Source organism: Oncorhynchus mykiss, chromosome 25 (genome assembly GCF_057628025.1).
Source record: "Oncorhynchus mykiss isolate SJ-2025 chromosome 25, ASM5762802v1, whole genome shotgun sequence".
Lineage (NCBI taxonomy): Eukaryota > Metazoa > Chordata > Actinopteri > Salmoniformes > Salmonidae > Oncorhynchus > Oncorhynchus mykiss.
Window position 1 is genome coordinate 78,777,553 of NC_143046.1, and position 72,089 is coordinate 78,849,641.

Below are 72,089 nucleotides of genomic sequence, written 5' to 3' on the forward strand. Positions count from 1 at the left end.
CCCCTGGCAAGAACTAAAGAAAGCTTAATGAAGAGGGCCTGAAGACATGCCTCGAGGTAAGGGTAGGATAGCTAGCACTAGGCTGGCACTGAAGCACGCTGCTCTAGCTGACAGTTTATATATGCATCCCAATGCATATATAAATGGTTCCCTATTTCATATGTTGCACAGTCTTTTGAAATAGAAAATTATGGGATCTGGTCAGAAGTTGTGCAGCTATATTGCAGGGTTCCCTAACTGGCAGGTGATTTTATTTGCCCCCCCATGTTTTTACTGTTGGACATAAAATACTGTAAAAACACCAGCAAATCAGCTCAAAAGGATTTTAATTTGGGACATCTGTTCCAAAGTACACTCCATGAGCAAAACTATGTGGACACCTGCTCGTCGAACATCTCATTCCAAAATCATGGGCATAAGTATGGAGTTGGTCCTCCTTTTGCTGCTATAACAGCCTCCACTCTTCTGGGAAGGCTTTCCACTAGATGTTGGAACATTGCTGCGGGGACTTGATTCCACTCAGCCACAAAAGCATTAGTGAAGTTGGGCACTGATGTGTGGCGATTAGGCCTGGCTCGCAGTCGGTGTTCCAATTCTTCTCATAGGTGTTTGTTGGAGTTCAGGTTAGGGCTCTGTGCAGGCCAGTCAAGTTCTTCCACACCTTTTCTCGACAAACCATTTCTGTATGGACCTCGCTTTGTGAACAGGGGCATTATGCTGAAACCGGAAAGGGCCTTCTCCAAACTGTTGCCACAAAGTTGGAAGCACAGAATCATCTGGAATGTCAGTGTATGCTGTAGCTTTAAGATTTTCCATCAATGGAACTAAGGGGCCTAGCCAGACCCATGAAAAACAGCCCCAAACCATTATTCCTCCTCCAACAAACTTTATGGTTGGCACTATGCATTGGGGCAGGTAGGCATCGCCTGGCATCCCCCAAACCCAGATTAGTCTGTCAGTCTGCCAGATAGGGAAGCGTGATTCATCACTCCAGGGAAGGTGTTTCCACTACTCCAGAGTCCAATGGCGACGAGCTTTACACCACTCCAGCCGACACTTGGCATTGCACATGGTGATCTTAGGCTTGTTTCTAGCTGCTCGAACAAGGAAACCCATTTCATGAAGCTCCTGACAAACAGTTATTGTGCTGACGTTGCTTCCAGAGGCAGCTTGGTACTTGGTAGTGAATTTTGCAATCGAAAAAAAATTGTTTTGACATGCTGTGCGCTTCAGCACTCGGTGGTCCTGTTCTGTGACCTTGTGTGGTCTACAACTTCGCGGCTTAGCCGTTGCTGCTCCTAGACGTTTCCACTTCACAATAACAGCACTTACAGTTGACTGGGGCAGCTGTAGCAGGGCAGAAATTTGACGAACTGACTTGTTGGAAAGGGGAGCTCTTCAGTAAGGCCATGCTACTGCCAATGTTTGTCTATGGAGATTGCATGCCTGTGTGCTCGATCTTGTACACCTGTCAGCAACTGGTATGGCTGAAATAGCAGAATCCACTAATTTGAAGGGGTGTCCACATACTTTTGTATATATTGCCTATGTGTATACAACTGTGTTCGCGTAATGGGATTAAAGGGTGACCGGGTTTGTGTGTGTGTGTGTATGCATATGTCTGTATGTGCCTGCCTACGTAAGAGAGGGTGCGTTTGTGTGTGTGTGTGTGAGGGGGGTCAGGGCAGGGGGCTCCATAGCGCCCGTGGAGAGTGCTCCCTCCAGGGAAGTCTGCAGGCGAGCTTCAGGACAACAGCAACATGCTATCACCGCCCCGCCGAGACACAGGCAGCCACCGCTATAGTGAGAGCACTGCTGATGTTATATTTATAGCCCTCCATTAAAAGTTAAACCTCTCTCTGATAACCGGTTCATAGCCAGACACAATGAGAGGAAAAGTTCACTTCCCTATATGCGTCTTTGGGCATGTTTTTTCTTGTCTTTTTTCTCATTCTGTATTTACTATTCTACAGTAAGTAAATCCTTGTGGGGTGGACAAAGTAGACTAGTAGGTAACATTAGATAGATAGAGACAGACAGACAATAGATGTTTTTATTTAGTCACATGCACAGATGTAGCTGCAGCATACAGTGAAATTCTTAAGCTCCGAGCTCCAACAGTGCAGGTGCTAATGAAACGAAATAAAAATAATATATAATGGCGCAGCGGTCTAAGGGATCGTACCACAGGCTGTAGTGACGCCGCAACACTGCCTGTGTCACAACCGGCCGCGACCGGGAGTTCCATTGGCCGGCGCACAATTGGCCCAGAGTCGTGCGGGCCAATATTAAAAATAAAAAAATAAAAATAAAAAAAAAAAAAAAATGTAGGGGTGGATGAGCTTTAATGTTGCGGATAAATGGTTGTTTCCATCAATGTAATTAATTGTCTGCATCATTTCCAATTCCCCATACATTTTTGGGGTAAATACACTACCGTTCAAAAGTTTGGGGTCACTTAGAAATGTCCTTGTTTTTGAAAGAAACACACATTTTTTGTACAATCAAATAACATCAAATTAATCAAGAAATATATTGTAGACATTGTTAATGTTGTAAATGACTATTGTAGCTGGAAATGGCTGATTTTTTTATGGAATATCTACATAGGCGTACAGAGGCCCATTATCAGCAACCATCACTCCTGTGTTCCAATGGCACGTTGTGTTAGCTAATCCAAGTTTATAATTTTAAAAAGCTAATTGACCATTAGAAAACCCTTTTGCAATTATGTTAGCACAACTGAAAACTGTCCTGATTAAAGAAGCAATAAAACTGGCCTTCTTTAGACTAGTTGAGTATCTGGAGCATCAGCATTTGTGGGTTCGATTACAGGCTCAAAATGGACAGAAACAGATAACTTCCTTCTGAAACTTGTCAGTCTATTCTTGTTCTGAGAAAGGAAGGCTGTTTCATGCAAGAAATAGCCAAGAAACGTACAACGGCGTGTACTACTCCCTTCACAGAACAGCACAAACTGGCACTAACCAGAATAGAAAGATGAGTGTGAGGCCCCGGTGCACAACTGAGCTAGAGGACAAGTATATTAAGAGCGTCTAGTTTGAGAAACAGACACCTCACAAGTCCTCAACTGGCAGCTTCATTAAATAGTACACACAAAACACCAGTCTCAACGTCAACAGTGAAGATGCGATGCTGGCCTTCTAGGCAGAGTTCCTCTCTCCAGTGTACACAACATCTATTCACTCAAGAGCACCCTTACCGCTCGACAGCACCCTTATCTCCGTAATCTAGCATAGGTAGGATGGTCATCTGAATCAGGGTTAGTTTGGCAGGTGAAAGGGGAGCGATTACAATAGACGAAACCAAGTCGATTTAACTTTAGTCTGCAGCTTTGATATGTGCTGAGAGAAGGACAGTGTACCGTCTAGCCATACTCCCAAGTACTTGTATGAGGTGTTTACCTCATGCGCTAAACCCTCAGAGGTAGTAATCACACCTGTGGGGAGAGTGGCAATCTTCTTATCAACCCACATGACCTTTGTTTTGGAGGTGTTCAGAACAAGGTTAAAGGTAGAGAAAGCTTGTTAGACACTAAGAAAGCTTTGCTGTAGAGCATTTAACACAAAATCCAGGGAGGGACCAGCTGAGTATAAGACTATCATCTGCATATAGATGGATGAGAGTGCTTCCTACTGCCTGAGCTGTGTTGTTGATGTAAATTGAGAAGAGCGTGGGGCCTAGGATTGAGCCTTGGGGTATTCCCTTGGTGACAGGCAGTGGCTGAGACAGCAGATTTTCTGACTTTATACACTGCACTCTTTGAGAGGTAGTTAGCAAACCACGCCAAAGACCCCTCAGAAACCAATACTCCTTAGCTGGCCCACAAGAATGGAATGGTCTACTGCATCAAAAGCTTTGGCCAAGTCAATAAAAATAGCAGCACAACATTGCTTAGAATCAAGGGCAATGGTGACATCATTGAGGACCTTTAAGGTTGCAGTGACACATCTATAACCTGAAGGGAAACCAGATTGTATACTAGAGAGAATACTATAGACATCAAGAAAGCCAGTCAGTTGATTATTGACAAGTTTTTTCCAACACTTTTGATAAACAGGGCAAAATAGAAATAGGCCTATAACAGTTAAGATCAGCTTGATCTCCCCCTTTAAATAATGGGCAAACCGTGGTTGCCTTCCAAGCAATGGGAACCTTCCCAGAAAAGAGAGACAGGTTAAAAAGATTGGATATAGGCTTGGCGATGATAGGGGCAGTAACCTTAAAGAAGAAAGTGTCTAAACCATCTGACCCAGATGTTTTTTTGGGGTTAAGATTCAGGAGCTCCTTTAGCACCTTGGACTCAGTGACCACCTGTAGGGAAACACTTTGTAGTGTTGACTATCGGGGATAGTCGCATTGGAAGGGATGGGAGATGAGGAAATGTTGGACGAGCAAGGAGGCATGTCTGAGTCAAATAGGATTCCTGACTTAATGAAGTGGTGATTAAAGAGCTCAGCCATGTGCTTCTTGTCAGTAACAATCACATCATCAACTTTAAGAGGACATGGGCAGCTGTGAGGAGGAGGGTTTATTCTCCAGGTCTTTAACCATTTTCCAGAACTTCTTGGGGTTCGACCCACAGAGAGAACTGCTCCTTAAAGTAACTAACTCTGGTCTTCCGGACTTGAATAAGTTCCTCTATTTCTTTTTGTTTTTCCTCTAACTTATTATGAGCCTCTATGGTACAGTTCTTTTTTATTGCTATCTATCTGTACTGTTAGTCCTTCAATTTCCTTTGTTAATATGGAATCTTGACCTAAATTGTAAGGGGATCTGCTGTACATATGTTATGTGGGAAAAAGTCAGTTATAAATTCTTCTGTTCTAGTTATAAACAAGATATCATCCAGTAGGCTTTGATTACATTTCCAGTATCCTCGCCAGGGGAGGGGGGTTCTTGGCTCATCACGCTCTAGCGACTCCTGGTGGTGGGCCAGGGTGCCTGCAGGATGACTGCGGGCGTCAGTTGAGAGTTTTTTCCTCCGACACATTGGTGCAGCTGGCTTCTGGGTTAAGCAAGCGGGTGTTAAGAAGCGCGACTTGGTGGGACATGTTTTGGAGGAAACATGACTCGACTTTCGTCTCTACCGAGCCCGTTGGAGAGTTGCAACGATGAAACAAGATAGTAATCACAAAATTGAGGAGAAAAGGGGAGTAAAATAAAATACAAATATATAATAATATATACATGTTTACAACTGTGACAATTATAAATATAAATGGGGGGCAGCCCGACAGTATGCACTCGATGGTGCTCCTGTAGAACACTGTGGGCCCTTGGGGACAGGTCACATTTCTTCAGCATCCTGAGGTTGAAGAGTCGCTGTCATGGCTTCTTCCCCAAAGTGTCTGTGTGGTTTGACCAGCTCCTTGGAGATGTGTTCTGACCGTCTCCATGGCGGCCCCGTTGATGAGGATGGGGTGTGCCCAACCTGGTTCTTCCTGAAGTCCACAATCAGCTCTTTTGTTTAGCTGACGTTGAGGGAGAGGTTGTTTACCTGGCACCACTCTGACAGAGTGCCAACCTCCTCCCTGTAGACCATCTCGTCGTTGTTGGTAATCAGGCCTACTGCTGTTGTGACGTCAGGGAACTTGATGACTAACACACAAGTACACATGGAACAATGAGAGGAGAATATATCTACTATAGTTCTGTCCTTCTGTTTATTTCAATAAGCATCTCTTCTATATTTCCCCATGTGGGTTGAATGGAGGAAAAGCTATGCAGCCAGAGTAGTTAAGAGGACGAAACACAAACACAGAGTGAGCTCAGAGAAGTGCTGGAGCTGTCTAGGCTAATGCCTTTTAAAAACACCAGTATGTCACTAACCTCAGTAGGTACACAACATCAACTGTATGGTGTAGCACACTGCAATCAGTCCCACTGAGGCTGCCCGTCTGAGAAGATAGTATGTGACTGGTGGGGTGGGCAGGGCAGCCTGATTAGACAGGCTTTCATCCTATGTGGCAGCAACATTAACAAATCAACTTCATCACAAGACTTGGTGCCTGTATGGCGGCGGTGTCCGTGTCAGACTGCCGCTAAAACGGAAAGACACACAAGTCACAATTAATCACAAGCAAAGCCACGCCAATGATGAATTTATAAGTAAACTCCCGAACATTAACATGTGCCTACACACACACACTCCTCTAAAGAGACAGACGGAACTACTGCCTTGTGTCTATCCGCAGAGGGCAAATACAACACGCCTTTACCACCAGAGCGCACGCACACACACATTACGCGGTACGGTAAGGAATATCATATCATTTAAAATTCATATTGATTCTGTTAATGAATTTCTAATATTTTTGGGGGTCTGAACGGATGAAGAGGAATACATACCCTCTGTGTGTAATTAACATTTCTCTCCTTCCTCTCTCCACAGGTTTGCTCTGGCTGTGCAACTGGGTCACACTGTTTATGTGTGTGTAAGTGTGTGTGTAGTGTGTGTGTACAGTGTGTGTCCATATACAACAGTATGTCAGTATTATACTGTATATTTATGTTTGTGTGCATGTGCATATGTTCAATCGTAGTGTGTGTTCTACATGAAGCCTGTGTCCCTTTTCCCCCAGGATGTCCCTCCTCCCTTGTCTTAATGAAGTCCCAGGGAAAGAAGGGAGGAGAGGAGAGGCCTGGTTGTTTTTCTCCTGGTCTTCTTTTGGGCCACAGCCTGAGTATCCAATTACCACCGACCTCGAGCCCAGGCCCATAAGGTGGCTAAACTAATACTGCCACTGTCCAGGGGGTTGGATGGTTGGTCGGGGACCGAGGTAGTAGGCTGAGTTCCAAATGGCTCCTTATTTCCTATGGAGCTGCTTTAGCTGGTAAAAAGTAGTGCACTATGTAGAAAATAGGTGCCATTTGGGACGCAGGGCTCTCAGAGGGTCCATCGTTTAGCCAGAGAGGCCAGGGGGCGCTCATTACCGTGGGACACTGATCATTTCAGAGGTGCTCTGCCGTTCACCATTCCATTTCCCCCTGACCCTTCATTCATTCATGCTAAAAGAGAACAACACAGGGTTATTAATCCAAGAAGGAGGGAGGGAAGTATACACACATGCAAACAGAGCCCGATATCTTTTTGTGAACCTGCATGTAGGTCAGAGACTGGCATGGTGTGTGATTGTTTGTGTGTGTGTGTGTGTGTGTGTGTGTGTGTGTGTGTGTGTGTGTGTGTGTGTGTGTGTGTGTGTGTGTAGGGGACAGGGAGGACAGGCGGGGAGGGGTCGGGAATCCCAGTTTTAATGCCAGGGGGACGCAGGAGTCCCTCAATCCCTACTTCATTAAAACCAAATAAAACACTGAGGCCATTTATCTCTTTTCCTCCAAAGCGATAAACACAAATAAGTTCACCCCCTCCTTTCTTTCTTCTCCTCTCCTCTAGTCTCCACTGCTCTTCTCTCCGCTCCTCTTCCATCAACTGAGCCTCACCCCTATGTAAAATATCACAGGATGAGAGAGAGAGTAACAGAGAGAGGGAGAGAGAGACAGAGAAAAAGAGAAGAAAAGAGAGCGAGAGGGAGGAAGTACAGTAGTGACCTGCACCTTTTTCTTTAATACCCAGGCGACATTAAATCAATCTCTCCGTTCTAATTGGTCAGTGGCAGTTCCTTTCTTCTCATGTAAATAATATAACGGCATCCTATCATCCTATGCACAGATGATTTAGTGCAGCAGAGGGTGACAGAAGGGGGTGAGGGAGGAGAAAGGGAGAGCAAGGGAGGAGGTAGTGGGTATTTAGTGACGGAGGTGAGGGGCTTAGGAGGTAATAGGGGGATGGTAGTGTGTGTGGGGGGGTTTAGATGGGGGGTGTTTGGTGAAGAGGGTGAGGGAGTGAAAGATGAGGGAGGAGGTGATGGGGTGAGGGGTTGTCTCTCAGAAGCTTGCAGTAGGCCATTGTGCCTGTTATTAATTGGATTACAATTAGCCAGATTTAACCCTATTAATGAAGTCTGTGTTAAGATGATGGCCCTTACCATGGGTGGGGACACCCCTTTCTGTACGACACACGCAGACAGACGCTCGCATACAGGCAGACAGACGGATGCACACACACGGGTAGACATGCATGTACACCCCCCCAACAAAAAAACACACACACACACACACACACACACACACACACACACCTCCAATGAGCTTAGTCAATGCTCCCCAGATAGGACAGGGATTGTGGGGGGCTTTTAGGCTACAAGTCTTCGTAATGGAGGCATTTTACACACTTTACACAGGTCATAGTAAACCACTTCATAAGACATGACCCCCCCCCCCCCCCCCCACACCCACTACTTACCGCATCTGTGCGACTCTCTGAGTCACACCATCATTCATATCCCAGTCTAGTAGTACATTAAGCTGTAAAAGAAATAAAAAAAGGACCTATTGTCCTGTCTTACCCTCAGAAAGAAAAAATACCTATTGTCCTGTCTTACCCTCAGAAAGAAAAATACATATTGTCCTGTCTTACCCTCAGAAAGAAAAATACATATTGTCCTGTCTTACCCTCAGAAAGAAAAAAATACCTATTTTCCTGTCTTACCCTCAGAAAGAAAAAATACCTATTGTCCTGTCTTACCATCAGAAAGAAAAAATACCTATCGTCCTGTCTTACCCTCAGAAAGAAAAAATACCTATTGTCCTGTCTTACCCTCAGAAAGAAAAAATACCTATTGTCCTGTCTTACCCTCAGAAAGAAAAATACATATTGTCCTGTCTTACCCTCAGAAAGAAAAAAATACCTATTGTCCTGTCTTACCATCAGAAAGAAAAAATACCTATCGTCCTGTCTTACCCTCAGAAAGAAAAAATACCTATTGTCCTGTCTTACCCTCAGAAAGAAAAAATACCTATTGTCCTGTCTTACCCTCAGAAAGAAAAATACATATTGTCCTGTCTTACCCTCAGAAAGAAAAAAATACCTATTTTCCTGTCTTACCCTCAGAAAGAAAAAATACCTATTGTCCTGTCTTACCCTCTGAAAGAAAAATACCTATTGTCCTGTCTTACCCTCAGAAAGAAAAATACATATTTTCCTGTCTTACCCTCAGAAAGAAAAATACATATTGTCCTGTCTTACCCTCAGAAAGAAAAATACATATTGTCCTGTCTTACCCTCAGAAAGAAAAATACATATTGTCCTGTCTTACCCTCAGAAAGAAAAAAATACCTATTGTCCTGTCTTACCCTCAGAAAGAAAAATACATATTGTCCTGTCTTACCCTCAGAAAGAAAAATACATATTGTCCTGTCTTACCCTCAGAAAGAAAAAATACATATTGTCCTGTCTTACCCTCGGAAAGAAAAATACATATTGTCCTGTCTTACCCTCGGAAAGAAAAATAAATATTGTCCTGTCTTACCATCAGAAAGAAAAATACATATTGTCCTGTCTTACCCTCAGAAAGAAAAATACATATTGTCCTGTCTTACCCTCAGAAAGAAAAATTACCTATTTTCCTGTCTTACCCTCAGAAAGAAAAAATACCTATTGTCCTGTCTTACCCTCAGAAAGAAAAAATACCTATTGTCCTGTCTTATCCTGTCTTACCCTCAGAAATAAAATACATATTATCCTGTCTTACCCTCAGAAAGAAAAATACATATTGTCCTGTCTTACCCTCGGAAAGAAAAAATACCTATTGTCCTGTCTTACCCTCAGAAAGAAAAAATACCTATTGTCCTGTCTTACCCTCAGAAAGAAAAATACATATTATCCTGTCTTACCCGCAGAAAGAAAAATACATATTGTCCTGTCTTACCCTCAGAAAGAAAAAATACCTATTTTCCTGTCTTACCCTCAGAAAGAAAAATTACCTATTGTCCTGTCTTACCCTCAGAAAGAAAAAATACCTATTGTCCTGTCTTACCCTCAGAAAGAAAAAATACCTATTGTCCTGTCTTACCCTCAGAAAGAAAAAATACCTATTGTCCTGTCTTACCCTCAGAAAGAAAAATAACATATTGTACTGTCTTACCATCACAGCAAAAGCATCCGGTTCTATGTTATTTTTCAGCAGAAATCCAATTCCATACCTCATCTGATCTCTCACCAGGTACACATCATCTTAATGTTGTGTTTTGAGACACCACTCATCTGATCTCTCACCAGGTACACATCATCTTAATGTTGTGTTTTGAGACACCACTCATCTGATCTCTCACCAGGTACACATCATCTTAATGTTGTGTTTTCGGTTTTCTGCGGTTGGATATGGAGAGGTTTCTGTAAATGGTTTCCAAGGGGACCGTAACCACGGCTGGGTCACAGGGGCTGTGTTAGTGGTAGAGAATGGGAGAGAGTGGTAGGGAGGGGATAGAGTGGTAGGAAGGGGTAGAGAGGGTGAGAGGACCTTAGGGCAGTGGTTCTAACCGATGAGTTTCCCCTGTGAATTAAGGACTGTTTGACTGCGCCATAGTGAGAAAGTAAGGTACACAAATACTAATAGATGACACACAAAAATGTGAGGTTAAATCAGTAAGTGATTTACAGAATAAAAGAATAACATCAATGTCTATCCATTCACTGTGTTTCACACAAAGACTATTAAATTAATTACACATACACTGATGAATAGGCTATCTCTGTTTCAGCAGAGGAGGGGTGAGAAGAGGAGAGGACAAGAGGAGAAGACAGGAGGGGAGGAGGGGTGAGAAGAAGAGAAGACAGGAGAGGAGGAGTGAGAAGAAGAGGACAGGAGGAGAGGAGGGGTGAGAAGAAAAGAAGACAGGAGAGGAGGAGTGAGAAGAGGAGAGGAGGGGTGAGAAGAAAAGAAGACAGGAGAGGAGTGAGAAGAGGAGAGGACAGGAGGAGAGGAGGGGTGAGAAGAAGAGAAGACAGGAGAGGAGGAGTGAGAAGAGGAGAGGACAGGAGGAGAGGAGGGGTGAGAAGAGGAGAGGACAGGACAGGAGGAGAGGAGGGGCGAGAGAGGATAGGAGGGGTGAGAAAATGAGAGGACATGAGAGGAGGGGAGAGAAGAGGAGATGAGGGGTGAGAAGAAGAGGGGACAGGAGGAGAGGTGAGAAGAAGAGAGGAGGGGTGAGAAAAGGAGAGGACAGGAGAAGAGTGGAGAGAAGAGGAGAGGAGGGGTGAGAAGAAGAGGGGACAGGAGGAGAGAAGGGGTGAGAAGAAGAGAGGAGGGGTGACAAGGGGAGAAGACAGGACGAGAGGAGCGGTGAGAAGAAGAGAAGACAGGAGGAGAGGAGGGGTGAGAAGAGGAGAGGACAGGAGGAGAGGAGGGGTGGGAAGAGGAGAGGAGGGGTGAGAAGAGGAGAGGAGGGTGGGAAGAGGAGAGATGGGGTGAGAAGAGGAGAGGAGGGGTGATTAGAGGAGAAGACAGGAGGGGAGGAGGGGTGAGAAGAAGAGAAGACAGGAGAGGAGGAGTGAGAAGAGGAGAGGACAGGAGGACAGGAGGAGTGAGAAGAGGAGAGGAGGAGTGAGAAGAGGAGAGGAGGGATGAGAAGACAGGAGTAAAGGAGGGGTGGGAAGAGGAGAGGAGGGGTGAGGAGAGGAGGGGTGACAAGAGGAGAGGAGGGGTGAGAAGAGGAGAGGTGAGAAGAGGAGAGGAGGGATGAGAAGACAGGAGGAAAGGAGGGGTGGGAAGAGGAGAGGAGGGGTGAGAAGAGGAGAGGAGGGGTGAGAAGAGGAGAGGAGGTGTGACTAGAGGAGAAGACAGGAGCAGAGGAGTGGTGGGAAGAGGAAAGTAGGGGTGGGAAGAGGAGAGGAGGGGTGAGAAGAGAAGACCGTGGGAGAGTAGGGGTGAGAAGAGGAGAAGACAGGAGGAGAGGAGAGGACAGGAGGAGGTGAGGGGTGAGAAGAGGAGTGGAGGGGTGAGAAGCAGCAGTCCTTTGGACATGAACTTCAAATTGACCCTTGATCCCCCTCCAGCTCAGATATCAAAACACAGTGCCATCTGGCCCTGACACACACACAAACGCACTCACACGGAAGGACAGACATACACACAGAGTTAACGGGGGGCTGGGGAGCACAGGGGTTAATATCATAAGGTTAGGCAGTGGAATAGAGACCGCAATTATCTTCAATTCCAAGACAGAAAATCCTATTATTTGATGGTGAGTCTAACAGATGGACAAGCCAGCCACATCTTCTCATCCCATTCCTGAGCAAGCCAATCTGGAGGCCAGGGGCGAGAAGGGCGGAGAGGGGAGAGGGAGGAGGACGGGAGGGTGGGACACAATGGAACACAATGGTGGGAGAGGGCAGAAGGGGCAGCTAGGTAGTGTGGTCGCTTTAGGTGGCAGGTGGAGAGGGGAGGGTGTGCCCATGAAACCTGAGATTTAGAGGGTCGTCCCTTCTCGTCCCTCGGCCACAATGAGAAGCAGGGCTGTTTGAAGAGCTCAGCTGTTGGGAAGTGAGATGACAGATGAAGATATCTACTCCCTGGGAACAGCAGGGGAGAGGGAGGAAAGGGAGAGGGAGAGAGAACATATTCCTTTTATTTATTGTAGTGAAGACATTTGGATTATTTTACCATATTTAAGAACATTTTACATTTAAATATTACAGTATGAATAACAGACAAAGTGGAAGAGGACAAAAATCAGGGCCTACAGTATAGAGCAAAAGCTGTTAAGAGGTGTACATCACACACAACCCCAGAGTCTCTCTGCACACCAAGGTCTTTTCCATTTAGACAGAGAGTTGAGTGTGGATTCAGTAGCGCTGAGTTACTATCAGACCCAGGAGAGTAGCTTTACAGGACAGGAACCAGAGAGAAAATAATTGTAATTACAATCTATCAGGAACATCAAAATGTTGTATGTCCCAGTTTAAATGGAAAGTGGGACAAATCAAAACACTTGCACTGAGGCAGACAATGAATACATCAACACTAATGGTGTCATGGATACATTGTAAGGCTTTGTTTGTAGCTTGTTTTTTTTTTTTAAGTTGTACATTTGGTTTACCAGTGAGACATATCATGTGTCAATTAAATTTACTCGGTGAGGCTGATGAAAAAGTCATATTTGCCATCTACTCTCTTCCCCAACCAATCCACAGCCAGATACAGTTTACTACTTCAACATAAAGGGATATTTCACCAGGAAAGCCAATGGCTTACAGGTAGACAGATGTTCCTCCTCAGACCACAGACTGGTTGTCCCAGACCCTGAACAGCCTACAGGATACTGCAACAATGTTCTGTGGCCCATGTGTGGGGACATTGCCCTGGGCAACCCACCAGGCCTCTGTTCAGTCAACGAGAATAGACCATATCTTCCACACCCTCCAACACCATCACCCACAGCACTCACTCCCCAGTCAGAGGGACAATGGCCTGGGGCCAGTCTACCAGCCGGACCCTGTCGCCCCTCCCAGACATCCAGGAAAATAAAACAGCAGCCAGCTCTCTCCGGACTCAACACACAGTGGCTTGCGAAAGTATTCACCCCCCTTGGCATTTTCCTATTTTGTTGCCTTACAACCTGGAATTAAAATGGATATATTGGGTGTTTGTATAATTATTTACACAACATGCCTACCACTTTGAGGATGCAAAATATTTTTTATTGAGAAACAAACAAGAAATAAGAACAAAAAAAACTGAAAACTTGAGCATGCATAACTATTCACCCCCCCACCCAAATGCAATACTTTGTAGAGGCACCTTTTGCAGCAATTACAACTGCAAGCCTCTTGGGGTATGTCTCTATAAGCTTGGCACATCTAGACACTGGGATGTTTGCCAATTCTTCAAGGCAAAACTGCTCCAGCTCCTTCAAGTTGGATGGGTTCCACTGGTGTACAGCAAACTTTAAGTCATACCACAGATTCTCAATTGGATTGAGGTCTGGGCTTTGACTTGGCCATTTCAATACATTTAAATGTTTGACCAGTTTCCCAGTCCCTGCCGTTGAAAAACATCCCCACAGCATGACGCTGCCACCACCATGCTTCACTGTGGGGATGTTGTTGTTCTCGGGTGACGAGAGGTGTTGGGTTTGCACCAGACATAACGTTTCCTTGATGTCCAAAAAGCTACATTTTTGTCTCATCTGACCAGTGTCTCACACATGCCTTTTGGCAAACACCAAATGTGTTTGCTTATTTCTTTCTTTAAGCAATGGCTTTATTTCTGGCCACTCTTCCATAAAGCCCAGCTCTGTGGAGTGTATGGCTTAAAGTGGTCCTATGGACAGATACTACAATCTCCGCTGTGGAGATTTTCAGCTCCTTCAGTGTTATCTTTGGTCTCTTTGTTGCCTGTCTGATTTAAGTCCTCCTTGCCTGGTCTGTGAGTTTTGGTGGGCGGCCCTCTCTTGGCAGGTTTGTTGTGGTGCCATATTCTTTCCATTTTTTTACAATGGATTTAATGGTGCTCTATGGGACGTTCAACCCAACCCAACCCAACCCAACCCAACCCAACCCTGATCTGTAGTTCTCCACAACTTTGTCCCTGACCTGTTTGGAGAGCTCCTTCGTCATCATGGTGCCACTTGCTTGGTGGTGTTGCAGACTCTGGGGCCTTTCAGAACAAGTGTATATATACTGAGATCATGTGACAGATCATGTGACACTTAAATAAAGCTCACCTGTGTGCAATCTAACTAATTATGTGACTTCTGAAGGTAATTGGTTGCACCAGACCTTATTTAGGGGATTCATAGCAAAGAGGGTGAATACATATGCACACACCACTTTTCCCTTATTCATTTTTAAAACATTTTTTAAACAAGTACTTTTTCCATTTCACCAATTAAAAAAATATTTAAATTACAGGTTGTAATGCAACAAAAAAGGAAAACCGCCAAGGGGGATGAATACTTTTGCAAGGCACTGTAGGGATGAGGTAGCTAGGGCAAGCCTGGGCAAGAGGTAGGGAGGAAGGAGCAGCTGGGGGGATGGGGGACCAGAGAGGGCAAGAGGTAGAGAGGAAGGAGCAGCTGGGGGGGTGGGGGACCAGAGAGGGCAAGAGGATGTATGGAGGCTTGAGAAGTCAGCTAAGGGCATAATTTCTGAAAAAATGACATCGATTGGCAAAAAATGCTAATCAGCATCATGTAAATTCATGAGGCATATGAGGCCCCGTCTACTGTAACACATAGGAGTCAACAACCCTCCCTCCCTGATTATCAACTAATAGGTGCTCCACATCCAACATGTAAATAAGTTAATGAATATGTTCACATAGGTTTATTTCCCCTTAATGGTGGTCCCAGCATGTTGGCCATTAGACACTGTGACCTAATTTAAGAGTCATTGCTCACACATTACGTTAGCATCATCAGGGCTTTGTGGCAACATCACAAATAGCACCCTATTACCTATGTAGTGCACCAGCTGGGGCCTGATCAAAAGTAGTGCACTAAACAGGGAATAGGGTCTATTTTGGACGCATTCTATCCCCACCGCCTCTCCTTGCCTCTTCTTCACGCTGCTCCTACCTCTGTCGCCACTGAATGACAATGAAGGAGGTGGGCATAATGTAAGTTTGAACATCCTCTTTAGGACCCCTTCAGAATTCATTAGAAGCTCCAGCCAACACTTCATTATTAAGACATCTCTGTCTCCCTCTCTCTCCCTTTCTCTCTTAGTGTGTGTGATACGTGTCTGTGTCAGAGAAATTAACAACTGCCGTGGCTGCTGCCGTGGTTGACGCTGCAGTGTCACCAACATTTACCCACTTCCCTACCATGGCCGCGGCTGACAGTCATCACTTGTCTAAGTGGCAGAGTGGTTGGGAGGGAGGCGTGGGAGGAAGTAGGGGGGATGTTTGAAAGCTGAGTAAGGTGATGGTTTGGGAGGGAGGTGATGGGTGGGGAGGGAGGTGAGTGAGGAGGGAGGTGATGGGTGGGGAGGGAATGTGATCAGTGGTGGAAAAAGTACCCAATTGTCATACTTGAGTAAAAGTAAAGATACATTAATAGAAAATGACTCAAGTACATGTGAAAGTCACCCAGTAAAAAAACGATTTCAGTAAAAGACTAAAAGTATTTGATTTTAAATATACTTGTAAATGTAATTGTCAAAATATACTTGAGTATCAAAAGTAAAAGCATAAATCCTTTCAAATTCCTTATATTAAGCAAAGCAGGTGGCACCATTATCTTGTTTTTATTTTCTGTACGGACTGCCAGGCTCATACTCCAACACTCTGACATAATTTACAAACCAAGCATGTGTTTAGTAAGTTCGTCAGATCAGACGCAGTAGGGATGACCAGAGATGTTCTCTTGATTTTTTATTTTATATTTAACCTTTATTTAACAAGGCAAGTCAGTTAAAAACAAATTCTTATTTACAATGACGGCCTACCACGGTCAAACCTGGACGACGCTGTGCCAATTGTGCGCCACCCTAAGGGACATCAAATCACATCCGGATGTGATACAGTCTGGGTTTTGATAAGTGTGTGAATTGGACAATTTTCCTGTCTTGCTAAGCATTCAAAATGTAACGAGTACTTTGGGTGTCAAGGATATTATATGGAGTAAAATGTACATGATTCTCTTTAGGAATGTAGTGAAGTAAAAGTATGAATAGTAAAGTACAGATACCCCAAAAAGCTACCTAAGTAGTAAAGTATTTTACACTACTGGAGGTGATGGTGGGTGGGGACAGAGGTGATGGGTAGGAATGGATGTGATGGGTGGGGAGGAAGGGTGGTGATGAGTGGGGAGGAAGGTGGGGAAGGAGATGATGGGTGGGGGGAAGAGGGGTAATGAGTGGGGATGATGGGTGGGGGGGGGGGTAATGAGTGGGGCGGGTGGTGGGGAAGGAGGTGATGGGTGGGGGGGAAGGGAGGGGGAAGGGAGGTAATGAGTGGGGCGGGTGGTGGGGAAGGAGGTGATGGGTGGGGGGGAAGGGAGGTGATGAGTGGGGAGGGAGGTGATGGGTGGGGAGGGAGGGAGGTAATGAGTGGGGAGGGTGGTGGGGAAGGAGATGATGGGTGGGGAGGAAGGGAGGTAATGAGTGGTGAGGGTGGTGGGGAAGGAGATGATGGGTGGGGAGGAAGGGCGGTGATGAGTGGGGAAGAAGGTGGGGAAGGAGGTGATGGGTGGGGGGAAGGGAGGTAATGAGTGGGGAGGGTGGTGGGGAAGGAGGTGATGGGTGGGGAGGGTGGTGGGGAAGGAGGTGATGGGTGGGGAGGGAGGTGATGGGTGGGGGAGGAAGGGAGGTGATGGGTGGGGAGGGAGGTGATGGGTGGGTGGGGAGGGAGGTGATGGGTGGGTGGGTGGGGAAGGAAGTGATGAGTGGGGGGTGGGTGGGAAAGGAGGTGAGTGTGGTGGTATGCAATGAGGGAGTAAGAAGGGGTGTAGTGCATGGTTGAAGTTTCAAATTGAATTGGCCACACCCCACAGTATGTAGAATTTGAGTTTGAGTGACAGGAACTAGAATTTAATTAAGTGCAATTCAAAGAAATTCCACTCAGTCATAGAACCTGAGAGTGTCATTGAATCTGACAGGTCACACTTTCAGATACCAAATATATAACTTTTCTCTGGAAACAATGTTCATATACAGTTTAAAACTTAGTGCTTAGAATTGCCGATTACACTGAGTGTACAAAATATCTTTCCATGACAGATTGACCAGGTGATTCCACATGAAAGATGTGATCTTCTATTAATGTCCCTTGTTAAATCCACTTTGAATCAGTGTAGATGAAGGGGAGGAGACAGGTTGAAGAAGGATTTTTAAGCCTTGAGACAATTGAGACATTGCTTATGTATGTGTGCCATTCAGAGGGTGAATGGGAAAGACAAAATATTTAAGTGCCTTTGAACGGGGAATGGTAGTATGTGCCAGGCACACTGGTTTGTGTCAAGAACTGCAACGCTGCTGGGTTTTTCACACACAACAGTTTCCTGTGTGTATCAAGAATGGTCCACCACCCAAAGGACATCCAGCCAACTTGACACAACTGTGGGAAGCATTGGGGTCAACATGGGCCAGCATCCCTGTGGAACGCTTTCAACACCTTGTAGAGTCCATGCCCCGACGGATTTAGGCTCTTTTCTGAGGGCAAAGGGGTGGCGGGGTGTATTTCCAGCAATCATTTAATTTGTTTGGCTTGTTTTTGAAGGCTTTAGGGTCAACTTGGGTCAACTTGAGGGTTAAATGTATTCAAGGAAATTCAGTATTTTCCCCATATTTAACAACATTTAAGTGATTTCATTGAAATATAATAACTTAAGAATATTCGCATACAGGTTTTTCTTTCTTTGATCATTCATTTTTGAACAGTTTGTCCTGAAAATCATTTGTTTCAACAATATTTTATATACATGCATATAACAACATGTTTGATGCTTTATGTACAAGATCTATACAAATATACACTACACCTTTTATAGAATAGAACTCAGCTACATTTCCTTTCATTCCAATTCAAATTCCAATTCTGCATCCTGTTTACTAATTCAACTCAAATTCAATTACTGGATTTAATGAGGCATTCTCAAATCAATTCTGAATTGAGCCCAACCCTGGTGTGGGGGTTGGGTGAGCAAGTATTGGAGGAGGCAGGAATAAAGAGGGAGGGGGTGGAGGGGACTTGAAGCATAGACAGCTCCAGTCAGGCAGCCTGCCACATGCTGATGAACATGTCTTTTTGATGAACGCTAAGCCCACTCCAAGCTGCTGCCAGGGTTAAATCAAATTAAAGGTAGAGTCAGCTAAATAATGTTGAGCAGCACCGCCGATATTGCTATGAGTGAGATGCAGGACTTCACTCCCACAGTCACACACAGTAGCTGCACATGAGTATGGGTTTGCTTCACGCTGTTAGAGTGGTAGATACAGAACCAGAACAGTGGGGGAGTTTAGCCTCGTGCTTCAACACTCTTAGTTGTTGCAGAATTTTATTCACTATGCTGTTTACGTTGAGTGCCTACGTCATATCGCTGAGTCTACCTTTAATGCCTTTCAGTTTGGACGGAAGACTCCTTGTTGGCACTTTCCTCTTGGAGTCCTCATTCCTTTTACCCCTTGGGGATCACAGGCTACAGAGGAGAGGAGACCACACTTTTCTTTATGCCCTGTCCCCTGAACTTCTACAGCCAATGCTGAAACCCAAAACAAACAGAAAACAGACAAACACAGCTCTAAATGACAACAAAATAAAGAAAATAAGAAAAAGTATAACACACCCTTTCCAAAAAAATATTTATTTTCCGTTTGAAGTTGCTTTCTCTTTGCCGCCGTTTCACCCAAAACAGAAATGAAGCGTGTCTACATTTTATCGTCTGGTATCGCCTAGTGGAGTGTTTAACATTCTCTTGTCAAGCATCCCCCTGCTGAGACAATAAATGCCTGTCCAGTTTTGCTCACAGCAGCAGTGGCAGATTAGAAACAGCAGGAGGATGCTGTAGTGTGAACACAATACCGATAAGGATGCATGTCTTAGCCCCCAATGCCAAGCCTGGATTCTCCAAATGTTTTAGAATACTTACACACAACTAGAATCACAAATGTACCTTACATGCATTGAAAGAGCCACCCCACCCACCTCAAATGAGGGGTATAGTTTTGGTGTTTTGTCTTTTGGAAGATGGGTTGTTTTTGTGGAAGGGAAGGAGGGGTGGGAGGGGAGGGGGAGTGGGACAGATGAAGGTAAATCAGAACACATAAATAGTGAAATGTCTGTTTCTGTTTCTTTTCATCAGAAATACTGGTGGAGGGATATAGGTGTGGACAATTGCGGCAGTGAAGCTTTAATCTAGGTATTTATTTTGAGCGATACAATGCAGATAGTGACCGTAGGGCAGGGGTCAGCAAGTAATCACCAGGAATTCAGCTAAAAATGTGTTTCATTTAGGAAATCTGTTCCCATGTATTCCCATGAATATAAAATGGACGTGATAGTGTCTCAACAAAATCAAGGTATGAAATTATTGTACAGTGGGGCAAAAAAGTATTTAGTCAGCCACCAATTGTGCAAGTTCTCCCACTTAAAAAGATGAGAGAGGCCTGTCATTTTCATCATAGGTACACTTCAACTATGACAGACATAATTAGAGAAAAAAAATCCAGAAAATCACATTGTAGGATTTTTAATGAATTTATTTGAAAACTATGGTGGAAAATAAGTATTTGGTCAACAACAAAAGTTTATCTCAATACTTTGTTATATACCCTTTGTTGGCAATGACAGAGGTCAAACGTTTTCTGTAAATCTTCACAAGGTGCACAATTGGTGGCTGACTAAATACTTTTTTGCCCCACTCTATTTGAAAATAATCTCTGTTTGAGCTTAGTTGTGGTCAATTTGCAGTGGACAAATGATAATAATTATGTTCTGGTCCCCCGACCATCCGCTCTGACCTTATCTCTGTGCATTCAAATTGGCATCGATAAAATGCAACTGTGTTCGTTATTCGTAGCTTATGCCTGCCCATACCATAACCCCACCACCACCATGGTGCTCTCTGTTCACAATGCTGACATCAGCAAACCGCTTGGCCACACTACGTGCCATCTGACTGGTACAGTTGAGTTCGGGATTCATCCGTGAAGAGCACACTTCTTCAGCATGTCAGTGGCCATCGGAGGTGATCGCTTGCCCAGTGAAGTCAGTTACAACGCCAAACTGCAGTCCGGTCAAGACCCTGGCAGGGACGACGAGCACGCAGATGACCTTCCCTGAAAAGGTTTCTGACAGTGCAGAAAATCTTTGGTTGTGCAAAACTGTTTTTCGTGGTATCATTTTTTGTGGTATCCAATTGGCAGTTACAGTCTTGTCCCATTGCTGCAACTTCCCTACAGACTCGGGAGAGATGAAGGTCGAGAGCCATGCGTCCATCCGAAACACAACCCTGCCAAACTGCACTGCTTCTTGACACACTGCTCGCTTAACCCGGAAGCCAGCGACACCAATGTCTCGGAGGAAACACTATCCAGCTGGTGACCAGAGTCAGCTTGCAGGTGCCCGGCCCGCCACAAAGAGTCACTAGAGTGCAATGAGACAACGAAATCCCAGCCGGCCTTACCCTCCCATAACCCGGATGACACTGGGCAAATTTTGCGCCGCCTCATGGGTCTCCCGGTCACGGCCGGCTGTGACACAGCCTGGGATCAAACCCAGGTCTGTAGTTACGCCTCAAGCACTGCGATGCAGTGCCTTAGACTGCTGCGCCACTCAGGAGGCTGTCCAGGTGGCTGGTCTCAGACGATCCTGCAGGTAAATAAGCCGGATGTGGAGGTCCTGGGCTGGCATGGTTACACGTGGTCTGCGGTTGTGAGGCCGGTTGGACGTACTGCCAAATCCTCTAAAATGAATTGGAGGCTCTGGTGGACAGTCCTGCAGTCAGCGTGCCAGTTGCACGCTCCCTCAAAACTTAAAGGGATGTAAACAAATTTGTGCACAACATTTGAGAGAAATAAGTTTTTCATTTGTAGGATATTTAATTTCAGCTCATGAAACATGGGATCAACACTTTTTACATGCTGCGTTTATATTGTTGTTCAATATAGTTGCCTACCCCTGCTGTAGAGACTTGGCTGTATGAGTTGCTGAATAGGTGTTGAGCTCACCGGAGTCACTGACACACACAATCAAATCAGCTTTCATATCTACAACAAAGATAAACTTAACTTTTGCCCAAATGTATACATACAGTATCTACTATACATGTTCAATACAGAGAGAGAGAGAGACAGAGACAGAGATGCCCCTTGAAATTAGCGGATTCGGCAATTTCAACCACACTAATTGCTGACAGGTGTATAAAATGGAGCACACAGCCATGCAATCTCCAGACAAACATTGGCAGTAAAATGTCCTTACTGAAGAGCTCAGTGACTTTCAATGTGGCACCATCATAGGATAGGATAAAATCACTTTGTCAAATTTTTGCCCTGCTAGAACTGCCCAGTCAACTGTAAGTGCTGTTATTGTGAAGTGGAAACGTCTAGGAGCAACAGCGGCTTGGACGCGAGGTGGCAAGCCACACAAGGACACAGAACTGGACCACCGAGTGCTGAAGCGCGTAGCGTGTAAAAATCATCTGTCCTCAGTTGCAACACTCACTACCGAGTTCCAAACTGCCTCTGGAAGCAATGAGTTTCCATGGCCAAGCAGCCTCACACAAGCCTAAGATCAACATGCACAATGCCAAGCATCGGTTCGAGTGGTGTAAAGGCATTGAAGAGTGGAAATGCGTTCTCTGGAGTGATGTATCACGCTTCACCATCTGGCAGTCCGACGGACAAATCTTTGTTTGGTGGATGCTAGAACCCCACCTGACCGAATGCATAATGCCAACTGTAAAGTTTGGTGGAGGAGGAAAAATGGTCTGGGGATGTTTTTCATGGTTCCGGCTTGGCCCCTTAGGTCCAGTAAAAATACATCTTAATGCTATAGAATACCATGACAATCTTGACGATTCTTTGCTTCTAACTTTGTGGCAACAGTTTGGGGAATGCCCTTTCCTGTTTCAGCATAACAATGCCCCCAGGCACAAAGCAAGGTCAATACAGAAATGGTCTGTTTAGATCGGTGTGGAATAACTTTACTGGCCTGCACAGAGCCCTAACCTGAACCCCAAAGAACACCTTTGGGAAGAATTGTGGAATGCCCAACATCAGTGCCCGACCTTACGAATGCTCATGGTTGGATGAAAGCATGTCCCCGCAACAACGTTCCAACATTTAGTGGAAAGCCTTTCCATAAGAGTGCAGGGTGTTATAGCAACAAAGGGGGGACCAACTCCATATTAATGCCCATGATATTGGAATGTTGTTCGACGAGCAGGTGTCCACATACTTTTGGTCAGGTAGTTTGTTACGTTTCGTGTGGTATGTATTAATTTGTGGATGTCCATCATCCATATTGTATGATGTTAGGAATTGCAATTCGTACAATATGTTACAAATTTGCAAAACGTATGATATGTTACAAATTCCAATTTGTTGTTGCTAATGTTAGCTAGGTGGCTAACGTTAGTTACGCTAGGGGTTACGGTTAGGAGTTAGGTTAAAGGGTTTTCACTTTATTAAGTAACCTTCTGTCTTATGTAACCATAACAAACCTAATATTTCATACTAATTGGAGTGCCCCGGATTTACGTTTACTGTTTAGTCAGGCTGTGTTCCATTGAAATAATAAACCTTCAGACTCTTATGAAAAATATTCTAATTCACCCAGGTCTTCTCCTAGTAGGGTTGAAGTGTTTATTTAATCTTGTAAATTTCAACCTGACATTGCCTCAAAGATACAACCCTTTTTAAAAATTGTTTTAAAAATAGTGTCAATTGTCTGAAAGCTGGGATCCTAGAGAGATAAAGTGTTATTGAGTTTTATAAGACTCTGTCCGTCTAAATCTGTATTACATCAGATTATGGCCTGGTGCTTCAGGAGGGACAAGAGGTGGTTGGGAGCTAGTCGTGCTTCAACATGTATCCATCGTGTGTGTCCTCAGCCTCAGCCCAGAGAGCAGGTAGACACCCACCTGCAGTCAGGCACTGGATAAAAACAGTCAATCAATGTCTGCAGTCAGCACAGCAAAACATTGTGTCCATCCTCTCCCCCCCACACTACTAAGACTTGTCCCAAATACACCCTATTCCCTACGTAGTGCACCGTATGGAATAGGTTGCCATTTGGGACGTGCCCTGTGCCTGGCCGTGAGCTTTAGGGAGGGAACAGGTGGTTGTGTTATGGTTAAGTCTCGTCCCCTCCACCCCTCCCCCTGCTCTCCAGGCCCCCTCTCTGTGCCATCATTATGTGCTACTGCCCCCTACTGAGGAGCGATGGCTGTGCGCACCACAAGGTCACGGTTATGTCGCAATCATATATCCTTCCTTTCTCCCGAAGTGTGCACTTGTTCACTTCCCTTCATGGATTTGTAAGGAAATTACTGATATATGGAAACTCCCTCTAGACTATACCTACACCAATCCAATGCTTTTACATTTGTGTGGAGTAGTAAACAAGTGCACACTTCAGCAGGAAGGAGAGCTCATTGGGACACACCCAGGTTCTGGGAAGGGAGAAGGTAGGCAGGGGAGCACTTACTCCCTCCCTCAGAGCGCCCGGACTGGGTTGAGAGGATCGATCCCACCACCATGTAACCATGAGCCCCCGCAGGCCCACAAAACAAACATTACAGAGACATCTTCCTCGGTGTGTGTGTCACAGTTTGTATGTGTGTGTTTGATGGACGGAGAGAGGAAAGCAGGGGTCTAAGGAAAGTTAACGGGAGATAAAAAGAGAAGGACTGCAGTAACCCCTCAACAGAAACACCTGGTGCTGAGTTGTGTATGTGTTTATAAAACTCCTGCTAGCACTGACTTTACTGATGACAACTCTGAGGAAAAATGTACTTACTTTATGACTGATGTGTGGTTGTCTCACCCAGCTATCTTAAGATGAATGCACTTATTGTAGGTTGCTCTGGATAAGAGTGTCTGCTACAAAATAATGTACGGGCTGAGCGGAGGGAGAGGAGATGAGGTCTGTACGGGCTATGTGGAGGGAGAGGAGAGGTCTGTACGGGCTGAGCGGAGGGAGAGGAGATGAGAGGTCTGTACGGGCTGAGTGGAGGGAGAGGAGATGAGAGGTCTGTACGGGCTATGTGGAGGGTGAGGAGAGGTCTGTACGAGCTGTGCGGAGGAGACATGGTGAGGTCTGTATGGAGGAGGGAGAGGAGAGGTCTGTACGAGCTGAGCGGAGAAGACATGGCGAGGTCTGTGCAGGCTGAGCGGAGGAGACATGGCAAGGTCTGTACGGGATGAGCGGAGGAGACATGGTGAGGTCTGTACGGGCTGAGCGGAGGAGACATGGTGAGGTCTGTACGGGCTGAGCGGAGGAGACATGGTGAGGTCTGTACGGGATGAGCGGAGGAGACATGGTGAGGTCTGTACGGGATGAGCGGAGGAGACATGGTGAGGTGGACAATTTATATAAACAAATACAGTTCAGGTGACAAAAGTTGACGTTTTTGGAAATAAGCAGAGGTTGCACTTTCAAAGTAAGAAGATGGTAGTACACTGAACTATTATTATCAGGTGAGGTGATTTAATCAATCATAAATCATACGCCAAGTGTACTAAACATTAAGAACACCTAATATTGCATTGCACCCTCATTTGCCCCCAGAACAGCCTCAATGTTGGGGCATGGACTCTACAAGGTGTCGAAAGCGTTTCACATGGATTCTGGCCCATGTTGACACGAATGCTTCCCACAGTTGTGTCAAGTTGGCTGGTAGTGGATCTTTACTCTGAATAGCTCATTCCATATCATCGCACAGATGCTCAATTGGAATGAGATCTGGTTACTGGTCAAGCCACTGCGGTAAATTGAATTCAATGTCATGTTTGTGGATTCATTCCTGGCCAATCCTAGCCTTGTGGCATGGGGCATTATCTTGCTGGGGAAAAAAAGGTATTTCCAGGTGGATAGACTGCTGCAATTAAGGGATGCACCTGATTGGCAATGACGTTCAGATATCCTGTGGCATTCAAATGTTGCTCCACTTTTATCAAGGGGTCCAATGTGTGCCATGAAAACACACCCCACACCACAACCAGCCTGCAATTTTGACACGCAACATGATGGATGCATGTACTCCATACTCTGGTCCTCTCGTCAGCATGAAACAGCAGTAAGTGGGATTCATCAGCCCAGGCAATATTTTTCCAAATCTCCAGTATTGTTCCTTAGCCCAATACAACAGCAGTTTCTTGTTTTTTTCCTGAAAGACGTTCAACTCTAAGGTCGTCGATTGCCATACCCCATTCTTGTCAAGGTACGACGAGTTGTGCAATATTTTATGGGTCTTTGGGCACCAATGTTGTACTGAAATGTCAGTTGACTAACTGTAGCCCGTCTGTTGCTCCGCACAAATCGTGTCAGCCTCCTTTGTCCCCATTAATCAATTAACAATTTTTGACCACTGGCCTGCAGTTGGCTGGATGTCCTTTGAGTGGTGGACCATTCTTGATACACACAGGAAACTGTTGAGGGTGAAAACCACAGCAGCGTTGCAGTTCTCGACAATCAAACTGGTGCACATGGCACCTACTACCATACCCTGTTCAAAGGCACTTCAATCTTTTGTCTTGCCTATTCACCCTCTGACTGGCAAACACAATCCATGTCTCAATTGTTTCAAGGCTTAACAAATCCTTCTTTAACTGGTCTCTTCCCCTTCATCTACACTGATTGAAGTGGATTTAACAAGTGACATCAATAAGGGATTTTAGCTTACACCTGGATTCACCTGGTCAGCCTGTCATGGAAAGAGCAGGTGTTCCTAAGGTTTGGTCCAAAGTGTGACCACATCAAACCAAAAAAGAAGAGGGTATTCTTGATCAGTAATACAGGTACTATTCCACACGGACTCGTCTCTTGAAACATTGGGCAGAAAAGTAGCCTTTGGAAAACACCGAATACAACGGTAAAATAGTTAACTTTATCAGTAATACAGAGGCACTAATGACTAATCCATGTCTGACCATCTCTTTTCACCAAATGTGAACAGAATGACCGTTAATCTCTAATCTCCTCACATTAGTCTCTTGACCCAGAGTACTGTTCGCCCTAGTTTCCAGTTACAAAAGTTAGACACAGTCGGCCCCTTTTGGGACGGTTTCCGCAAATCATGTCACTTAATTTGCAGTCCTGCACATCAGCCATAATTAGTTCACTATGAAGCTGTGGCCACCTGGCCTGGGGTCCAACCCACCGGGGGAGGAGAGGGGGAGAAAGAGGAGTGGATAAGAAAAAGGGGGAGACTACAGGAGGGAATGAGTGAAGCTAGGACAGAAGAGGAGAGTGAGGGGGAGGGATGGGAGGAGAGAAGGGATGGGAAGAGGAGAGAGGAGGGATGGGAGAAGAGAGGAGGGATGGGAGGAGAGAGGAGAGATGGGAGGAGAGAGGAGAGAGGAGGGATGGGAGGAGAGAGGAGAGATGGGAGGAGAGAGGAGAGAGGAGAGATGGGAGGAGAGAGGAAAGATGGGAGGAGAGAGGAGGGATGGGAGGAGAGAGGAGAGATGGGAGGAGAGAGGAGAGATGGGAGGAGAGAGGAGAGAGGAGAGATGGGAGGAGAGAGGAGGGATGGGAGGAGAGAGGAGGGATGGGAGGAGAGAGGAGAGATGGGAGGAGAGAGGAGAGATGGGAGGAGAGAGGAGGGATGGGAGGAGAGAGGAGGGATGGGAGGAGAGAGGAGAGATGGGAGGAGAGAGGAGAGATGGGAGGAGAGAGGAGAGATGGGAGGAGAGAGGAGAGATGGGAGGAGAGAGGAGAGATGGAAGGAGAGAGGAGAGGAGGGATGGGAGGAGAGAGGAGAGGAGGGATGGGAGGAGAGAGGAGGGATGGGAGGAGAGATGGGAAGAGGAGAGAGGAGGGATGGGAGGAGAGATGGGAGGAGAGAGGAGGGATGGGAGGAGAGAGGAGAGAGGAGGGATGGGAGGAGAGATGGGAGGAGAGAGGAGAGAGGAGGGATGGGAGGAGAGAGGAGAGATGGGAGGAGAGAGGAGAGATGGGAGGAGAGAGGAGAGATGGGAGGAGAGAGGAGAGAGGAGGGATGGGAGGAGAGAGGAGAGATGGGAGGAGAGAGGAGAGATGGGAGGAGAGAGGAGGGATGGGAGGAGAGAGGATGGATGGGAGGAGAGAGGAGAGGAGGGATGGGAGGAGAGAGGAGGGATGGGAGGAGAGATGGGAAGAGGAGAGAGGAGGGATGGGAGGAGAGATGGGAGGAGAGAGGAGGGATGGGAGGAGAGAGGAGAGAGGAGGGATGGGAGGAGAGATGGGAGGAGAGAGGAGAGAGGAGGGATGGGAGGAGAGAGGAGAGATGGGAGGAGAGAGGAGAGATGGGAGGAGAGAGGAGAGATGGGAGGAGAGAGGAGAGAGGAGGGATGGGAGGAGAGAGGAGAGATGGGAGGAGAGAGGAGAGATGGGAGGAGAGAGGAGGGATGGGAGGAGAGAGGATGGATGGGAGGAGAGAGGAGAGGAGGGATGGGAGGAGAGAGGAGGGATGGGAGGAGAGATGGGAAGAGGAGAGAGGAGGGATGGGAGGAGAGATGGGAGGAGAGAGGAGGGATGGGAGGAGAGAGGAGAGAGGAGGGATGGGAGGAGAGATGGGAGGAGAGAGGAGAGATGGGGCACGAGACGTCAGCCCCTTGTACATGACCATGTCAGACACACGGCCAAACTGGAGACCGATGCTTCACAATCACATCAGCCTTAACAGCTGGATGACATAACAGATTCTTCTCCATTACAGGGCACGGAGAGGAGGAAGACGACCAGTTTTCATTTATTCTTGTGTTGAATATGGAAACTATGCAGGGCAAACTATTTAGGAAACCAAGTGTACTGTATGTGTGGGATGACAGTGGCATAGATGAACTTTTCCTCTAGTGCAGAGGTTCCCAAACGTGTTATAGTCCTGTACCCCTTCAAACATTCAACCTCCAGCTGCGTACCCCCTCTAGCGCACTTTCTAATTTTATTTTTGGCCATCATTGTAAGCCTGCCACACACACACACTATCAGATACATTTATTAAACATAACAATAAGTGTGTTTTTGTCACAACCCGGCTCGTGGGAAGTGAAAAAGAGCTCTAATAGGACCAGGGCACAAATAGTAATATAATAATCAACCATTTTGCTCTTTATTTAGCCATCTTATACATAAAACCTTTTTTGTTCATCAAAAAATTGTGAATAACTCACCACAGGTTAATGAGAAGGGTGTGCTTAAAAGGATGCACATAACTCTGCAATATTGTATTGGAGAGAGTTTCAGTCTTAAATAATTTTTCAAACAGTATGTGTCTGTATTTAGTTTCATGGTAGTGAGGGAAGAGAATCCACTCTCACATAATAGGTATGTGGTTACAAAGAGCATCAGTGTTTCAACAGCATGATGTGCCACGGTAGTATGCTCTGAGCGCAGCCCTATCCAGAAATCTTGCAGTGACTTCTGATTCAATTTAATTTTCACAGAACCGCTAGTAGCAATTTCGATGAGGCTCTTGTTCAGATATCGATAACTAGACTGGAGGCAGGGCATGAAAGGGATAACGAATCCAGTTGTTTGTGTCATTCGTTTCGGGAAAGTACCTGCGTAATTGCGCACCCAGCTCACTCAGGAGCTTCACTATATCACATTTGACATTGTCCGTGAGCTTGAGTTTATTTGCACACAAAAAAATCATACAATGATGGAAAGACCCGTGTGTTATCCTTGTTAATGCAGACAGAAAATACTTATTTTCCACCATAATTAGAAAATAAATTCATTAAAAATCCTACAATGTGATTTTCTGGATTTTTTTTCTCATTTTGTCTGTCATAGTTGAAGTGTACCTATGATGAAAATTACAGGCCTCTCATCTTTTTATCTTTTTAAGTGGGAGAACTTGCGCAATTGGTGGCTGACTAAATACTTTTTTGCCCCACTGTAATTCACTGGCTTGTATGCGAAGCAGTAATTGTTTCAAAACAACTCCTGCCATGTCACTGATGTGTCATGAAACAGTGTTGAATGATGAAGGCATTGTCTGTATCGTTTTTTGGGCTTCTTTCCCCCAGCCATATCCACGGCATCAGGAAGAATTAAGTCCTTCACAATAGTATGGGGCTTGCCTGTCCTAGCCACTCGGTAGCTCACCATATAGGAGACTTCTAGACCCTTCTTATTAATGGTATCTTTTGCTTTTATATTTCTTATTACTCAAAAGTCATCTTTATTCTCACTCAAAAAATCCCCGGAACTTATTTTTCAAAGTGTCATGTTTCGTTTCTAAATGTCTGCGCAAGAGTGAAGGTTCACCGCGAGACAGTAATGGTTAATGTGATTGGATGTTAATTATTTGACTAGGCTACCTGTATTTGACATTGTGTTGTTACTTCGCTGAACACTAGATGGTTTAACTTTTGGTAGTGAAATGAGGCTACTCAGACGAGAGAGAAAAAAACTCACCCAAATGTATAGCCACGTTGGAAAAAAATAAATGTACTGTTTGAAAATGTGAAGACTGGCTTTATTTTTAAGTACATAAGCATGATACACAGGTTTTCAATGACTTAGTGTACAAAAAGTATACCACTGAATCTCACATCAACATTATTATTTTATTATCGGACTTACAGAAGGCCTTGCGTGTTAACAAAATGAAACAGAACAGACATACTCTACAACCTGTTAAAACGGAGTATCTCTTAAAAGCGGACAGTGAGAGGAAGGTGAGCGGAGAGGAAGGCTGGCTGGAACTTCGAATAAGACGGCAGAAGTAGAACTCATTCTGAATCTACTGGTTCTGCCTTTTTCTTGGGTCTACCTCTGCCTCTCTTCAGGCCAGGTGTGGTCTGAGTACCCATCTCCACCAGTGCCTTCTTGGGTCTGGCAGCAGTATTTTTAGGCGTGGCAGCTTTCTTTTTAGGGCTGGCAGTTTTACTTTCCTTCACCCCTGTCGGGAGAAGATCAAAATGTATTCTGTGTGGTTTAAGAGGACAGGAGCGTAGGAGAGGAAAAGAAGATTCTTACCCTTCTTCTTTGGAGATTTTCTTTTCTTGGCGGGAGAGCCATCGACCTCATCATCAGACTCCTCTTTATAATCTACCACTTTCTTTCTTTTGGAAGTCTTCTGTGAGGAGAGAAGAAAAGAGAGAAATGTGGTCAAATCTCACAGTCCGCCTGCAGCAACCATGGAGGGGGCAGAAATCAAACATGAAATCAGGAACTCTGCTTTGGCACACGACGACCGAACACTTATGTCTGCCCGGAGCCTTGTGAACGTCTGTGTGACATCTGAGCAAATGCAATTATGACTCTCACAGAGGAAGAAAACCTTCGACAGGAATAATCCACTCAAAGTACACAATGAATTCTGCTTCCTTGACCCATCTAAATAACAACAATGGACAGGGCTAATTTTGTTTCTGGGGTAATTGTTTAAGACATCTGGAACCGTCTTCAGTGTCAAAGTTGAGATTTGAGGTGAGCCCTTTGGTACAATTTTCATCAACTATTACTTAACTTTTTCTCCCTGTTCTACACATTCAAGACTAAAACTAGCAAATAATTGTGTCCATGAAATCATACCAGCCCAGAACACGTTGATGAGAAAGATGCACTTACCGACAGCAATCAACTCTTCCATCTCTTCTTCCTTCTGCCATCCCTCTCCTTTTCCTCATTCTCTCTTAAACTGTATAATGAACGCGCGCCCCTCCCTCCTTTCTTCCCTCTCTCGTCTTGCCTTTCATTTTGCCAATTGCTACCTTATGATTACCAGCAGACCCTGCTGAGCTGAACAGATTGGCTAGATAATCACATACAATAACGGCAGTGGGCAGGTAACCCTCAACTGGCACAAGCCAGCTCTCCAGTGGCACCGTCCTTATGCAAACGTATTGTGGGTAGCGTGAGGAGGGGGAAGGAAGGGGAAGGGGAGACCCCTCCCTCTGCCGTGAGTGGCCCACTGATTGCCAGGCAGCACCAACTCCAAGGTTACCGTGTCATCAAATTTGTGATACATTACTGAGGGATAAACACAGGTACTTAGACCTGTCGGAGAGGAGAGTGAGGAGGACAGTAAAGAGGATAAGGAGGAGGAGAGAGGGAAGAGGGGAGAAAAGGGAGGACAACGAGAAGAGAAACTGGAAGGGGAGAGGAGGAAAGAGATAGGTAAGATGGAGAAGAGAGGACAGGAGAGGGGAGGAAATTGAGAGAGGAAAGGAAAAAGGCTTTTGCTGTTGTTGTTGGAGAAAACCCCTGTGTGTTAGCCAGCGTGCCAAAGACAACGCTTTGACCAGTGTGTGTGACTGTGTTTTGGGGGTAAAAACATCAATAAGCCGCGGTCAAGGCATATCTTTTAAAAGCATCACACCTTAATTGTATTTGAAAATCAATGCACTTGGCAGCCATTCACACGACCCTGCCCAATTAGTCTGGGATCGTGCTTGGGCATTTTTACATTTCAAATGAAATGGCTTTCAACAGGTAAACACATTAGAGGTGGTTGAAATGGGCTCCGTTTGAAAGGCCGGGCTTCAAAAAGGTCTGGAGCGTTCCAGGTTTTAAACGCCTAGGCTACTATGATCTCACAGCAACACATTTGTATATGTGTGTGTATGTCTGTCTTTGCGTGCAACGTGTGTCTGTGCACTGACCTTGGCAGAGGACGATGGCCCAGCTCCGTTGCTGCTGACCACTGAGGAGAACTCCAGCTTGTCGTCATCTTTGGTGCCGATTGACTTAAGCCCCGCCTCCAGAATGGACCGTAGCTTCTGATAGGCCGGTTTGTCTGTGTAGCTTAGGGTCTTCACCTCCTCCATGAACTTCTGAAGTTCATCTAAAATATGACAAAGAAATCAAATAAAAGAGTGGATTTATATTTTAAAATGAGTCCCAGCAAGTTGTATATGAGCTGTGGTGCTTACCCAAAAAAGGGAACACTTTACCTGACACTCTCCTCAGTGGTCATAACACATAAATAGAAGTGAAAAAAAAAAAGTAAAAAGTAAGTAGCATTTTTTTTTATTTATATTTTTTTTTAAGTGTTTTAAAATGTAAGCGTCATTTTTAATTTAGCCCTATTCACAATTAAAAAAGGTAGCTAGCTAGCTGAAGAGTGGTTGAGATTCTCCTGTTCAATATAGTAGTAGTATGAGGCAATGAGCATCCCTATGCATTTCAACCTGTTCCCCCATCTGCTCCAACAACATTGTGATAAAAACACAAACATCCAATACAAAAAAAACAGAGAAACTAAATCAATTCAACTTGAAGATTCCCAACCCTCACTGACCATAAACTACAACACGGATTAGAATGTTTGTTATCTAGCTGATATCCACCCCTCAATCATTATTCACAGACACAAGAAACAACAGACACACCAGTCGCTATATTGCAGGTGAGCTGAAGGTAGTCATCAATGACCTTGGACCACAGAATGTATTTGCACTGGTGACCGACAATGCTGCGAACATGAAGACTGCTTGGTCTAAAGTGGAGGAGTCCTACCCTCACATCACACCCATTGGCTGTGCTGCTCATGCATTGAATCTGCTCCTCAAGGATATCATGGCACTGAAAACAATGGATAGAGTCTACAAGAGAGCCAAGGAAATGGTTAGGCATGTGAAGGGTCATCAAGTTATAGCAGCAATCTACCTCACCAAGCAAAGTGAGAAGAATAAGAGCACCACATTGAAGCTGCCCAGCAACACCCGTTGGGGTGGTGTTGTCATCATGTTTGACAGTCTCGTCTCCTGGAGGGGAAGATGTCTCTCCAAGAAATGGCCATATCACAGCCTGCCAATATGGACAAGCCCCATCAAGAGGATCCTACTGGATGATGTATTTTGGGAGAGTGGTAAGCAGCCTGAAACCTATAGCAGTAGTAGCAATTGCAAGGATTGAGGGAGACAATGCCATCCTGTCTGATGTTCAGACTGATGTAAGATAAGAAATCCGTACTGCCCTGCCCACGGTTGCTCCAAGCAGAGGAAACTGCAGTTCTGAAATAAATCAAAAAGCATGAAGACTTCTGCCTGAAGCCCATACACGCCGCAGCGTACATGTTGGACCCCAAGTATGCTGGCAAAAGCATCCTGTCTGGTGCAGAGATCAACAAGGCCTATGGTGTCATCACTAACGTGTCTCGCCACCTTAGCCTGAGTGAGGGAAAGGTAGTCTGGCGAAGTATACTTCCAAGCAAGGGCTTTGGGATGGAGATGCAATTTGGCAGTCGTGCCAACAAATCTCATCAGCCACCTGGTGGAAGGGACTTGGTGGATCTGAGGCTCTTTCTCTTGTTGTCTCTATCATCCTCCTTATCCCACCAACATCAGCTGCCTCAGAGCGCAACTGGTCCTTGTTTGGGAAGACACACACCAAAGCAAGCAACAGGCTGACCAATACAAGGGTTGAAAAATTGGTGGCCATCCAGGCATATTTGAACCTTTTTGAGCCTGACAACGAGCCATCCTCAACAAGGTTGGAAAGTGACAGTGAAAATGAGACCTCAGAGACTGATATTCAAGAGGTGGACATTGAGGAGGTCCAGGGAGAAGACATGGAAGCCTGAGGAAGACAACCAAAGCTTTAGTTTCTAGACTATCATTTTACGTTGTATGTTGAAAACGTTTTTGGGAGATGCGATGGGTCATTGAGGATCATTCAATATTCCCTTTCTTTTGTTGTTCAGTGAAATCATCATGTGAAGAGTCAACTCATTTCATTAAAAAGTTCAATTTGTAACTAAATAATTGTTTTTTATTATATTGGAAGGATTGAATAATTTGCAATTATGTCTACGTATGATCAGGTAAAAGGTTTATGTTTTGTCTCCATATGATAAATATATCCAATGCAAAAAACATAACATTTAAATGGTATTAATATTAATTTGAATATATTTCCGTTAATTCCCATATATTCCCATTAATTCTGACGGGAAAGTTTCCACCTCTGAATATTCCCTAAAATGTGCAACCCTAGTCACAACAAACATAATTAGTGATGATGGACACAACAGAACCACGGCGGCTCAACTCCCATCACCTCCATCTCTGGGCTGGTGAGATGTGTTGTGTGCGGCTGTACCACAACACAACAGCCCGCAGAGAAATCTCCTTCTGTCACACGGCGGCCAGAGCGGGTGCTGCCACAGAAGGATCAGTGAAGAGGAGGAGACAGAGGAGAATGAGCGTAGGTCGAGATGGGGAGGATAGGAGAGGAAGGCCCTGGGTTCAGGCCTTGAATTAAATGGCTTGTTAAACGTTGTTAAAAGTCAAGTTTTTTCCTCCTTCAGATTGAACGCCCCCTAGTCCATAATGTAAAGTTAATGTTATGTTGAGTGAAGTCAAATCTGCAGGCCTAAATACCATATGAATCACGCACAAATCTTTTAACAACAAAAAACTAAGAGTTCATATACCAGTCAAACGTTTGGACACACCTACTCATTCAAGGGTTTTTATGTTATACATTGTAGAATAATAGTGAAGACATCAAAAATATGAAATAACATATATGGAATAATGTAATAACCAAAAAAAAGTGTTAAACAAATCCAAATATATTTTACATTTTAGATTCCTCTAAGTAGCCACCCTTTGCAATGATGGCAGCTTTAAACACTCTTGGCATTCTCTCAACCAGGCTTCACCTGGAATGCTTTTCCAACAATCTTGAAGGAGTTCCCACATATGATGAGCAGTTGTTGGCTGCTTTTCCTTCACTCTGCAGTCTAACTCATCCCACATCATCTCGATTGGGATGAGGTATGGTGATTGTGGAGGCCGGGTCATGCAGCACTCCATCACTCTCCTTGGTCAAATAGCCCTGACACAGCCTGGAGGTGTGTTTTGCGTCATTATAATTTGTTTTTCAACAGGACAGTCCCTCTAAGCGCTGTTAGATTCTAATTATCAGAGTAAGAACTTCGACAGACACTATGAAAGCTCAAACAAAGTGTATTCTTCCCAAAAGATCGAACAGCTGAACCGACAAAAACATGTCTACAATAGCGGTGGTATATGTACCCAAATTTGGGGAGTAATCTCCTTCTCCCCAAACACTACATCTCTGTTGCAAGGCAGGAAATTAAGTGACGCGGGCAATAAAATTTTCCTTCTCCCTTAAAGTGACCTGACCTGGACCCCGTTCATCGCTAATCCACAGCTCTCTCCCCTTAGTGCTGCCACATGTGATCGTGTTCCCTGCACACAGCACATTCCAAGCTTAAATAGCACCCACCATATACCTTCCTCCTACAGATGAACATTAACTTCTGGTGTAGACCCTCTAAAAACCTAAGCACTCAATATTTCAATAGGATACCTGATAATTAACCCTATCCCAAAATTAGGAGTTAGAACCCAGAATCCATCAGCGCAAACCAGAAGGATGGCTTATCGCTGCAGAACGCTGTAGTAGCCATGCTGGTTAAGTGTGACTTGAATTCTAAATAAATCACAGACAGTGTCACCAGCAAAGCACACCCACACCTCATCCTCCATGCTTCACGGTGGGAACCACACATGCGGAAATCATCCGCTCACTTACTCTACAGTCGTTGCCAAAAGTTGAGACTGACACAAACATTAATTGTCAAAGTTGCTGATTCAGTGTCTTTATATATTTTTGTCAGATGTTATTGTGGAATACTGAAGTAGAATTACAAGCATTTCACAAGTGTCAAAGGCTTTTATTGACAATTACATGAAGTTGATGCAAAGAGTCAATAATTGCAGTGTTGACCCTTCTTTTTCAAGACCTCTGCAATCCGACCTGGCATGCTGTAAATTAACTTCTGGGCCACATCCTGACTGATGTCAACCCATTCTTGCATAATCAATGCTTGGAGTTTGTCATAATTTGTGGGTTGATGTTTGTCCACCCACCTCTTGAGGATTGACCACAAGTTCTCAATGGGATTAAGGTCTGGGGAGTTTCCTGGCTATGGACCTAAAATATTGATGTTTGTTCCCAGAGCAACTTAGTGATTACTTTTTCCTTATGGCAAGGTGCTCCATCATCCTGGAAAAGACATTGTTCGTCACCAAACTGTTTCTGGATGGTTGGCAGAAGTTACTCTCGGAGGATGTGTTGGAACCATTCTTTATTCATGGCTGAGTTCTTAGGCAAAATTGTGAGTGAGCCCACTCCCTTGGCTGAGAAGCAACATTAATGGTCTCAGCATGCTTTACTGTTGGCATGACACAGGACTGACTGTAGCGCTCACCTTGTCTTCTCTGGACAAGCTTTTATCCGGATGCCCCAAACAATCGGAAAGGGGATTCATCAGAGAAAATTACTTTACCCCAGTCCATCAGCAGTCCAATCCCTGTACCTTTTGCAGAATATCAGTCTGTCCCTGATGTTTTTCCTGGAGAGAAGTGGCTTCTTTGCTGCCCTTCTTGACACCAGGCCATCCTCCAAAAGTCTTTGCCTAACTCTGCGTGCAGATGCACTCACACCTGCCTGCTGCAATTCCTGAGCAAGCTCTGTACTGGTGGTGCCCCGATCCCGCAGCTGAATCAACTTTAGGAGACGGTCCTGGTGCTTGCTGGACTTTCTTGGGCGCCCTGAAGCCTTCGTCACAACAATTAACCGCTCGCCTTGAAGTTCTTAATGATCCGATAAGTGGTTGATTTAGGTGCAATCTTACTGGCAGCAATATCCTTGCCTGTGAAGCCCTTTTTGTGCAAAGCAATTATGACGGCAAATGTATTTCCTTGCAGGCAACCATGATTGACAGAGGAAGACCAATGATTCCAAGCACCACCCTCCTTTTGAAGCTTCCAGTCTGTTATTCGAACTCAATCAGCATGACAGAGTGATCTCCAGCCTTGTCCTCGTCAACAATCACACCTGTGTTAACGAGAGAATCACTGACATGATGTCAGCTGGTCCTTTTGCGGCAGGGCTGAAATGCAGTGGAAATATTTTTGGGGGGATTCAGTTCATTTATACGGCACAGAGGGACTTTGCAATTAATTGCAACGCATCTTATCACTCTTCATAACATTCTGGAGTATTGTATGATGGCAATTTGCACAACTGAGGCAGCTGACTGTGAAAATTAACATTTGTGTCATTCTCAAAACTTTTGGCCACAACTGTACATCTCACAAAGACATGGTGGTTCGACCAAAGTTTCAGACCAAAGGAGAAATTTCCACCGGTCTAATGTGCATTGATTGTGTTTCTTGGACAAAGCAAGTCTCTTCTTCTTATTGGTATCCTTTAGTAGTGGTTTCTTTGCAGCAATTCGACCATGAAGGCCTGATTCACGCAGTCTCCTCTGAATAGTTGATGTTGAGATGTGTCGGTTACTTGAACTCCATGAAACATTTATTTGGGTTGCAATCTGAGGTGCAGTTTACTCTAATGAACTCATCCTCTGCAGCAGAGGTAACTCTGGGCATTCCTTTCCTGTGTCCAGTTTCATCATAGCGGTTTTTGTGACTGCAACTTTCAAGGTTTTTGACATTTTCCAGATTGACTGACCTTCATGTCTCAAAGTAATGATGGACTGTCATTTCTCTTTGCTCATTTGAGCTGTTCTTGCCATAATATGGACTTGGTCTTTTACCAAATAGGGCTATCTTCTGTGTACCATCCCTACCTTGTCACAACACAACTGATTGGCTCAAACGCATTAAGAAGAAACTCCACAAATTAACAAGGCAATTAATTGAAATGCACACCAGGTGACTACATCATGAAGCTGGTTGAGAGAATGCAAAGAGTGTGCAAAGCTGTCATCAAGGCAAAAAGTGGCTACTTTGAAGAATCTCAAAAATATTACCATTTAATTTATTTGGTTACTACATGATTTCATGTGTTATTTCGTAGTTTTGATGCCTGCACTATTATTCTACAATGCAGAATAGTACAAACAAAGGGAAAAGCCTGGAAGGAGTAGGTGTCCAAACTTTTGACTTGTACTGTATGTCTACAACATATCTGAAGTGATGTCACCCCAAAAGGCAAACTTCAGCCAACACTCTTGCCCTCCTTGGTATTGCCTCCAACCTATGCTTCACACGAATGCACTCATCACACTGTAATTCACAAGAAAGTTAAAGTGGGAAGTTTTGTTGCGGTCAGAATTAGCGGTGGGGCTAATGAATTAGCACGCAATATGAGGAGATCAACACACGCAATATGAGGAGATCAACAGGGCCCCTGTTCGTGAAGCAGCAGCTAGTGATAATGGTGTAACTATAACGCCACTGGCCTAACAGCTACTCATGTTAAAGTTTGATAAGTCAAACTAATTTCAACTACAATATTGACATCCTCATCCACACGAAGACCAACATATGTGTGCTCAACATACAAAGTACAAAACTTAGTTCTAAGAAATGTAGCATTTGTCTCTCTCTCACCTGGCTTGTCTTGTGAGGAGAAACACTTGGACATGAACTCTGACACGTTATCCCTGCATCTGTGAACAACAAAAACAAGTTAGGATCTCAACTTACCAACCTGTGTGTGTGTGTGTATGTACACAGGTGTGTGTTTGTGACATCTTACTGTAGTTTTACGTCTCTGACATAGAGGGGGTCCTGCAGCTTGTCTTCCCAGGGCAGTTTACTGCAGAGCCACTGGACCATACAGTACCCCAGGATCTCCAGATCACTCCTTCTACAGGGAGCTGCAGACATACAACACCACTAGGTCAGTCTGAAGGGTTTAAAGCAGCGCTCAACTGCTGGGTGTCGACCAACAGTGGCCATTAAACATGTAGAATTGTTTAACATGTAAAATGACAGCAAATGTTGTGGTCAGAGGCGGTAAGATGGCTACCCGCTGCTTTTAACAGTTTGTTGCCACGGTGAGTTCTGTTCTTATATTTTTCCTTTTTCATACCATTATTTTCACAACTGAACTGATCAACAGATCCCTTTAGAGGTCCTACTGATACATTGGTGGCAGGATATCTGTTAGCTGATAATAGCTGGCTTTTGGCTGCAATTTTATTTGCTGATAAATAAATAAAATCGTCGCTGGCCAATTGTCCAGGAGAACAAAAAAAATCCCATTGTGAAAATAATACTTTTTAGCCTATTCATTGATGAAAATACTTTTGACTGGTCATGCTTATCAGTGTATGGGTTCATTTGTACAGTTTTGTGGAATTACATTGGTGTGTGTATATTCTTTATGAATCGTATTTATCCTCACACGCACAGCATACAGACAGAGAGCCTTTGAGCGGGAAATCTATCAGACAGAGCTTTTATAAGCCCAATCTTTGCACAACAATTGTAGATACAAATATTAGTTTTTAGAATTGCATTTCTCAACTGGTAATTGAAGCATGCTTCCCATCTGCCATTCAAATGCATAGGCAAAGGAAGGCAGGCTTCATTAGCACGTCACACACCACTTTCCAAAGAGCTGGAGGCAGTATGCATTTTGAAAACACATAGTTACTTAATTGTTTGAAACCCGAATGTTTTACCACATATTATGAGGCATGTTTGTCTTGCTTCAAAGTAGCCGAGGCAAAATCCAACCATATCCATGGAGGCAACTATTTTAGAAAGACCCCCATACACCATTGAAATCAGTAGCATATTTCTCTCATATTCTTTTGGTTTTCAACTTTTTCATTGTCTGATAGCCAAATGAACATTTGCACGTAGCCTACTACCTTGTGTGCATTGCTGTGCTAATAGCCTAATGTTAAGAAATAGTTTATCAACACTTTAAGCTAAACGTTATGTATTGATTCATTGCTTTTACATATACAGTTGAAGTCGGAAGTTTTTCACAATTCCTGACATTTAATCCTAGTCAAAATTCCCTGTCTTAAGTCAGTTAGGATCACCACTGTATTTTAAGAAGGTAAAATGTCAGAATAATAGTGGAGAGAATGATTTTTTTCAGCTTTAATTTCTTTCATCACATTCCCAGTGGGTCAGAAGTTTACATGCTATCAAATACTAATTGAGTGTATTGCCTTTAAATTGTTTAACTTGGGTCAAATTATTCAGGTACCCTTCCACAAGCTTCCCACAATAAGTTGGGTGAATTTTGGCCCATTCCTCCATACAGAACTGGTTTGTAGGCCTCCTTGCTCGCACACGTTTTTTTCAGTTCTGCCCCAAGATTTTCATTAGGATCTAGGTCAGGCATTTCCGTATATTATTCCTACTTCATGATGCCATCTATTTTGTGAAGTCAACCAGTCCCTCCTGCAGCAAAGCACCCCCACAACATTATGCTGCCACCCCAGTGCATCACGGTTAGGAGGGTGTTCTTCGGGTAGCCAGCCTCCCCCTTTTCCTCCAAACATAACAATGGACATTATGGCCAAATAGTTCTATTTTTGTTTCATTAGACCAGAGGACATTTCTCCAAAAAGCACAACCTTTGTCCCCATGTGCTGTTGCAAACCGTAGTCTGGCTTTTTTTAATGGCAGTTTTGGAGCAGTGGCTTCTTCCTTGCTGAGCGGCCTTTCAGGTTGTGTCGATATAGGACTCGTTTTACTGTAGATATAGATACCGGTTTATACCTGTTTCGTCCAGGATCTTATTCATCGACCTGGCCAAGAATTTTGACTCTGTCAATCACCACATTCTTATTGGCAGACTCGACAGCTTTGGTTTCTCAAATGATTGCCTCACCTGCTTTACCAACTACTTCTCTAGTAGAGTTCAGTGTGTCAAATCGGAGGGCCTGTTGTCCGGACCTCTGGCCGTCTCTATGGGGGTGCCACAGGGTTCAATTCTCGGGCCGACTCTCTTCTCTGTTTACATCAATGATGTCGTTCTTGCTGCTGGTGATTCTCTGATCCACCTCTACGCAGACGACACCATTCTGTATACTTCTGGCCCCTCTTCTGACACTGTTAACTAACCTCCAGACGAGCTTCAATGCCATACAACTCTCCTTCCGTGGCCTCCAACTTCTCTTAAACGCAAGTAAAACTAAATGCATGCTATTCAAGTGATCACTGCCCGCACCTGCCCACCCGTCCAGCATCACTACTCTGAACCACTGACTTAGAATACGTGGAAAACTACAAATACCTAAGTGCCTGATTAGACTGTAAACTCTCCTTCCAGACTCACATTAAGCATCTCCAATCCAAAATTAAATCTAGAATTGGCTTTTTATATCACAACAAAGCATACTTCACTCATGGGGCAACAGGGTAGCCTAGTGGTTAGAGCGTTGGACTAATAACCGGAAGGTTGCAAGTTCAAACCCCCGAGCTGACAAGGTACAAATCTGTCGTTCTGCCCACTGTTCCTAGGCCGTCATTGAAAATAAGAATTTGTTCTTAACTGACTTGCCTAGTTAAATAAAGGTAAAATAAATGTAAAAAAGAATACCATTGTAAAACTGACCATCCTACCGATCCTCGACGATGTCATCTATAAAATAGCCTCCAACACTTCTCAACAAATTGGATGCAGTCTATCAAAGCCCCATACACTACCCACCACTGCGACCTGTACGCTCTCGTTGCGACCTGTACGCTCTTGACTGGAACAAACTGCAAAAATCACTGAAGCTGGAGACTCATATCTCCCATATCTCATATCTCCCACTAGCTTTAAGCACCAGCTGTCAGAGCAGCTCACAGATCACTGCACCTGTACATAGATGGGCTGTTTGCAGATGGGCTATCTACCTCATCCCCATACTATATTTATTTATTTATCTTGCTCCTTTGCACCCCAGTATCTATATTGTAATTACTTCGCCACCATGGCCTATTTATTGCCTTAACTCCCTCATCTTACCTAATTTGCACTCACTGTATACTTTGTTTTCTTTTTTTCTACTGTATTATTTACTGTATGTTTTATTTATTCCATGTGTAACTCTGTGTTGTTGTATGTGTCTAATTGTTATGCTTTATCTTGGCCAGGTCGCAGTTGCAAATGAGAACTTGTTCTCAACTAGCCTACCTAAAAAAGGTAAAATGAAAAAAATGGAAATAAAATAAAATACATCCACGGGTACACCTCCAATTGACTCAAATTATGTCAATTAGCCTATCAGAAGTTTCTAAAGCCATGACATCATTTTCTGGAATTTCCCAAGCTGTTTAAAGGCACAGTCAACTTCGTGTATGTAAATTGTTGGAATTGTGATACAGTGAATTATAAGTGAAATAATCTGTCTGTAAACAACTGTTGGAAAAATTACTTGTGTGATGCATAAAGTAGATGTCCTAACCGACTTACCAAAACTATAGTTTGTTAACAAGACATTTGTGGAGTGGTTGAAAAACAAGTTTTAATGACTCCAATCTAAGTGTATGTAAACCTCTGACTTCAACTGTATATATACATTTTTTATGTAGCCTAGGCCTACTGGTTGTTTGAATTTGGGATTTATCATCCCACAACTGTCCCAGAGTCTGTTTGGGCTATTTATCTCTCAACAAGCTGACTAATAGAATAGGTAAAGTTTTCTACTATGGGGGATAGTAGATAAGACATTGGCTGAGCGTCCATAAAGCTGGGGAAGCTTTCCCTAAGTAAATTGAATGAAATTGCCAAAATGATATAGCCTAATTATCCTACTCCTGTCTATGCATAAATAAATAACATTCAGAATAGTGTACTAAAGCATGATTTGGCCACTAGGATCATTAGCTTCCCCTAGTCTTAAAAAATAAGTTGTGGAGTGTTTTAAATGGCATTGCCTACGGTCAGAAGGAAAGGCAGCACACGCAATTTGGGAAGCAGGTACCAAATAGATGATTGTTGTTGAACTGTTAGTGAAAATTAGATGTACAGCCAGATATATATATATATATTTTTAAATCACAGGACAAGTTTGGAAAGCAAATGGCTAATGATGTAAAGGGAAGACAATGAAAAGACTGTCTTTACAAATCGGTCTTTAAAAATTCTCAACTTAACGAACCACAGCAGGCTATAGCCTATCTTATTGGCTCCAGCGGACAGCACCGGCCATATCCCCGGTGAGTGTGCACTGCCCATATTCATTATTTATCAGAATTTCCTCCTCCAGTTTAGATGTCTCCCGTTCTCGTAGGTCTATTATATGAACCACATGGTTGTTATTGATCTGTTTGTCGGTGTCAGCAGAGTAGGCTACCCTGTAAATTGTCGTATTAAAAAATGATTGTACTAATGTCTACAATCATATAAAGTGTAGTAGAATTGTATGACATGTGTTTTCCCCGTGCAAAGAAACATATATAATATAGCCCAGGCCTCTACACTATACGCACGTCATTGTAAGGATACACATCATTGCATCATTGTAAGGACACACATCGTTGCATCATTGTAAGGACACGCATCATTGCATCATTGTAAGGATACACATCGTTGCATCATTGTAAGGACACACATCGTTGCATCATTGTAAGGACACACATCGTTGCATCATTGTAAGGACACACATCGTTGCATCATTGTAAGGACACACATCGTTGCATCATTGTAAGGACACACATCGTTGCATCATTGTAAGGACACACATCGTTGCATCATTGTAAGGACACACATCGTTGCATCATTGTAAGGACACACATCGTTGCATCATTGTAAGGACACACATCGTTGCATCATTGTAAGGATACACATCGTTGCATCATTGTAAGGACACACATCGTTGCATCATTGTAAGGACACGCATCGTTGCATCATTGTAAGGACACGCATCGTTGCATCATTGTAAGGACACGCATCGTTGCATCATTGTAAGGACACGCATCATTGCATCATTGTAAGGACACACATCGTTGCATCATTGTAAGGACACGCATCGTTGCATCATTGTAAGGACACACATCGTTGCATCATTGTAAGGACACACATCGTTGCATCATTGTAAGGACACACATCGTTGCATCATTGTAAGGACACACATCGTTGCATCATTGTAAGGACACACATCGTTGCATCATTGTAAGGATACACATCGTTGCATCATTGTAAGGACACACATCGTTGCATCATTGTAAGGACACACATCGTTGCATCATTGTAAGGACACGCATCGTTGCATCATTGTAAGGACACACATCGTTGCATCATTGTAAGGACACGCATCGTTGCATCATTGTAAGGATACGCATCATTGCATCCTCGACTTCCATGCTCTGTTAAGAACAATTACCATTATGTAAATGTGATTTCTGTCATTCTGAGCACCGTGGGTGAACGCCCTAATCAGGTTACCTTTTTATTTTGAAAAACAATGATTTCTTCCATTTACTCCCAACTGAACGTACCTACCCCTGGCTTGGCTCAGTGAGGTGTGCTGTACTTACAGACTCCTTTGTGTGCGTCGATGGAGGTGAACTCGATGGTCCCGTCATGGCACCTCTTAGGGTCTTCCTTGTACTCCTTCAGCACTCCTTCTGGAGCGTACCTATAGGCCAGTCCATAATCTACTAAGTAAACCTAGAGGTTTGCAAACAAAACAGATAAATTCATGCATGCACACACAGCCAACCAAATGAGTGAGTATACTTAACATGATGTGGCTTGTAACTAAATTACTACTAATAACACTGTACATGTGTACTAAGTTTCATGCCTTTACGAAAACATGCGTTTCCACATATCGCCTGGACTATAACAATAACGTGTACATTACAAAGCATAGTTACAGTAAACTATAGCTCCCTCCCTCCCTGCTCAAATCCTCAGCTCCCAGAAAGTCAAACAAATGTTTCCAATAACTGCAGGCAGGGAGCAGGCAGAAAGAGAGCTAACCATGAGACTCCCAAGGGGTTGCTTTCTAAATTGTAATTTAAAAATAGCACTTTAATAACACACCACGGAAACATTATTAATCTCTAAATTACATATTTGCCCCTGCCCCCACCTTGTTTGCTTGAAAGAGCTCTTAGCCACCATCTAATCTCTCCCCTGTTTAGAGAAGAATAAAGAACCCCTCCTCCCCTCTTTTACGTCTCTAATGTCGAATTGAATCCAATGAACCAGTGGCAGCAGCATAATCAAATAAATAAATATATCCAATGTTTGTTCAATTTACATATCAGGTCAAAGGCATTACTTCACTTCAAGAGGTAGAGACAACCATTTGAAATCCTACCCAGACTGAGAAATAGGCCTCTCCATTTTAGAGGGTTACAGCTAGATTCTGGCATGTCTCTGCATGCAGTATAAAGGAACTTAGCGGTAGTTTTGTGAGCCAATGCTAATTAGCATTGACTGGAAGTCTACAGGTACAGTAACGTTGCTAGTCACTACACACCAGTGGAGGCTGCTGAGGGGAGGATGGCTCATAATAATGGCTGGAGTGTAATGTGATGGCTGAAATGGAGTGAATGGAATTGTATCAAACATATGAAAGCCCTGTGTTTGATACTATTCCATTCACTCCATTCTGGCCATTATTATGAGCCGTTCTCCCCTCAGCAACCTCCACTGCTACACACAAGGCACATTGCTAGCAAGCTATACAGCCCTGACATGGTAAGATCGAACAGGATTAGCATAGCATTGATGCTAGCCATATCAGGACAAAAAGCTCCACTACATATGTGTTTCTCAATCCATTCCTGGGGTTGTAACTCAACAGACTCAAATAAACTTACCAAGCTCTGGCTTAAGAATCAGCTGAATCGGGTGTGTAAGTGCTGGACTAGTGTGAATGACAGACAGGTAGGACCCTAGATAATACAACAGCTCAAGGTCAATATCTTTGGAAAAGACAGCCACTGACCTGATTGGGGTTGTTGTGGCTGAGGAGGAGGTTGGAGGCTTTGATGTCAGCGTGGACATACTCATGCTCATGGATGTACTCCAGAATGTCAAGCTACACAAGTGGGGGGAGAAGAAGAGGCAAATATCAAACGTTATTTACAGAGATAATAATACATAGGCAAACAACATTTTGAACACGAAAGATATCTGCATGCCTGGCAGATATCTCAGCTTGGATGTCGGCCCACCACCTCAAGCTCAACAAGGGGGAGCTGCTCTCTTCCTCCCGGGGAAGTCCTGCACGCTCCAAGACCTCTCCATCATGGTTGACAACTCCAAAGTGTCCCCCTCCCAGAGTGCAAATAAACTTGCCGTGAACTTGGACAGCCCCCCGGTCGTTCTCTGCACACATCAAAGCAGTGACAAGCTCTTGCAGGTTCATGCTCTACAACACCTGTAGAGTACTATCTTTCCTCACACCGGAAGTGGCGCAGAGATGCATATTGCCTTTCGTGAGCTAACGCTTGACTTTTCCCCCTTACTAGCACTGACTCTGCAGATAGCTACTTTATTAAGGAAAAATGTACTTACTATGACTGAGCTTTGTGGTTGTCCCACCGAGGGCTCTATCGGTCATGAAAGGTCGTCAGCCGGTGATTGTCAAGCAAATAACTGCTGGTCTCACGTTAATTGACTGGTAATTAATGTAAACAAATGTAGCATCTCCAGGATTCCACATCAGTAGCCTACAAGCCATCTACATTTTAAAAAGTCTAATAAATCCATGTAATATAGCCTACACCATTACAATAAATCCATTCTTTATTTTAGACAGGTCTAAAGAAACAGGATATGAAGAAAATGTAGTCTATTTCAGAAGAACAGAATAGCATACTCTGAGTTGTCCTTATGTTAGGCCCTGATGGGGCTATGCCATATGGCTGTGGGCTACACTAGTTCATTTAGCAGATGAGATTTGCTTAGAATTCCGAGACGTTATTTTATATTATGAAGAATAAAATTGAACACAGCTGACGATTTGAGGGAGATCACACATCCGGCTATTCTGTGTTGAGCAGATGAGAAAAAAACAGGTACTCCTGTTAATGCTTAATTTAGAGTTATTTATGTAACTTTAGTTGTGATACAAATGTTGGGCTATATGTTTGGATTTTTAATACAGTCTAACATGCTGACCACACCACTTATGTTGCTAAATAAATTTACACATATATGTTATACAATCATTGCACCCACACTGCTCACACGCGCCAACGAGCGTCTGCGTTGCCAAGTGCTAAAATAGAAGTCAGTTCTATTTCTGACGCTGAACGTGGTGCAAATCCTGCCTCTCCCATCTCCTCATTGGTTTATAGAAGCAGATACCACGTGCCATCTCCTCATTGGTTATACCCACGTCGGTGAATGAAAGATGAACTGAAGTCGGTCGGTCGTGGTAATACACCTTTAAGAAAGTTAGATGCTAATCGCCAAAAAAAGTCCAAAGAGGAAAAAGCCTGAAAGAAGGATAGATGACTAGAAATGATTTGGTTGACCGTTTTGTGTGTGGTTTAATTGTCGGAGTAGAGAACCTTGTGCATTTCAGGTAAAATAACAACAACGTTTATATCCCAGGACAAATTAGCTAGCAACAGCAAGCTAGCTAAATAGGACAAATTAGCTAGCAACTGCAAGCTAAATTGCCTTAAATGTTTAATGCTTTTCAACCCGTCACCAAATTAATATAATTGATGAATAATATAATTGATGATTTGAAAAATGTTGCATGAAAGGTTTGAGCTCTGCCTTGTTTTGTGGCACAGGTTGTACATTCTTCATCAGTCTCTCATTCCCAATTTGACAAGCACTTGAAAATGCCTCGAATTTCCCAGCTGCATCCCCCTTTATGTGACCGTAATGCCCACTAAAAAAGCAATGCCTTTTGCGGCTGTTGTGACCTTAGGCTGAACATAATAATTAGTATTCCCTTCTCCCGGCTGCGTGCCGAAGCACCTCTCCACTAACATTGCTCTCAGTCATGTGATCGGGTCTTTCTCACAGGCTACAAGTGAAGACAGACACATCAAGGACGCAGCCGCATGCGTCCTTATCCAAATCCGAGGTGCATATTGAAGATATTGGAAGAACTGTCCACATTTACTTTTCATCAGCCAACAAGATGAGTAGGCCTAACGAACAGCAAAAGCACTAGCCTATGTAAATATACTATCCCCATAGTACAAAAGTTGACCAATTCTATTCTGTACGAGAAATAAATATTCCATAGTCAGGGACTGTTGTGGGATGCAATAGATCCCAAATTAATACAACCACTAGCATTAAAAAAAACAGTTTAAGCAATGAGCCTGACGCAAGTGAGAATGTTTAGCTTAAAATGTTGATAAACTATTAGTCTATTTCTTCACAATATAAGCGCAGCGATGCGCACACGGCAGTAGTGCAAATATTCCATTAGCGGAAAACACCATTATCAAAAGTGACCACCAATGCAATTAGGCTTGTAATGCTGTTATCATTAAGGTGCATTTTTATGGTGAACATGATCTTCCCCAAACCTGAAAGTCACACACTGCGTATGTTTGCCAGTTGGGCTCTACGCCTGTTGTAAAGCAGATTAATGTTCTTCATTTTAAGAAGTTATGCGGCCACTTTAGTTGTGATACAAAAAAACGAATCAAAACAAATAGGCCTATGGGCTAGGCTACATGAGGTGTGCAACTATGATTTGAAAAAGGCGCAAAACAAGTGATAGGCTAATATTGTCATCACACTGTTCTTGATTTAATATTTTCTTTACATATACTAAATCATAAGAGTTCAATTTATTTTGATTTAGAATTGATCATTATACATTTGCATCGATGTCAGAGTGATTAGAGGGACAATAGAGTGCTGAGTACCAGGCAGTTATCAAGTATGGTAGGCTACTAATGACCAGCAGCAGCATAAGAGCTTGGAGAAGCCTAATTACCGTGATTAAAACGGTCACGTGGAATTTGACGGCTGACATGACTCATAACTGCTGGTGTGGCAGTAATACGGTCACCGTAACCGCCCTAGTCCCACCTAGCTATCTTCAGATGATTGAACTAATCCACTCTGGATAAATAACAAATGTAAAGATATAGTAAATTAAATAAACAGCCAAGATGTTTCATAAAGTGAATAAAATATATCAACGCTTTAGTTAGTTGTTTTTCTTGGCTCTATTATTGGCAGTTATATGACGACAAAACTCACAAGTCTCAGCCCGAGCTGCAGGACCAGTTTCCGGGGGAACCTCCTTCCAGTCTCCTCAAACTTCTTCTGAAGGTCCGTCCCAAACCGGTCCATCACCATGAACCTGTACCTGGAAGGAACCAGAGATTCAGCGTGCATACCAAATGACACCCTATTCCCTATAGAGTGCACAACTTTTTACCAGAGCCATATGGCATCCAGTCAACAGTAGTGCACTATAAAGGGAATAGGGTGCCATTTGACACACCTCGATAACATACCGTCTATGTTAATCAATCAAAATTGCTTGTAGCTGGAGTAAGGCGGTGGCTTGACATGCACAACCGCTTAACTTTATGGGTGTGTCAAATATACCAAACTGGTCCACAGGTATTTATATGGCAGACATATCATAACAGATTGCTGTCAAGGTACTGGAAGAACCAGATTTTAAAAAGGCATTACACAACAGGTGGTTTGGAATTCACATTGTTAGGCTGGAGTTAGACAAATTAACTTTTACAAAACTTTCGTTGCTTGCAACCGAGTTGTTTCTTGATTGCTTCGTGAACCACCCCCCCCCCCCCCGCAACTAATAAGCAACTAATCTGAAACTTGGTTGCATCCAGTTGTAACTTTTCATCTTTGGCTGTAGCTTGACACTAGTCGCACAATCGAAACTAATACTTTGTCACATAATCCATTCTGACCCAGTTGTCATGTCAATAATACAGCTGTCAGTGCTGTGTAACCAGTGATCAAGGCTGAAGAAAGACAGCAGAACGGGAGATTGTTATAGACATTGTTTGGCAGTCAAGAAATTACATTTTCAAAGTGAAGCATTCGCTGTGCTGGCCATCTTAAGTCGTCGCTGGCTTGGTTATTTCGTTGCTAGCTAGCTTTGTAATGAGATTTGGCTAGCTGGCAAAATTTTTACAGACAGCATTTTGTCTATATCCATGTTGTTACAATAACCAAACAGTTGGATAAACAAATCATTTCTAAGACCACATGTAAAGCAGCTGATGACATGGGGTGAGTTTAGAATCCTCAAATAATATGACAAAGCAGCTTCAATTTGATTGGCTGTTGCATGCAATTTTAATTGTGTTTCTAGTTGCTTCATGTAACAGCAAAATTGCTTCAGATTATATCACTTGTAACCTGCCACTAAAATTGCATGAAAGTTTATTTGTGTATCTTCTGCCTTAGATCCTGCCCAAGATATACTAGACAACAAACATTGCCAATTGCAGTATGCGTTTTGTTTGATAATTTGGTCATAAGCCAGCAACTTTTGATAAACTGGTTTCGTCTGGACAAACAAAAAATGGTTGCTTAGCAACCAGATACCAACGTCTTTTGTGGAGATAAAAAGTGATAGAGTTCCAAAAATTGGTGATTTGGGAATTCATCTGGCTTTTTAATGCTGGTAACCGTTGTATAAAAGCAACAATACATGAGAGGCCATGTGTTATGAAATTTTTCTGATGGCTGTGGTGGTCTAGGCCATTTGGCTTCGCCTCATGACTATGACCATGTCAAAGCCATGATAAGAAATAATACATGAGAGGCTATGAGATTTTTAACTACCCAATACCTTTTTCCTCCTTTCTCATGTAGGCCAGACCCCCAGTACTTCGGAACTCCCAAATACTTCATCTTGTGAGACGTCATCCAACTCTGAACTAAAATACAAAAAAATGGCAACAGTTGTATCAATACAAAACAATCATCTTTATGGAATCATGAGTAGCACAACTATTTAAACAATACTAGATATGAAAAAAATGCTAAATACTTGCCTAAACATCATTCACGATACAACACGCTAAAAGGCAGTTCACTTTTAAAGGGTTAAACTGAGATGACTGCCATTTAAAAGTAAAAACAAGGCAAATTATTGAAATGATTCAAAAAACACTTAATAAAACTTGGTGATAGTGGTGTTCAAAGTAATAAGAGCAGCGTAATTCCGTGTGGGCAAAGCCAGTGCCGGCCATAAAGTAATCTCCTACTGGGACAAATATTTACTAACAGACAACGCCATATTCCAATGAATAAAATATGAGTGTTCATTCCTTAGCAATATAACAGTTAATTGTCAGGGGATATTGACATTTGGATTGTTATGATATAAAATGCAAAGCTGTGGCCTTGGGGCAAACACAGGAGCCACCAAAGGCACCGTGTTGTAAACAGAGGCCCCCACTAAATAGAGCTACAACTACACTTCCTTAATTAAGAAAGTTGCTCATTTCTTTATGCGTATTTGTTTGTTCCAGTGTTGAGAGACGGTGTGTGTGTGTGTGTGTTCATGAGGGAGGGAGTGGTGTCTGGTATGCATACTTAGATCTGGCTTGGCAGCTCGCATGTAGAACTTGAGCTCTGAGAACAGTGGTCCGTTGTCACTGGGCTCCTAGATTTTAACAACAAAAAAAAGAGGACAGTGGAGGACAGTTGACCAAACAGTACAGCTTTATTCATCCCATTATGGTCAGTTTAGATTACATTATAAGGAGAACAGTTATTCTCTGGAAACACTATACATTCAGCATAGGTAGGCCTGGAGTCATGCAGGGCTATCAGATTGAACTGAACATGTTGAGTATATTGTCATTAACTGTACAAGCATACTAAGGATTTTAAATGTCTCCTTTGTCTTTCTTGTATAGGCATGAGATGGAACAGAGGCCAATCGTGCAATCATATACAAGGCATGTATTATCAAGCCAGAGTTGTCTTACCACTTTGATGACATATGGGGCATCAGCTCCAACTGTTTTAGATGAATTATCATTGGCTGTAATAAAAAATAAAAATAACATTAAAAATAAAAAAATATATATACAGTGCCTTGTGAAAGTATTCGGCCCCCTTGAACTTTGCGACCTTTTGCCACATTTCAGGCTTCAAACATAAAGATATAAAACTGTATTTTTTTGTGAAGAATCAACAACAAGTGGGACACAATCATGAAGTGGAACGACATTTATTGGATATTTCAAACTTTTTTAACAAATCAAAAACTGAAAAATTGGGCGTGCAAAATTATTCAGCCCCTTTACTTTCAGTGCAGCAAACTCTCTCCAGAAGTTCAGTGAGGATCTCTGAATGATCCAATGTTGACCTAAATGACTAATGATGATAAATACAATCCACCTGTGTGTAATCAAGTCTCCGTATAAATGCACCTGCACTGTGATAGTCTCAGAGGTCCGTTAAAAGAGCAGAGATCATCATGAAGAACAAGGAACACGCCAGGCAGGTCCAAGATACTATTGTGAAGAAGTTTAAAGCCGGATTTGGATACAAAAAGATTTCCCAAGCTTTAAACATCCCAAGGAGCACTGTGCAAGCGATAATATTGAAATGGAAGGAGTATCAGACCACTGCAAATCTACCAAGACCTGGCCGTCCCTCTAAACTTTCAGCTCATACAAGGAGAAGACTGATCAGAGATGCAGCCAAGAGGCCCATGATCACTCTGGATGAACTGCAGAGATCTACAGCTGAGGTGGGAGACTCTGTCCATAGGACAACAATCAGTCGTATATTGCACAAATCTGGCCTTTATGGAAGAGTGGCAAGAAGAAAGCCATTTCTTAAAGATATCCATAAAAAGTGTTGTTTAAAGTTTGCCACAAGCCACCTGGGAGACACACCAAACATGTGGAAGAAGGTGCTCTGGTCAGATGAAAACAAAATTGAACATTTTAGCAACAATGCAAAACGTTATGTTTGGCGTAAAAGCAACACAGCTGAACACACCATCCCCATTGTCAAACATGGTGGTGGCAGCATCATGGTTTGGGCCTGCTTTTCTTCAGCAGGGACAGGGAAGATGGTTAAAATTGATGGGAAGATGGATGGAGCCAAATACAGGACCATTTTGGAAGAAAACCTGATGGAGTCTGCAAAAGACCTGAGACTGGGACGGAGATTTGTCTTCCAACAAGACAATGATCCAAAACATAAAGCAAAATCTACAATGGAATGGTTCAAAAATAAACATATCCAGGTGTTAGAATGGCCAAGTCAAAGTCCAGACCTGAATCCAATCGAGAATCTGTGGAAAGAACTGAAAACCGCTGTTCACAAATGCTCTCCATCCAACCTCACTGAGCTCGAGCTGTTTTGCAAGGAGGAATGGGAAAAAATTTCAGTCTCTCGATGTGCAAAACTGATAGACATACCCCAAGCGACTTACAGCTGTAATCGCAGCAAAAGGTGGCGCTACAAAGTATTAACTTAAGGGGGCTGAATAATTTTGCACGCCCAATTTTTCAGTTTTTGATTTGTTAAAAAAGTTTGAAATATCCAATAAATGTCGTTCCACTTCATGATTGTGTCCCACTTGTTGATTCTTCACAAAAAAATACAGTTTTATATCTTTATGTTTGAAGCCTGAAATGTGGCAAAAGGTCGCAAAGTTCAAGGGGGCCGAATACTTTCGCAAGGCACTGTATGTATATATATATAAATAAAATTGAAATAGCATACATCAGTTAGCCTATTAGGTGAAGGGCTATATATACACATGTGCAAGACATGCCGTAATATTCCTGATCAATAATAAATGAATGAACAATCAATGACTAGAATATGTGTTTTATCACCCATTTAGCCATGCTTCTCTTACCCAGATAGAGTAGTCCAAAGCCGCCCTGTCCGATAGGGGCTCCCAGTTTCCAGGACTTCTTGCTGGTATCAGTCAGTACTTCTCCAAGGGGGAACTCCTCAGCAAGCTTCCTCTTGGCTGGTCCTCTGCCCTTCCCTGCTGCCTGGGCTTTTGGGGGCATCTGAAGGGACCGTATACATGACCGTCTATATAATCTATACAGCTACCACATTTTAGTTCATTCAACACAACTATCTTGTGACTACCAGCCAATACGGTATACTGCATACTCCTCGATCATATATCATAGCAATGACATTATTTGACCGTCAACAATATATCTGCAAAAGCTGTTTCTTAACGTCTCGGTGAAGTTTGAATATGACGTGTAAACACCATATCACATGATAGGATCACGTGAGTTTTCAAATCGATCTGGTAACCACTACCGTGGGTAGCTGTTTCGATTGTCAGGTTCACGCTGGCTCGGCGAACTAACTAGCTACAGAGTTTACAATCACCAATCTAGCCAGAGTTAGACTTTTACAACAAATTGGGGCGAGAGAGATTTTCATAACTTCGATGCAACCAACATAATTTTTGCATTGTGCTAGTCCAGCACAATGTAAATTGCATCGAATCTAGTAACGTTAAGGCATTTCCTACATTTAGCTAGCTAACGTTACCTAGCTAGTTAACGGCTACTACTTGTTAGTTGCTAGCTAATTTAAGCGAACTTAATGCCAATATGTAACACGCGTGCATCCATGATTTGCAGACAATTGCAAAAGCCAGCGGACTGATAGCTAAACAATTCCTCCAACGAGATACTCTTAACTAGCTAGCTAACAACATTACTAACTAACATTAACGTGTTAGCTGATGGCATGCTAGAAATGGCCTTCATTCCGATGAAGCCTTGGACGATAAGCAAAACACCGCGTTTCCGTGATAATCTTGTTCTTAAACACGTTATGTCAATACATCTAAACAAAAACATTGAATTTCACAGGTTTTTATCGTCTAATGCAAACCTCGTTGTCTTTGTTGTTATTTCCAAGTTATCCTCGATGCGCCTCAAAAATTCCCGCACTAACGCCAACCGGAAATAGATTCGCACCTACTGCAACACTGCCCAACCCTATTGGACAGAAACATGTTTTTCTCATTTGCCTATTTTCAGGGTCATTTGCATATTTTCAGGGGTGCTGTGAGAGTTCTAAATCGAATGTGCTGCTTGTGCTGAGGAAGGACAGAGGTGGAGGAGCAGCATAGACCTCTATGCAAATATTTCAAAGTAAGATTTTTTTAAACAAACATGTTGTGATATGTAATCGGATAGGTCTATGGATGCAGGCAGTCGGAAGATACATATAAGAACTTTATTATTATAGAAGAAGTTGCCATTATTAATGATCCAACCCATCTGTTATTTTGTAGCCTATTTTATACACATTTAACTTAATTCTCATTGTACCTGTTGCTGGCAATTTGATAGCCTTGGAAACTATTGGGGTTCACTTGCATCACCAGACACGTGGCTCATGAATAAGATATGAGTCCCTGAGTGGCCCTATCTTGTTTCTAGCCTGAGCCTCCCTCCAGAGATGTTGCACTGGGACCTAAACTATGGGAGAGTTTGAAAAAAATGTGAGTTATGCCTGTGTAAAACAAGTGTGGCCCTTGAGATGTCCAACGGAAAAAACACGGAGTGCTCTGGTGACTCTACTCAATGTACACTTCTATCCCCAAAAATATCCTCCCCAAACAGGAGATTCATGGTGCACGTTGAGAAGAAGAACGAACGATCACTTGACACAGTGATGGCAATAATGAAGGAGATACTTCGTCTCCGTCCCGGTGCCTGAAGAAATATAAAGGTGAAAAGCATGTGCGTTTCCTTCCCGGATGAGGAGATAGTGTGAGGCTTGGCTGAGCGAAAGGACTTGAGCAATGGGAGAGCTGATGTCCTCTTTGTCTTCTCACCCTTGATCGCTCTGAGGAAGGAATTAATTTTTGAGAGAACTTTTAGGGAGTAATATAGGCTCCCTCATAGGGTATTGTTCCCAAATTGACAAGCCTATTAGACTAGTTGTTGTATAGGCCTGTGGGCATATTGTTGTTCTGTGGAGGGCTGGTGACAGGTAGGCCTAGCACTGAAAAGTTTCACACTCTGCTCATTGAAAAGTTGGACATTTTACATTATTTTCATTCATCTGACTCCTAATTTGTATTCTTGCCCTTCTAGCTTTCCCTCCCTGTTATCCCCTCCCTCATTTATTTATCAGTGATTTGCATAAACATTGTAACCAACACAGAATCACAGCAGTATCTCCAAGTGACCTAAATGTTTTGAAGTAAATTAATGAATTACTGTAGATGACATTTAATTAATGGCCAGGCTTGACACACCCTGAGGCACAGACACACACACACACACACACACACACACACACACACACACACACACACACACACACACACACACACACCTTTCTTATCACATTCCAGATAAGTGTTGTTATTGGTTTAGAGGGAGCTGTTGTTCTCTGGATAGACCGACCTTCAGTATGTTTACATAACCATTGAAATGACTATGGAGGCCATTGTCATGTTATGTTTTTTTGTTGTTGTGATGAATGCTGTGAAATACATTGTTTATATGCAATACATCATTTGTGCCACACTAAAGTTGTATCAAGTTTGAGACAGTCAGTGAGTCAAGTGTTCCCATCTGAAAGTCCTATAGGCCTGTAGGATCTTTTAGACTCACTCCATAAGAAAGGCACCTGTGATGAATTTGATCACTTGATTGTTTGATTTATAAGGCAGACACTTATCCTCGCTACCTGCCCCACTTCCGAATGACTTCCATCTTCTCCCTTCCCCACAGCCAGTCAATCAGATGGGTACAGACTGCATTCCAAATGGAACCCATGTGTTTGATGTATTTGATACCATTCCACTTGTTCTACGAGCCTGTACTCCAATTAAGGTGCCACAGCCCTCCTGTGCTTTCAACATGCCACTGAAAAAGTCGAAAGCTGCATTTCATTTTATGATATCTGAAAATACTGCAGAGTAATTCAAAACCATTTGCAAACATTGCAAACACCAAGTTGGATTCTTAGCAAAAATAACTTTGAATCTCTTTGACCATCTGAGGGTAGGTGTTATGGTTTCAAACGCACGATACCATCGATCAAGGAGTAGTTTACTCAGAATACAAACTAACATGATTTTCCCACCGAAAGCAGGTTTGGTATATGTAGTTTCACTTTGACACTTAACAGACATATTTTGTTACTATTAGCATTCTCAGTAACACTTGAAATTAAATGGTTCTTGTTCCTGTGTAATAAAATTAGAATTACTTTTTGAGCAACATTTTATTAGCATGTTGTTTGATAATACTTCGGTATTTGCATTTTAATTGCATTGCAATGAGCTGAGAGTTAACTACTGTACACGGGGAATAGTGACTGTTCCTTATTCCACTTATGTAATAACTCCATTATTATGCAGTTATAAAGCAATTTCCAAAGTCCTAAGTATCAACGTTGCTATTGTAATAATCACAAAGTTACTAGACATGTATATGAACTTGATGTGAAGTGTTACTGTGTTACCTTATGTCACTCATTATGAAAATATATTTTTTTGTCATTTTGAAGCTGCAAAAGTGTTCTAGTCTAATTTTTAGGGGCTTCCATGTGCCTCATGTATTTCATTCTAGGCTATAGGCCCCTCAAACTCAACTCTGGACCTTGAAGCCAGTTCCACTGCATTTTTTCATTGTTCCCCTCTAATCAGGGACTGATTTAGACCTGGAATACCAAGTGTGTAAAATTAATAATCAGGTAGAATAGGAAACCAGCAGGCTTTGGACCTCGTAGGGTTGACTACCCCTGGTATAGGCTATATTTTAAGATTCATACCATGTGCTTATGATAATATATTTACACAAATTAAATGAACTGTTTTGGTTTTTGGTTCTTTGTCAGATATTTGGCCGCCATCAGATACATATTTTTATGTTTTCAAATACCTTCAGATATGATTTGGTTTTCTGAGAGGTGTTCAACATACCTTCAGATATGATTTGGTTTACTGAGAGGTGTTCAACATACCTTCAGATATGATTTGGTTTACTGAGAGGTGTTCAACATACCTTCAGATATGATTTGGTTTACTGAGAGGTGTTCAACATACCTTCAGATATGATTTGGTTTACTGAGAGGTGTTCAACATACCTTCAGATATGATTTGGTTTACTGAGAGGTGTTCAACATACCTTCAGATATGATTTGGTTTACTGAGAGGTGTTCAACATACCTTCAGATATGATTTGGTTTACTGAGAGGTGTTCAACATACCTTCAGATATGATTTGGTTTACTGAGAGGTGTTCAACATACCTTCAGATATGATTTGGTTTACTGAGAGGTGTTCAACATACCTTCAGATATGATTTGGTTTACTGAGAGGTGTTCAACATACCTTCAGATATGATTTGGTTTACTGAGAGGTGTTCAACATACCTTCAGATATGATTTGGTTTACTGAGAGGTGTTCAACATACCTTCAGATATGATTTGGTTTACTGAGAGGTGTTCAACATACCTTCAGATATGATTTGGTTTTCTGAGAGGTGTTCAACATACCTTCAGATATGATGTGGTTTACTGAGAGGTGTTCAACATACCTTCAGATATGATTTGGTTTACTGAGAGGTGTTCAACATACCTTCAGATATGATTTGGTTTTCTGAGAGGTGTTCAACATACCTTCAGATATGATTTGGTTTACTGAGAGGTGTTCAACATACCTTCAGATATGATTTGGTTTACTGAGAGGTGTTCAACATACCTTCAGATATGATTTGGTTTACTGAGAGGTGTTCAACATACCTTCAGATATGATTTGGTTTACTGAGAGGTGTTCAACATACCTTCAGATATGATTTGGTTTACTGAGAGGTGTTCAACATACCTTCAGATATGATGTGGTTTACTGAGAGGTGTTCAACATACCTTCAGATATGATTTGGTTTACTGAGAGGTGTTCAACATACCTTCAGATATGATTTGGTTTACTGAGAGGTGTTCAACATACCTTCAGATATGATTTGGTTTACTGAGAGGTGTTCAACATACCTTCAGATATGATTTGGTTTACTGAGAGGTGTTCAACATACCTTCAGATATGATTTGGTTTACTGAGAGGTGTTCAACATACCTTCAGATATGATTTGGTTTACTGAGAGGTGTTCAACATACCTTCAGATATGATTTGGTTTACTGAGAGGTGTTCAAAATACCTTCAGATATGATTTGTTTTTTCTGAGACCTGTTTTTGAATATCAAAGAAAAGAGTTGCCTTTTAGTTGAAACTCTATATCAATTATATTTAACTACCTCAAGTATTTGGAAAGTTGTTATTTTCAAATAAAGTACAACATGGAACTATTTTCTGCCCAGGTATGCAGTACATGTTTCACTACGGTACATGAGAAGAGGTTTGATCAGACGGCTCACAGCTCACGAAGAAAGACACATCTCATCAGTTCATATCAGTTCACTACCCAGTGATATGAATCATCTCTGACTATACTTATTTGTGGTGACAGGAGACATTTTTTACCTTAATCCAACAAGATTTGACTACAGATAGGCAGAAATACTGTGGTTCCTCAGCTTTATAGCAGACACCCGCAGCGGAGACTCACGCTGTGAGACTGCACATATAAAAATTCCAAGGGTAATTTTAATCAGTTCGTTTAATCAGCCTCCATCAGGCTTACTGCACAAGAAAATGAGAACAGCATCTCTAGTGCAAACAAGAGGCTAAGAGCAGGTTAACTACTACATTGGATTTAAGTTAGTGACTTCGTAAATAATAACACAGCTGTGAACAAAAACAAATAAACATGGGCTAGTGCGGGTGTGTACATACACACGCACACACACACAAACTATACACATTCCGCCATGTATAATTTAGTTGATGTACTAACTTATTTTACTGGGACCAGCCATGTTAAGAACATCAGTTTCTCTCCTGCATAAATGTATGATTAGATCAAGGATAATTATTTGTGGAAGATTAGAGACTTAGCAGTGCTTACAATAAACACACACACACACACACACTGTATTATCTTGGAGGTACTAATGAACCAAAATGCATTCGAAAACGAATGTAGGTGGTCCTCCTAAAATAGTAAAATATGTATGGTTAAGGAGTAGCTAACAGGATAAATATTTAGCAGAGAGGGAGAAAGAGAGAGTATGAATTCATAATAACAGTATGCGAAATGAAAGTGTGAGGTTAAAGAGCATATTTATTAAATTAAGTATTTTCAGGCAGGGTAATCCCCTGAGGATGGGCGTTGAAGACTATTTAAAGCTGTTATTGTACCCACAGGCTTTCGCTGTTTCTTTGAAATGTTTAAAGTGGATAAAACATTGCTTTTGGTTATGTCTTCATAAGAGAGGTAAACAGTAATGAGTTTCAGCTCAGGGCCCAGGGTTGCCATATTCTCTTATTCCTTCATTTCATTTCCCTCTGAAGTCTGTAATTTCATGAAGCTTTATTTTCTGGGTTAGATCCCGTGCTTAGGTACATAATTCTGATAAGTCCTTTCAAAATAATTAGGCCCAAATAGGAAACGGGAGAGGTTAAAGGCCCAGTGCAGTCAAAAATGTGATTTCCTGTATTTTATATATACTGTATTTCGCCACTATGAATTTGGAATAATACTGTGAAATTGTGAAAATTATAATAATGTCCTTTTAGTTTAAGAGCTTTGGTGGGATGGAATTTTGGCCTGCTTGGTGACATCCCCAGGTGGTAAATTAGTTAATAGACCAAAAAGAGAGTTCCAAACCTCTAGGCCAATAGCAACTAGCTTTCAGTTTTACCCTCGTCACTCGGACCACTCCCAGACATTCCAAGACAAATTCTTGCTTGAGCAATTGCTCTTTGCTAAGAAGCTATTATATTTATTTTTGACCATTTTAAAATGAAAACAATCACAGTAAGGAACTTAATTGTTACCCAGAAATGATTTGATATTCAGATAAAAACGGCTGCATTGGACCTTTAACTTCTCAAACTGCTGCAATCATTCAGATTCAAACTGAGACACTTGACTTTGACATGAAGCACAGTTGGCATGTTTTGGAGGGTTATTTGAATGACTATTGTCATTTAAAGTATGTGCTACTAAGTATGTGTTGTTTTTTAGACAATTTGTTTACTTTTTAAATTCATTCATTTCAAAAGCACTTCCAATTTGATTTAAGTGCTCTGCATTCATTTTGGAGCTCTCACTGACAAGGGTGAAATTCAGAAATGTTTTATGATTCCAAAATACTGTAAGACTCTAATCACATTGACCTAAATAGGAGGTAGTATTCTCTATGGGTTGTAGGCACCAGGTGGAGTAGCCTAAGCTAGGAATTAGTTGCTTGTTGTTGAATCGTTTAATGAATAGATATTGGTTATTCCTCTTGGAGATTTTTCAGTTGAGTGGACTGAGTAGAAATCAATTACCTCGACAACTTCCCTATTTATTGAAGGGTGAATTATCCCTCCCAGTGCAAAGCTGCCAACGTGACATTTTACTGTTCTTAAATTCAGAAGGTTCGTTCAATTAAATTCACAGAAATGTTTTTGTGTGTGTGGCTAAATCCCCTCCAAGAAAAAATCCCTGCTAAGAAATGAAAAGACAGAAGAAAATATCTGTGTTTTATATGCTAACCCTGCTGGTTTCTCTGTCTTTTGATTAGCATTAATATTTCACTGCTGTAGCGGTAGCCTACCTACCTGTCTTTTGATTAGCATTAATATTTCACTGCTGTAGCGGTAGCCTACCTACCTGTCTTTTGATTAGCATTAATATTTCACTGCTGTAGCGGTAGCCTACCTACCTACGGTACGGTAGTGTTACATCATGATACTCGGCTGCCTTTCACAGCACACTGAGATGTCTCTCTCTCTTTTTCGCCACGTTGGAATTCTAAAGGGAACACATTTTTTAAATTAAATGCATGCTGATTGTTATTGTGTCTCCCTGGGCGTACGGAATAGGCGGACGAGAGAGAAATGTCACTAAGTAAGTGCTGCACTATTTCCTAGGCTGTTAGTGCTTCAGATGCAAATACAAGCTGAGAGAGGAGAGAGATTTGAATGTTTGGGACTGAATGCAGGCTTATAAAAAAACAGCAGGGGAATCGGACATATGTCTCCTCGCTCATTACAACACAGACAGCGATAACAGGGGATGATTACTGGGGCATTTGAAATGCCATAACCACAGCTATCTGAATAGAGGAGTGTGAGAGCCTGAAGAGAAGTGGGCTTCCTTTCGTTAGCTTAGTTGGAGGCCATTGGGAACACACACATGCTCACACTCTAGATTGTCATTTGGTAAATGTGCAGACAAACGGTAACTAAACACCCTTCATTTAAAAGTGAAACGATCTCTTAATTTAATTTACCTCTTAATTAATATACATGTTATTTTGAGAGGAGACCTACTATGGTTCATGTTGGTTTAGGTTGAATAAAATTGTATGAGTAACACAAAATGTTTTGCATGTGGTGTTAGTCCTTTTTTGTATAATAACAGCAGTAGCAGTATTATTAGTGATTGTAGTTGTAATATTGCTGTTGCAGCAGCGCCATCTTGATAATCTCCGACAGATCAGGCAAAGGTATCTCTCCCCTCCGTCTCCTTTCCTCATCTCTCTCTCTCTCTCTCTGAGCCCTGTACCTCAACATCCATCAGAAAACCAGTGTCTCTGATATGCAATAACTGTCTGTCTGCCCAGCGATACCATACAGACGTATTAATATCTAAACACCATCCAGTCTAAATAACTTCCCATGCAGACTTTTAAATGTTCATGTGTATCAACTCTAGACACACACACAGTCCACACACGGAAGCATTCAGAGGCAGGGGTGAATATAAACATTAGCATTTAGGGATAAAACGTATTTTACGCAGATAAAATGCATCATTATTTCAAAATCATTACACATAAACAAAGAAAGACAGTGGGAAATATTTATGAAGTCAATTAGAATTTTGTGTGCGTCATTTTTATAATAAGTTAAGTTACACATCTTTTCTATGCTCTTTCTAGACACTGCAGGTTTAATTGCTAATTGTTAACTGGGAATGAATACATTTGCATATTAATTAGCTCCCAATTTACATTTTTAATTTGCTGCCTTCAAAGGGTGTGAGATAAAAGGTTGTGTTATTTTAAATCATTTATCATTTATTACAAAATAGATGCTGAAAGGAAAATGTGCGGGTGATTTTAACCATTAAGAGCTTTAACTGTAGAAAAGTGCACAAAAAAAAAAAAATATATATATATATATATATATATATATATATATATATATATATATTTTTTTTTTTTTTTTTTATTTTTTTTTGTGCACTTTTCTACAGTATATATATATATATATATATATATATATATATATATATATATATATATAATTAAATGAGTAAGGGGAAAAAAAACATTCAGAGTTAATACAAAAAAAGGAAAAGAATACAAAGCCACCCAGAGAGACAGAACAGTGGCAGAGATTGGGACTGGGAGTCCTGGATCAAGACGGTGTGAAGATTGGCAAATGCACCAGAGATAACTTCTGTAGAAGTCAAGTTTATAAACCATATCCCTCACTGCCTAGAGAGGGAAAGCTTTTCATTTTATCCCTCCATTTTGTCCCTCTCCCTCCTGACACATCAAAAGATTTGGCAGCCGGTCCCTTCGTTTTCCCCTCTACGCTACGCAGCCCATCTCAGCAGCACAGCATTGGGAAAAGAAAGGAGGCTCACAAGTTCAGAAATTCATTAAGATGAAAAACAGCAACCACTGGATTTGTGTGTGTGTGTGTGTGAGGAGGGATCGGTGTGTGAGGGGGGGATCGGTGTGTGTGTGTGCGCTTGTCTGCTTGTGTGTGTAATCGGTGTGGTGGGTTGGGGTTACACTGCCTCAAATTGTTTGTACATAGAGATGCCACATCGCTGTACTATACTATACCCAAACAGATTGGATATATTAATCAACCACCACCGTAGAATAGTATTTGTCTCATACTAATCAATATAATAAAATCCTACCTTCCAGGTTACTCTGCCAAGTGCTCAGAAGAGATATTATAAAGTAGAACAATGTCACAACTCATACTGCTATAATGTTGATTATGTTAATGCCATGCACTAACCTATTAGACTACACACAGTGTGTGTGTGTGTGTGTGTGTGTGTGTATGCGTGCGAGCGAGCGTGTGTGTGTGTTCCATGTAATTTCTTCATAGCATAAGGGAGTCAGTCACCCACGTCAGTCATGATGTGTTTTGTTTAGGTGTGTCTCTGTACACAGATAATTACCAATGAAATGCAATAGTTACACGCCAGGATATTTTGTATTTACAGAATGTGTAATTTATGTTCTGACTGAAATAATTTTTGTGGGTCTATTGTCTGTTCTTCAAGTCCTAGACAGGATAAGTCCTTTTGTACTCGCATGTCCTTTGAACAATGAATCATTTTTAAGGATGAAAGACAACGGACAGTATGTAAAATAAGCCGGTGGCATCCTCCCACAGTGGGATTTGGCAAAACGAAGACGACGTGCGTTTGGTTGCTCCACTTGATGTGAGAGAGAAACAGTTGACATGATTGCATTCCTTCCTTCCCCGACACAGACAGACAGAGAGCGAGAGTCCCCAACACAGACAGAGAGAGAAAGTGTGAGAGAGAGAGATTGAGAGAGAGAGAGATGTAATGGTATTGCTTTTCTTATTTGCATGGAAGAAGGGATTCTCGTTCATTCATTCCTTGAATGTTCTGTTCTGGTTGTCAGGAGAAGAAAAGATCACCGTTTTGACTAACCACGCAATTTTGTCACCTTTGGAGATTGATGTATTCAAATTAGATATATGTGGAACAGTGGCTTAGCAAATGAACGCCTCAACAGATGACCAGCTGTTACTAATTAATATACACTGGTTAATTAGGACGTGGTGTTGCCATCAACAGTAAACTGTGTGAAATCCATAATTCATACTCTCATGTTGCTGTCATGTCATGGTGGTGGTGACGGAAGCTGGAGCTGAGAACTTTGAATAAACAAGGCAGAGAGCCATGGAGAGATGTACCCTTGAATAAACAAGGCAGAGAGCCATGGAGAGATGTTCTTGAATAAACAAGGCAGAGAGCCATGGAGAGATGTACCCTTGTATAAACAAGGCAGAGAGCCATGGAGAGATGTACCCTTGAATAAACAAGGCAGAGAGCCATGGAGAGATGTACCCTTGTGTAAACAAGGCAGAGAGCCATGGAGAGATGTACCCTTGAATAAACAAGGCAGAGAGCCATGGAGAGATGTACCCTTGTATAAACAAGGCAGAGAGCCATGGAGAGATGTACCCTTGTATAAACAAGGCAGAGAGCCATGGAGAGATGTACCCTTGAATAAACAAGGCAGAGAGCCATGGAGAGATGTACCCTTGTATAAACAAGGCAGAGAGCCATGGAGAGATGTACCCTTGTATACTTAGCCAAAAAATGCATATTGTTATTTTGATCCACACCTGATGTACCATCTACGAGAATGGGGCTTTCTCAAGCTTCTGCTATTCTACCCCTAGAGTAACTTACCTTTGGTTTACACCAGACATCTGATACATTTAGGTAATTCTGGTCTCCATTGTGGTCCTATGTAGAAAACCTCCCAGAAATGCCCCATGTTATAATTGCGACGTTTATATATACACATATATTTTTCTCTCCATTTCGTATAATGTTTTGCTTTATCCTTATTCCTTTTATTGAGTCTGTGTGTGGTTCATTTTGTTTGGTTGTCTATGTAACCTCTGTTAAAAGACAATAACATTCTAATAAAAAGATAATTACTAAAAAATAAATACTCCCCTAGATCTATGCCAATTGGTTGAAAGATTGGAAAGTGATTATTACACGAATGAACCAATAGGTTATTCAGGAAGCGTGGTGGAATTACCTTACTGTGCCATGCTCATAGGCTCACGTTCCGCACGCTTGCTAACAGTACCATATGAATATCTGCTATTCTAATGAGGTAGAATTATAAACACAACCCTATAAATACCTGCTATTCTAATGAGGTTGAATTATAAACGCTACCCTATAAATAACCGCTATGCTAATGAGGTTGAATTATAAACGCTACCCTATAAATAACCGCTATGCTAATGAGGCATAATTATAAACGCTACCATATGAATACCTGCTATGCCTGTGAGATAGGACGCGATGAGAATTATATTGTGCTTACTAGATAAATGTAGAAGTGACGAGCTATTCAGGCTTACTGATTGAACTTTCGTAAACTACGTGACAACAGTGCAATAATAGAATATTAGAATATTACAACACTAGAGTTTGTATCCCTACAGACATCACGTTGCAGTAAGTGATCAATATAATTTCTAAGTGGCCATTGGTTTGCTATTACATTAATCTACAACAGCAGTAGAACTGAATTTAAAATTGAGAGTTCAGCTCTGATGCTGAGAAGCTTCCGTTTGGGGTGAACCCCTGGCCCCTTCCACGAATGAAACAGGAAAGCTATGTGATTCCAACATAGGGTCATCTCTCTCTCTCTCCCGTCGCTTTGTTGTCACACACCGATAACATGATAACATCACACTGGGGTGATGACACCCTGCGTTAGTTATCTTCCCCAATATAGAAGAGATTTTAACTCCCCCTTCCTTTGGTTCCCCCTGTTCCTGTGGTACAGTTTAGTGATTATTGTAAAAACAAATAGAGAAAGACTGATGCTGTGGCCATCAAAATGTTTCTATAGACTTGATTTAAAAGTAATCTGAATAATCAGACACCCTTTGAGAATGTCCTTCGTCTTTTAAATCTGTTGTCACATCACACTGTGTGCACACTAACTACCAGTCACATCACACTGTGTGCACACTAACTACCAGTCACATCACACTGTGTGCACACTAACTACCAGTCACATCACACTGTGTGCACACTAACTACCAGTCACGTCACACTGTGTGCACACTAACTACCAGTCACATCACACTGTGTGCACACTAACTAACAGTCACGTCACACTGTGTGCACACTAACTACCAGTCACGTCACACTGTGTGCACACTAACTACCAGTCACATCACAGTGTGCACACTAACTACCAGTCACATCACACTGTGTGCACACTAACTACCAGTCACGTCACACTGTGTGCACACTAACTACCAGTCACATCACAGTGTGCACACTAACTACCAGTCACATCACACTGTGTGCACACTAACTACCAGCCACATCACACTGTGTGCACACTAACTACCAGTCACATCACACTGTGTGCACACTAACTACCAGTCACATCACACTGTGTGCACACTAACTACCAGTCACATCACACTGTGTGCACACTAACTACCAGTCACGTCACACTGTGTGCACACTAACTACCAGTCACATCACACTGTGTGCACACTAACTAACAGTCACGTCACACTGTGTGCACACTAACTACCAGTCACGTCACACTGTGTGCACACTAACTACCAGTCACATCACACTGTGTGCACACTAACTATCAGTCACATCACACTGTGTGCACACTAACTACCAGTCACGTCACACTGTGTGCACACTAACTACCAGTCACATCACACTGTGTGCACACTAACTAACAGTCACGTCACACTGTGTGCACACTAACTACCAGTCACGTCACACTGTGTGCACACTAACTACCAGTCACATCACACTGTGTGCACACTAACTACCAGTCACATCACACTGTGTGCACACTTACTACCAGTCACATCACACTGTGTGCACACTAACTACCAGTCACGTCACACTGTGTGCACACTAACTACCAGTCACGTCACACTGTGTGCACACTAACTACCAGTCACATCACAGTGTGCACACTAACTACCAGTCACATCACACTGTGTGCACACTAACTACCAGTCACGTCACACTGTGTGCACACTAACTACCAGTCACATCACAGTGTGCACACTAACTACCAGTCACATCACACTGTGTGCACACTAACTACCAGTCACATCACACTGTGTGCACACTAACTACCAGTCACGTCACACTGTGTGCACACTAACTACCAGTCACATCACACTGTGTGCACACTAACTACCAGTCACGTCACACTGTGTGCACACTAACTACCAGTCACATCACACTGTGTGCACACTAACTACCAGTCACATCACACTGTGTGCACACTAACTACCAGTCACATCACACTGTGTGCACACTAACTACCAGTCACATCACACTGTGTGCACACTAACTACCAGTCACGTCACACTGTGTGCACACTAACTACCAGTCACGTCACACTGTGTGCACACTAACTACCAGTCACATCACAGTGTGCACACTAACTATCAGTCACATCACACTGTGTCTACACTAACTACCAGTCACATCACACTGTGTGCACACTAACTACCAGTCACATCACAGTGTGCACACTAACTACCAGTCACATCACACTGTGTGCACACTAACTACCAGTCACATCACACTGTGTGCACACTAACTACCAGTCACATCACACTGTGTGCACTCTAACTACTAGTCACATCACACTGTGTGCACACTAACTACCAGTCACATCACACTGTGTGCACACTAACTACCAGTCACGTCACACTGTGTGCACACTAACTACCAGTCACGTCACACTGTGTGCACACTAACTACCAGTCACGTCACACTGTGTGCACACTAACTACCAGTCACATCACACTGTGTGCACACTAACTAACAGTCACGTCACACTGTGTGCACACTAACTACCAGTCACGTCACACTGTGTGCACACTAACTACCAGTCACATCACAGTGTGCACACTAACTACCAGTCACATCACAGTGTGCACACTACCTATCAGTCACATCACACTGTGTCTACACTAACTACCAGTCACATCACAGTGTGCACACTAACTACCAGTCACATCACACTTTGTGCACACTAACTACCAGTCACGTCACACTGTGTGCACACTAACTACCAGTCACATCACACTGTGTGCACACTAACTACCAGTCACATCACACTGTGTGCACACTAACTACCAGTCACATCACACTGTGTGCACACTAACTACCAGTCACGTCACACTGTGTGCGCACTAACTACCAGTCACATCACACTGTGTGCACACTAACTAACAGTCACATCACAGTGTGCACACTAACTATCAGTCACATCACACTGTGTCTACACTAACTACCAGTCACATCACACTGTGTGCACACTAACTACCAGTCTCATCACAGTGTGCACACTAACTACCAGTCACATCACACTGTGTGCACACTAACTACCAGTCACATCACACTGTGTGCACACTAACTAACAGTCACGTCACACTGTGTGCACACTAACTACCAGTCACGTCACACTGTGTGCACACTAACTACCAGTCACATCACACTGTGTGCACACTAACTACCAGTCACATCACACTGTGTGCACACTAACTAACAGTCACGTCACACTGTGTGCACACTAACTACCAGTCACGTCACACTGTGTGCACACTAACTACCAGTCACATCACACTGTGTGCACACTAACTACCAGTCACATCACACTGTGTGCACACTAACTACCAGTCACATCACACTGTGTGCACACTACCTATCAGTCACATCACACTGTGTGCACACTAACTACCAGTCACGTCACACTGTGTGCACACTAACTACCAGTCACGTCACACTGTGTGCACACTAACTACCAGTCACATCACAGTGTGCACACTAACTATCAGTCACATCACACTGTGTCTACACTAACTACCAGTCACATCACACTGTGTGCACACTAACTACCAGTCACATCACAGTGTGCACACTAACTACCAGTCACATCACACTGTGTGCACACTAACTACCAGTCACATCACACTGTGTGCACACTAACTACCAGTCACATCACACTGTGTGCACTCTAACTACTAGTCACATCACACTGTGTGCACACTAACTACCAGTCACATCACACTGTGTGCACACTAACTACCAGTCACGTCACACTGTGTGCACACTAACTACCAGTCACATCACACTGTGTGCACACTAACTACCAGTCACGTCACACTGTGTGCACACTAACTACCAGTCACGTCACACTGTGTGCACACTAACTACCAGTCACATCACACTGTGTGCACACTAACTACCAGTCACGTCACACTGTGTGCACACTAACTACCAGTGACATCACACTGTGTGCACACTAACTACCAGTCACGTCACACTGTGTGCACACTAACTACCAGTCACATCACAGTGTGCACACTAACTATCAGTCACATCACACTGTGTCTACACTAACTACCAGTCACATCACACTGTGTGCACACTAACTACCAGTCTCATCACAGTGTGCACACTAACTACCAGTCACATCACACTGTGTGCACACTAACTACCAGTCACATCACACTGTGTGCACACTAACTACCAGTCACATCACACTGTGTGCACACTAACTACCAGTCACATCATATTTTTTATTCCTCTCAGAACTTAGAACTTTATTTCAGAAACTAAAAAATTGCAAGGATAAAAATATGTACTTTTTCTAAAGGGGGGTAGGGGTAAGGGAACGTTGTTTTGTATGCTCTAGCCTCTAGTTTCCTGCATTTCCAATCACAAAATAACATTGATTCCTGAATGGGAACTGTGAACATGGCAATCTGACTGTTAGCAAACAGTCTCAATTATCTTCTGTTTGATTGCTTTCTCTACTTAGGTGAGCAATTAGACCACAGCTCCTGCAAGGCTCTGGAAGTCATACTGAAAGCACCGAGCTTTGATTTCATTAATCTTCCGCCTACAGAGCTACAGGAAAAATATTTTTATGTGCAAAAATGTTTTCGGTTTTACTTTCCATTTGGGTTTTGTATTCAGCTGTCGCTGTGCATTGGATTTTCCTCTCATCAGAGGAACTGGAAACTCCATTATTATGTTTCTGTTGAATGTAAACCTTGCTCCCTCTCTTCTTTCTTTCTTCCAGGGAACATCCTCATTTCTTCCAGGGAGCATCCTTCTTTCTTCCAGGGAGCATCCTTCTTTCTTCCAGGGAGCATCCTTCTTTCTTCCAGGGAGCATCCTTCTTTCTTCCAGGGAGCATCCTCATTTCTTCCAGGGAGCATCCTCCTTTCTTCCAGGGAGCATCCTCATTTCTTCCAGGGAGCATCCTAATTTCTTCCAGGGAGAATCCTCCTTTCTTCCAGGGAGCATCCTCATTTCTTCCAGGGAGCGTCCTCCTTTCTTCCAGGGAGCATCCTCATTTCTTCCAGGGAGCATCCTAATTTCTTCCAGGGAGCATCCTCCTTTCTTCCAGGGAGCATCCTCATTTCTTCCAGGGAGCATCCTCATTTCTTCCAGGGAACATCCTCATTTCTTCCAGGGAGCATCCTCCTTTCTTCCAGGGGACATCCTAATTTCTTCCAGGGAGCATCCTCCTTTCTTCCAGGGGACATCCTCATTTCTTCCAGGGAGCATCCTCATTTCTTCCAGGGAGCATCCTCCTTTCTTCCAGGGGGCATCCTCATTTCTTCCAGGGAACATCCTCATTGCTGGATAAGAATTTGTATTTTAAATCTATAACTCATCTTGACATCACTGACAACACCAGCATGGTTGGAAGCCCCTCTATCATTTCATAAAGCTGGTACATGTGGTTCAGTATAATCTGTGTGGATTTAGGCCAGGGGTAAGAGAGTGAACAAATATACAATAGGCTGGTCTCAGGAAGAGAGGGAGTGTATTCTAGACATAATGAGTAAGACCAGTGAGCGTTGAGGTCAACATAAAGTCCATAATGCCTCAGACTTCATTATTATGGTCCTCTATTTAGCCAGGAGAAATGATCCTGCAGATCCCAGATGTCATTTATGTCTGTCTCCCAGAATGTCTGCCTGTCGCAATGCATGCCTGCTTGGTCCTTTTGGGTGAGAACCTCTCAGGGC

At 42.9% G+C, this 72,089-nt stretch overlaps 1 protein-coding gene across 2 annotated transcripts; it reads right to left on the reverse strand.

Moving 5' to 3' along the window:
* Positions 1–29,969: 29,969 nt before the first annotated feature.
* LOC110505809 (serine/threonine-protein kinase VRK1) lies at positions 29,970–55,113 on the reverse strand. 2 transcript variants are annotated; one of them, XM_021585263.3, is made up of 13 exons: positions 55,044–55,113; positions 54,031–54,190; positions 52,136–52,191; positions 51,738–51,807; positions 50,989–51,076; positions 49,410–49,518; positions 46,168–46,260; positions 44,744–44,876; positions 39,006–39,126; positions 38,858–38,916; positions 32,123–32,304; positions 30,495–30,591; positions 29,970–30,417 (listed from the first exon to the last, which is right to left on the reverse strand). In XM_021585263.3, exons 2-13 carry the CDS (start codon positions 54,188–54,190, stop codon positions 30,248–30,250), a joined length of 1,338 nt encoding a protein of 445 aa, XP_021440938.2. In that variant the 5' UTR covers positions 55,044–55,113; the 3' UTR covers positions 29,970–30,247. The 2 variants fall into 2 exon arrangements, with proteins under 2 accessions (XP_021440938.2, XP_021440936.2); XM_021585261.3 differs by having other exon boundaries at positions 30,495–30,594.
* Between the last annotated feature and the right edge of the window lie 16,976 nt (positions 55,114–72,089).

What these genes read in the sequence shown, in the direction of transcription:
- LOC110505809 (XM_021585261.3), bottom strand. Translation starts at nt 54,190, where the DNA reads ATGCCCCCAAAAGCCCAGGCAGCAGGGAAGGGCAGAGGACCAGCCAAG. An exon ending in AGCTGCCAAGCCAGATCTAA is followed by an intron (nt 51,077 to 51,737) that starts GTATGCATACCA and finishes TTTGTATTTTAG; the next exon opens with TTCAGAGTTGGATGACGTCT. An exon ending in AAAATCTCCAAAGAAGAAGG is followed by an intron (nt 30,418 to 30,494) that starts GTAAGAATCTTC and finishes TTCTCCCGACAG; the next exon opens with GGGTGAAGGAAAGTAAAACT.